General features: G+C 46.5%; 1 protein-coding gene across 1 annotated transcript; it reads left to right on the top strand.

Annotated features, from left to right (window-relative positions):
• Positions 1-27,583: 27,583 nt before the first annotated feature.
• Positions 27,584-47,382, top strand: LOC148501133 (transmembrane protein 127-like). Its single transcript, XM_088450885.1, has 3 exons — positions 27,584-27,960; positions 44,027-44,197; positions 46,754-47,382. The coding sequence occupies exons 1-3, from the start codon at positions 27,741-27,743 to the stop codon at positions 47,044-47,046; spliced, it is 684 nt and encodes a 227-aa protein (XP_088307011.1). The 5' UTR covers positions 27,584-27,740; the 3' UTR covers positions 47,047-47,382.
• The last annotated feature ends 24,707 nt before the right edge of the window (positions 47,383-72,089 follow it).

The following is a 72,089-nucleotide window of genomic DNA, read 5'->3' as shown; positions in this document are numbered from 1 at the left end:
AGTCACACCAATATCCTCATCCTGTTGTACTTCAACAGTGACATCTTCAATTTGAATATCAGCAAGTGGACTGTGGGTGCTCCTTCCAGCACTTGTGGAGTAGTGGAAATGGTGCAAATGGTGGAAGGAGCCACCTCTTCCCGTCCAGTATTGGGAAGGTCAGGCATTGCAACCGTTGCCACACTTGGATTCTCCATGGGGATTTGTGATATCTTAGAAAGCAGTTTGCTGTGCTTTTGCCAGCTTAACTCATTTGATTTTTGTAGCGGGAGGAGGGCTTCCATCATCATGTGAAGCTGAACCACTAGTCGTGAACATAGGGGAGGACCTTAGCTGTTCCTTGCCACTCCGTGTCGTAAACGGCATATTGGCAAGTTTACTTTTCTCCTCAGATGATTTAAATTTATTTTTTAAGGTCATTTTCCTGAACTTTGCCATTTGAGATTTTATATGCCCTCTACTATGACATTGGGCATCGGCCTTGGCAGACAACGTTGATGGCATTTCATCGTCTATGTCATGACTAGTGGCAGCAGCTTCAGAACTAGGAGGAAGTGGTTCTTGATCTTTCCCTATTTTATTTTTATCGGACAAATTTTTGTTCTCCATTTATGCGATATTGATGCACGTGCGGCTAAGGCACACACAAACACAGAAAAATATTGTGTTATTTTTTTTTCTGGCACTTTGGGGGTTACACCACCCTTCAACAGATGAGCCAGCCAGACCTTGATTTATTACACAGGCTACAGCCTTTATGGGACACTGCACAACACAGCCCAGCCAGCCCCTATGGACAACTGACTGCACAACACAGCCCAGCCAGTCCCTATGGACAACAGCAGCACAACATAGTCCAGCAAGCCCCTATGGACTTTGGAGTGGACACAGCTCCTATGGACAACAGCAGCACAACACAGCCCAGCCAGCCCTAACTCCCACCCTCCCTCTTCACTGTCCACAGCCGGAGTGAAAAATGGCGCCGACACGGGGACCTTTTATAGAATCCAAAACCCGCAAGATCCAACAGTGGGATGATGAAATTTTTCCTCGATTTCAGGTCCGAGTCAGGTGGGAAAACCCGAGCCAGACTCAGTTCCTGGCTCGGATCAGGGGGGCTCGGATTTCATAAATCTGAACCCACTCATCCCTAGTTTAAACAGCATAATTTGGCCAAGAAAGACATGTCAGTTTTCAGGTGATTTTCTCTACAAAACTCAATAATAGGTGTAAATTATGTGGGACAGGTAGGTGGAGGTGTAAATGATAAGACAGGTATGTGGAGGTGTAAATGATGTGAGACAGGTATGTGGAGGTGTAAATGATGTGGGACAGGTATGTGGAGGTGTAAATGATGTAGGACAGGTATGTGGATTTGTAAATGATGTGGGACAGGTATGTGGAGGTGTAAATTATGTAAGACAGGTATGTGGAGGTGTATATGATGTGGGGCAGGTATGTGGAGGTGTATATGATGTGGGGCAGGTATGTGGAGGTGTAAATGATGTGGGGCAGGTATGTGGAGGTGTAAATGATGCAGGACAGGTATGTGGAGGTATAAATGATGCGGGACATGTATGTGGAGGTATAAATGATGTGGGATAGGTATGTGGAGGTATAAATGATGTGGAACAGGTATGTGGAGGTGTAAATGATGTGGGACAGGTATGTAGAGGTATAAATGATGTGGGACAGGTATGCAGAGGTGTAAATGATGTGGGACATGTATGCAGAGGTATAAATGATGTGGGACATGTATGCAGAGGTATAAATTATGTGGGACAGGTATGTAGAGGTGTAAATGATGTGGGACAGGTATGTGGAGTTGTAAATGATGTGGGACAGGTTTGTGGAGGTGTAAATTATATAAGACAGGTATGTGGAGGTGTAAATTATGTAAGACAGGTATGTGGAGGTGTAAATGATGTGGGGCAGGTATGTGGAGGTGTAAATGATGTAGGACAGGTATGTGGGGGTATAAATGATGTGGGAAAGGTATGTGGAGGTATAAATGATGTGGGATAGGTATGTGGAGGTATAAATGATTTGGAACAGGTATGTGGAGGTATAAATGATGTGGGACAGGTATGTGGAGGTGTAAATGATGTGGGACAGGTATGTAGAGGTATAAATTATGTGGGACATGTATGTGGAGGTGTAAATGATGTGGGACATGTATGTAGAGGTATAAATGATGTGGGACATGTATGTGGAGGTGTAAATGATGTGGGACATGTATGTAGAGGTATAAATGATGTGGGACAGTTATGTAGAGGTATAAATGATGTGGGACAGGTATGTGGAGGTGTAAATGATGTGGAACAGGTATGTAGAGGTATAAATGATGTGGAACAGGTATGTAGTAGGGGTGTGCACCGGCCACTTTTCGTGTTTTGTGTTTTGGTTTTGGATCTGGATCTTTCTTCGTGTTTTGGATCTGGATTGGTTTTGCCAAAACCACCCTTCCGTGTTTTGGGTTCTGGGTTTTGTGTTTTGGATCTGTATTTTTTTGAAAAAAAGCATAAAAACAGCTAAAATCACAGAATTTGTAGGTTTTTCTGCTCCTATGCTATTATTAACCTCAATAACCTTAATTTCCACTCATTTCCAGTCTATTCTGAACACCTCACACCTCACAATAGTGTTTTTATGTCCAAAAGGTTGCACCGAGGTAGCTGGATGACTATGCTAAGCGACACGAGTGGGCGGCACAAACACGTGACCCATCTAGGAGTGACACTGCAGTGGCAGACAGGATGGCAGTTAGAAAAACTAGGCCCCAAACTGTACATAATGCAAAGAAAAAAAGAGGTGCAAGATGGAATTGTCCTTGGGCCCTCCCACCCACCCTTATGTTGTATAAACAGGACATGCACACTTTAACAAATCAATCATTTCAGCGCCAGGGTCTGCCACACAACTGTGGCTGAAATGATTGGTTCGTTTGGGCCCCCACAAAACAAGCTGGCAATTAATGTGTCCCTGCACAAACTGGCTCTACGGAGGCAAGATGTCATCCTCATCCTCCTCATCCACCGATTCCTCACCCTCTTCAGTGTGTACATCCTCATCCTCACAAAGTATTAACTCGTCCCCACTTGAATCCACCACCACAGGTCCCTCTGTACGTTCTGGAGGCTGGTCTCCCTGGAAGAGCTGATAATTCATTTTGATGAACATCATCTTCTCCACATTCTGTGGAAGCAACCTCCTACGCCTTTCGCTGACAAGGTTCCCGGCTGCACTAAACACTCTTTCGGAGTACACACTGGAGGGGGGGCAACTCAGGTAAAATAGAGCCAGTTTGTACAGGGGCCTCCAAATTGCCTCTTTTTCCTGCCAGTACAGGTATGGACTGTCTGACATGCCTACTTGGATGCTGTCACCGATGTAATCCTCCACCATTCTGTCAATGGTGACAGTATCATATGCAGTGACAGTAGACATGTCAGAAATTGTTGCCAGGTCCTTCAGTCCGGACCAGATGTCCAAACTTGGTCCTGCCTGCCCTGCATCACCGCCAGCGGGTTGCTTAGGATACCTAAGTTTTTTCCTGGCAGCCCCAGTTGCGGGAGAAAATGAAGAAGGAGCCGTTGACGTGTCACGTTCCGCTTCAGCTGACAGTGTGTTCACCAGCAGGTCTTTGCACCTCTGCAGGCTTGTGTCGGCCGGAAAGAGAGACACCACATAGGCTTTAAACCTAGGATCGAGCACGGTGGCCAAAATGTAGTGGTCTGATTTCAACAGATTGACCACCCTGGAATCCTGGCAAAGCGAATGAAGGGCTTCATCCACAAGTCCCACATGCCGAGCGGAATCGCTCCGTCTTAGCTCCTCCTTCACTTTCTCCAGCTGCTTCTGCAAAAGCCTGATGAGGGGAATGACCTGACTCAAGCTGGCAGTGTCTGAACTGACTTCACGTGTGGCAAGTTCGAAGGGCTGAAGAACCTTGCACAACACGGAAATCATTCTCCACTGCGCTTGAGTCAGGTGCATACCCCCTCCTTTGCCTATGTCATAGGTGGATGTATAGGCTTGTATGGCCTTTTGCTGCTCCTCCATCCTCTGAAGCATATAGAGGGTTGAGTTCCACCGCGTCACAACCTCTTGCTTCAGGTGATGGCGGGGCAGGTTCAAGAGTGTTTGCTGGCGCTCCAGTCTTCGGCACGCAGTCGCTGAATGGCGAAAGTGGCCAGAAATTTTTCGGGCCACCCAAAGCGTCTCCTGCACGCCCCTGTCGCTTTTCAGAAAATTCTGCACCACCAAGTTTATTGTGTGAGCAAAACATGGGACGTGCTGGAATTTGCCCAGATGTAATGCCCGCACAATATTGGTGGCGTTGTCAGATATCACAAATCCCCAGGAGAGTCTAAGTGGGGTAAGCCACTGGGCGATGATTTCCCTCAGTTTCTCTAAGAGGTTGTCGGCGGTGTGCCTCTTACTGAAACCGGTGATACACAGCGTAGCCTGCCTTGTAACGAGCTGGCGTTTCTGAGATGCTGCTACTGGTGACGCTGCTGCTGTTGCTGCGTAAGGTGATACATCTACCCAGTGGGCTGTCACAGTCATATAGTCCTTAGTCTGCCCTGTTCCACTTGTCCACATGTCCGTGGTTAAGTGGACATTGTGTACAACGGCATTTTTCAGGACACTGAGGACACTTTTTCTGACGTTTCTGTACAGTCTCGGTATCGCCTGCCTAGTGAAGTGGAATCTAGACGGGATTTGGAACCGGGGACACACTACCTCCATCAATTGTCTAAATCCCACTGCACTAATGGCGGATACCGGACGCACGTCTAACACCAACATAGCAGTCAAGGCCTCAGTTATACGTTTTGCTTCAGGATGACTGCTGTCGTACTTCATCCTCCTCGCTAAGGACTGTTGGAGGGTCAATTGTTTAGTAAAAGTAGTGGTGTTCCTACTTCCTCTCTGGGATGATGAACGACTCCCAGCAGCAGCAGCAACAGCAGCAGCGGCAGCAGTAGGCGTAGCAATGCAGGATCCTCCGGAGGAATCCCGGATAGGAGAGTCAGTCATGCCAGTGATATGGCCTGCAGGACTACTTCCGATCCTGACTAAGGAGGAAATTGACGAGGAGGGAGTTGACGGTGTGGTTTGCAGGCGCTTGGATACAACAGGACAACGGGATTTAGGTGTCCCTGGACTGCTTACGGTCTGAGCCAAAGTTTCTGAACTTGACAGTAACTTTTTATGAACGCGCTGCAGGTGCCGTATAAGGGAGGATGTTCCTAGGTGGTTGACGTCCCTACCCCTACTTATTTCACCTTTACATATGGTACATATGGCAAGACAGTTGTTGTCCGGATTTGGATAGAAATATTGCCAGACCAAAGAGGTGGAATGTTTGGTCTTCTGCCCAGGCATGACCGTGATGGGCTTTTTCATCCCACGGACAACAACTGTCTCCCCCTGGAGCCTGATTTAAACAAACCACATCACCATCAGAATCCTCCTCGCCAACTTCCTCCTCAGCGCCAGCTACACCAGTATCCTCATCCTGTTGTACTTCAACAGTGACATCTTCAATTTGCATATCAGCAAGTGGACTGTGGGTGCTCCTTTCAGCACTTGCAGGGGGCGTGCAAATGGTGGAAAGAGCCACCTCTTCCCGTCCAGTGCTGGGAAGGTCAGGCATCGCAACCACCACCACACTTGTACTCTCCTTGGGGATTTGTGATATCTTCTTAGAAAGCACAGTTCTTCGCTGTGCTTTTGCCAGCTTAACTCTTTTGATTTTTTTAGTGGGAGGAGTGCTTCCATCGTCATGTGAAGCTGAACCACTAGTCATGAACATACTAGGGATCGACCTTAGCCGTTCCTTGCCACTCCGTGTCGTAAATGGCATATTGGCAAGTTTACGTTTCTCTTCAGCTGATTTAAATGTCTTTTTCAAGGTCATTTTCCTGAACTTTGCCATTTGGGATTGTATGTGCCCTCTACTATGACATTGGGCATCGGCCTTGGCAGACGACGTTGATGGCATGTTATCGTCTATGTCATGACTAGTGGCAGCAGCTTCAGCACTAGGAGGAAGTGGTTCTTGATCTTTCTCTATTTTATTTTTATCGGAGAAAGTTTGGTCCTCCATTTATGTTATATCGATTTGATATATACGTGCGGCTAAACACAGAAAATAATTTTTTTTTTGGTTTGGACTGGAGTGTACTTTGTGGGTTACAGCACCCTTTAACGGTCAAGCCAGCCGGCCCTTTACTTATGACACAGGCGCACGCTTGGCACTACTTTGTTGATGCACGTGCGGCTACTCCACACACAATTCACAAACACAGAAAATAATTTTTTTTTAGGTTTGGACTGGAGTGTACTTTCGGGGGTTACAGCACCCCTTAACGGTCAAGCCAGCCGGCCCTTTACTTATGACACAGGCGCACGCTTGGCACTACTTTGTTGATGCACGTGCGGCTACTGCGCACACAATTCACAAACACAGAAAATAATTTTTTTTTGGTTTGGACTGGAGTGTACTTTCGGGGGTTACAGCACCCTTTAACGGTCAAGCCAGCCGGCCCTTTACTTATGACACAGGCGCACGCTTGGCACTACTTTGTTGATGCACGTGCGGCTACTGCGCACACAATTCACAAACACAGAAAATTTATTATTTTTTTAGCACTTGGGGGGAGCACCCCTGATGGACAGAGCACCCCCTGGACAACACTACAGCACCCCTTTAGGACTGGGACACTGCACAGGACTTTGGAGTGGACACAGCCCCTATGGAGAACTGACTGCACAACACAGTCCAGCCAGCCCCTATGGACTTTGAAGTAGTGGACACAGCCCCTATTAACAACAGCAGCACAGCACAACACAGCCAGCCCCTATGGACTTTGAAGTAGTGGACAACAGCAGCACTACACTACACTACACTACACAGCACTAACTCCCACCCTCCCTCTTCACTGTCCACAGCCGAGTGAGAAAATGGCGCCGATGCGGGTACCTTATATAGGATCCAAAACCCGCGAGACTCGGAAGGCGGGATGATGACGTTTTGCCTCGATGTCAGATCCGATTCAGGCGGGAAAAGTCGAGCCTGACTCGGATCGGACTCGGATCGGGGGGGCTTCGGGGGGGTTCGGATTTCAGAAATCCGAACCCGCTCACCCCTAGTATGTAGAGGTATAAATGATGTGGGACAGGTATGTAGAGGTATAAATGATGTGGGACAGGTATGTGGATGTGTAAATGATGTGGGACAGGTATGTGGAGATATAAATGATGTGGGACAGGTATGTGGAGATATAAATGATGTGGGACAGGTATGTGGAGGTATAAATGATGTGGGACAGGTATGTAGAGGTATAAATGATGTGGGATAGGTATGTGGAGGTATAAATGATGTGGGACAGGTATGTGGAGGTGTAAATGATGTGGGGACGTGTATGTAGAGGTATAAATGATGTGGGACAGGTATCTATAAGTATAAATGATGTGGGACAGGTATGTGGAGGTGTAAATGATGTGGGACATGTATGTAGAGGTATAATTGATGTGGGACAGGTATGTGGAGGTGTAAGAATAGAAGTTTTAGAACTTTAGAGCTAAAACGGTTTTATTCCAACTTTTTACAAACTTGTATAAAAACACTGAAAAATTATTATAGACATTTTCTGTACCGTAAAATGATTTACGTTGTTGAAATCCATTTGCTTCTTATCATTTTTCAACCATTAATGAAAACTGCAATAATCATAGATTTGACACCTTTTAAGAACATCGAATATCACAAAGTTGCATTCCTAATTGAATCTCGTTTCTCGGGTGTGCGCGTTCACGCGAAGTATGCGAGTTTCAAGATACCAAGTCGTTCCTACTTATACTGACCCCTATCTATAAATATATACCATAGACCTCCAAAACACCCTTCATCTCTTACAGTAAAGACAAAGTTGTTCAAACAGATCTACGAACTCAGTGGCATTGCGCAGGACTGCCAGCTCTGTACTTTATGAAGAAGCCGGTTTGTAAACACCAGATTTGGCAGCTATTGTCTTCTGGATGAGATATTATTCACTGCTGCTAGAGAGCTGTGAGGAAGACTCACAAGACATCGGCTTAGCAAGTAGCTACGTGTTCTGTACAGTGTAACATCTGGATATGTAACCCTTCTGCGGAAACAGGAGGCAGCTGTATCTGGCTGGGGAAGTCTGCACAGCATTACCGGAGAGCTGCAAGCAGCACATCTTTTTTGTATGTCTGATTTCCGATGAAAATCCCTAATGCAATGCTTCTCCAAGCGGAATACTGGCAAGCCTTTCCGAGGTCCCTTTTCCCTTCTATACACGCGCTGTTTTTTTAATTAAATTCTAGTTTAACATTATATTTATATTTATCGCAGTGCTACAGCATACTGCTGGTGGTGAAGGGTCAGTGCTGGGGCACGCCATTTCCCTGTAAATAAAGTTGTGTTTTATGCACCAAGTTTGGCATTGTCTGGATTTGCTGCGATTTGAAATGAAGGGCTTAATTCAGCATATCCACCATTCAAACGCTCTGCTCCTTGCCAAGCCCATGTTTTGCAAGAGGTCTCGGCTTCGAGTAGTGGTTCAACACTGCCATCTAGGGGATCTGCATGGACATAATTGTAAATTGTGATAATAAAGGAACCATCCAGTATCTCACTATCTCTACCAGCTGGTACATCACCCCAGATCTCTAGTAGTAGTATTATTATATATATATATATATATATATATATACACACACACACACACACAAAAGTTTGGGGTCACCCAGACAATTTTGTGTTTTACATGAAAACTGACTTTTTTATTTATCAAAATGAGTTGCAAAATGAATAGAACATATAGTCAAAACATTGGCAAGGTTAGAAATAATGATTTTTATTTGAAATAATAATTTTGTCCTTCAAAATTTGCTTTTGTCAAAGAATGCTCCTTTTGCAGCAATTACAGCATTGCAGACCTTTGGCATTCTAGCTGTTCATTTGTTGAGGTAATCTGAAGGAATTTCACCCCACGCTTCCTGAAGCACCTCCCACAAGTTGGATTGGCTTGATGGGCACTTCCTGCGTACAGTACCATACGGTCAAGCTGCTCCCACAACAGCTCAATGGGGTTGAGATCTGGTGACTGCGCTGGCCACTCCATTACAGACAGAATACCAGCTGCCTGCTTCTTCCCTAAATAGTTCTTGCATATTTTGGAGGTGTGCTTTGGGGCATTGTCCTGTTGGAGGAGGAAATTGGCTCCAATCAAGTGCTGTCCACAGGGTATGGCATGGCTTTGCAAAATGAAGTGATAGCCTTCCTTATTCAAAATCCCTTTTACCTTGAACAAATCTCCCACTTTACCAGCACCAAAGCAGCCCCAGACCATCACATTACCTCCACAATGCTTGACAGATGGCGTCAGGTACTCTTCCAGCATCTCTTCACTTGTTCTGCGTCTCACAAATGTTCTTCTGTGTGATCCAAACACCTCAAACTTTGATTCGTCTGTCCATAACACTTTTTTCCAATCTTCCTCTGTCCAATGTCTGTGTTCTTTTGCCCATATTAATCTTTTCCTTTTATTGGCCAGTCTCAGATATGGCTTTTTCTTTGCCAATCTGCCTAGAAGGCCAGCATCCCGAAGTTGCCTCTTCACTGTAGATGTTGACACTGGCATTTCGCGGGTACCATTTAATGAAGCTGCCAGTTGAGGACTTGTGAGGCGTCTATTTCTCAAACTAGAGACTCTAATGTACTTGTCTTCTTGCACAGTTGTGCACCGGGGCCTCCCACGTCTCTTTCTACTCTGGTTAAAGCCTGGTTGTGCTGTTCTCTGAAGGGAGTAGTATACATCATTGTAGGAAATGCTCAGTTTCTTGGCAATTTCTCACATGGAATAGCCTTCATTTCTAAGAACAAGAATAGCCTGTCGAGTGTCACATGAAAGTTCTCTTTTCTGGCCATTTGGAGTGTATAATCAAACCCACAGATGTGATGCTCCAGATACTCAACTAGCTCAAAGGACGGCCAGTTTTATAGCTTCTCTAACAAGTAAACCCGTTTTCAGCTGTGCTAACATAATTGCACAAGGGTTTTCAAATCATCCATTTGTCTTCTAACGCACTTAGCAAACACAATGTACCATTAGAACACTGGAGTGATGGTTGCTGGAAACGGGCCTCTATACACCTATGTAGATATTCCTTTAAAAACCAGACGTTTGCAGCTAGTATAGTCATTTACCACATTAACAATGTATAGAGTGTGTTTCTGATTAATTTAATGTTATCTTCATTGAAAAAAACAGTGCTTTTCTTTCAAAAATAAGGACATTTCTAAGTGACCCCAAACTTTTGAAGGTTAGTGTATGTATATATAAATATATATATATATATATATTAGTTTGTTTCTTTGTTTGTTGGCGAATATCTTCCACACCTCTCAGGGTAAAGCTGCCAAATTTTACATAGTTATTTAGTATCGAAAACATAAGCTATTAGACCACATAGCGACAATATGACCAAGCGACAAATCTTATATATAGAATTAATTGGTCTGTTTGTCTGTCTGGTTATGCATTCGGACACCCCTGCACCGATTGGGATGAAACCGATAGGTGGTCCAGCTGAATCCTGGCCAGGCAGGTTCTAGGAGGGGATGCAGTCAATATCCTAACATCTGGGATTCCTCTCAGAATGCCAGTGCCAGAATCACACTTGTCAGAATCCCGGCTCTGGCATCCCGAACGTAAGTAGTGGGGTTGGGGGGAGGGATAGTGTAAGGCACTAGGGGGAGGGTTAGGCACTAAGGGGGTTAGGTTTAGAGGGTGCTGGGAGGGGGAGATTAGGCTTAGGCACTAGGGGGAGGAGGTTAGTGTCAGGCACCAGGGAGGGAGGGTTAGGGTAGGGAGAGGGGGAAGGTTAAAATACTGACCGACAAGTGTCGGTATTCTAACCCTGTCAGGATCCCGTACCCATCCCCCCAGTCAGACCTTTCGTTATTGTACACTGGGCAGAACTTTGAGCCGGAGCTTCAGTAATGTGCCTTCCACTGGATGGATTTAGATGAAAACTTAACAGAGTGGTAACATTGGTCCCAGAAGACATACTAGGGGGTTGAGGTCCCGGTCAGACTTCCAATTGGTGTATGCTGGGCAGAACTTTGACCCGGAGATGCTGGCCAGAACTTTGACCTAGGGAGCCTGTTCTGGTCCTTCCACTGGGTTTGTATGAAAACTTTACAGAGGGGTGGCAATTGGTGTGGGATGCCTTATGGAGTGGTTGGGGTCCCGGACGGACCTCAAGGCGGAGTGCGCCAGAGAAGACTTTGAGCCAGGGAGCCTGCTTGGACCCGGGAAGCCTGTTCTGAGCCTTCCATTGGATGGATTTGGAGGAAAACTTCACATAGTAACATTGTATTCCAGAAGACATACTATGGGGTTGTGTAAGGTGTCTGACTGCAATGTGGGAGGCGATAGCTTTAAGTCCTGGGTGTGACAGTATTTTGAAATATGTGTGTTAAATAAAAGAGGATGTGACTGAAGATGCTTGGGGAGTCAGCCAGATGGAGGGGGAGTCAGCCAGGGATGAGAGAGAGGAGGCCAGGAGATGCCAGGGATAAAAAAAAGAGGAAGTTACAAGCAAGAATGATTATAAACAGAAAATTGACAGGCCTGAGCAGCGGTGCCCTGTGCCATGGCACATGTCGCACCACCCTAGTTACGTCCCTGCTCCCTTTGGTGTACACTGGGCAGAATTTTGACCCAGGGAGCCTGTCCTGGGCCTTCCACTGGATGGATTTGGACGACATCACATAATAAAACGTAATACCTTAATTTTGCCAAAGCATCCTATCAGCCTGTCCTGTTCCCAAGTAGCAAAAGGATGTGTATTTCAGTAATACAGATATGGGACCATATGTAATCATGTAATAACCTACGAGTTGCAGTCAAGAGAGCAGTTCTGGCGAGTTTATCCATATATTTAAAGCAGCAGTAATTTAAACCAACCTTTTACCTTTTAAATAACTGCTGCTTTAAGAATACAACAAACCGTCCGGAGTCTCGCAGGCTATTACATTTGGGCTAGTGTAACAGCGCTAATAAATATGGATCTTGCTCATAGTTTGCATTGGTTAATCTGGGGTGTGGAGTGAGTGGTGTTTAGCTTGGACACTGTAATTCGGTGACTGTCCCCTTGGCGATGCTCCGTTAGAGAACACTCAAAGTGTAAAAACAAAATCAAAGTGAGAGCAGAAAAGGGGTCAGGGCAAAACTATCCAAGGTCAGAACAGTCAGTAGACAAAGCTACAACTGGGTCAGTGGCAAATGCAGGATTTCTAGAGGGGGGTTTCCAGATGCTTGGTTTTAGAGCGAGTGTGGCCAGTCCATGAAGAGGGCAGAATTAGTACTTATCCAGCTTTATTATGTTACATACAACGTATATTGTGTGTCATAATTCCAGCATATACAGGACCAGCGATCACAGTAAGCCATTAGATGCGGCAGTAGGTCCATCCTGTCTGAGCTGAATGTTTTTCTTCAGATGTGGGCACCATTCCAGAGCATTGGAGCAAGTCCGAGAGTCTGGGAGCAGCAGAAGAACCTAACACTGCCCTGGACATATATGTACATATTGGTCTCCTTATGTACTGGATAGTGTATTATTATACAGTATTAATAATTAACCCTATTGATGGTCTATAGCAGTGCACCCCTAACAGTGCATGTTTTCCACATGTCCTAGTTGGTGCACAGGTATGTTTATTACTAGCTGACACATTTTAAAAGATCCACAGGTGGCACTAATCATTTCATTTGTGATACTGAGAAGAACAGGCAGCGCTAGTAACATCCTTATTATATTACTATTTCTATTGTAGTCATGGTGTGTGCTGGGGAGGGGGGTTTCCAGGCACACGGAAACCCCCCTGCGTTTGCCTATGTGGGTCATTACCAAATACAAATGTAAGTATAGAAGTATAGAAGGATTTATGTAACACAATTATAGCTATTACCTTAGAAGCAAGTGAATTAGACTGACAGTTTCATTTGTCTTTTTAAGACAAAACATAATGTTTCTGATTTATAGCAACACGCAATCCCCACAATGCTGATCATCATAAATTTTTCTGACTGTCGGGAAGCTGCTGTTGGTATTCTGACCATTGGCATCCCGACCGCCGTTCCAACCCTCCAGTACATATCAGCCCTGTATCTGGGAACATAGACTAAGGGCCTTTAACTGCATGTTGGGCACGGCTAAGTCCAAACATCCTTGCGGGGGTCCCTGGTAATAACCACCGGCATTTTAGACTCCATGCATGAGTTCAGAGTCTCCGTCAATCCCAAGGTACGTGTTCGAATCTACTATCCATATGTGACTTGTGACAGAATACTCTTGCCCAAAACAAAAATTGGTGCTGCCGGTAATCCCTCACCATGAGAGTTACTGGAAAATCTCCTTGTCAGAGTTGAGAAGCAAGAGCGTGACCAGGCCCAGATCATGCAGTGTCTACAGACACTTAACCAGCTGCCTCCGGTAGAGCCAGCGCTGCCTCCTGCAGTGTTGGTTCCAGATGCCAGAGCTTCCACACACCTACGTATTCCAAATTAAAAAAAAAGTTTGATGGAGACCCCAGACCCCAAGTACTGTCAGAATTTTTTAAATCAGAGCTCGATCTAGTTCGAGATCGAGACTGCAAAGCTTTCACCAGAGAGACCCAAAGTAGCCTATGTTATCCCCCTGGTGTCTGGACAGACCTTAGCATGGGCTTCCCCGCTGTGGGAGAGAAATGATCACCTCGTCAATGACAGCACTAAATTTCTGGAAGCCTTCAGAAAGGTTTTCAATGAACCTGGATGGTTGTCTTTTGCAGCATCAGGCATCTTGCAACTGAAACAGGGTAACTAGTCCATGGGACAGTATACAGTGTAGCTTAGAACATTAGCCTCTGAGCTGGGGTGAAACAATGAAGCCCTGGTTGCCACATTTATGAAAGGGTTTTCAAAACAAATTAGAGATGTAATGGCATCCCGAGAGCTGCCAACATCCCTGAACAACATAATCTCTGTGTATCCGGGAGGTCCTACTGTATGCCATATAGAAAGAGCACGAGAGCGTTAACAATCATGATTATTCAGCTTCAAGCTTGCTCCTCATTTTACAGCTCTTGCTGATCCTCATCAGGAACCCATGCAAACCAGCAAGTCATGTCTCCCTGCCGCAGAGAGGGAAAGGAGGTTCAAGAATAAACTGTATCTGTATTATGGCAAACCAGGTCACCTTCTTACTGGTTGTCTCAAGTGCCCGGGAAACAAGAGAGCCAAGGGGTGGTCAGGTTAGGAGCATTTCAGCATACCCAAAAAGAAAATGTGTCTTCCCAGTTCTCAATCAACTTGAACCTGATGCTAGAGAAACCCTCAGAAGCTCTGAAACCTTTTTCGATTCTAGCGCCGATGGCAACTTCATCACAACCAATAAAGTCCTAGTGTGCTTTTACAGTCTCCACTCTGCATCATCGGTGTGGTTGGGAATAAACTTCCTCATACCATCTGCTCCAGGACTACAGAAGTTACCATGCAAGTTGCCCTTCTCCATAAGGAGTTAACCTCTTTCTACACACTGCCGTCAGCCAAAGTCCAATTATCCTGGGTCTTCCATGGCTATGCAAGTACGCTCCCACATTACACTGAAAGGAATGTCCTGTCGTGGGTATCCCAGTGCATTCAGAGGGGTTTGCCTACAATCAAAACTCCACATTGTGTCATTCTGAGTTCAACCACCTCTCTATACTACCTACTTCCAGCTCTCTATCAGTCCTTTTGGGAGTATGTTCAGCAAGAAAGCCTCTGAGACACTACCATCTCATCGGGAGTGGGACTGCTCGATAGACCTGTTACCTGGGAAAATGCCTCCTTGTGGAAAAATGTTACCTCTCTCACTTCCAGAAACTCATGCTGTGTCTGAATACAGTACATTAATGAGCAACATGGGCTCATCAGATAATCTAAATCACTTGCAGGAGCTGGACTGTTCATCCTTAAGAAGATGGAGGTCTAAGATTGTGTATCGATTACCGGGGTCTGAATGCCATCACTGCCAAGGACCGGACCCCTTACCCCTTATCTCGGAACTCTTTGATCAAGGGCAAAGATTTTCATGGGACCTATAATCTGATTAGGATCGGGCCTGGGGACAAATGGAAGATGGCCTTCAATACTCATTACAGTCATTACAAGTACTTGGTCATGCCTTTTGGATTATGCAATGCAAGTGCCGTTTTCCAAAAGTACATTAACAGCATCTTCTGAGACCTCTTATACAAGAACGTGGTAGTGTACTTGGATGACATCCTGATATTCTCCGAGGATGTGAATAGTCATCGCAAGCATGTATGTGAAGTGTTGTCTCGACTCAGAGCTAACTAGCTCTACTGCAAATTAGAGAAATGCTTATTTGAGCAAAAGGAACTGGCGTGTCTGGGATACATCATTTTGGGTCATAGGGCCTGATTCAGAGCCGCTCGTAAGCGGCCGCTCGTTCGCTCCGAGCGATGTTCGCACAACTGCGCATGCGTATGGGTTGTAATACGCATGCGCGAACCAGTCATTGCGGCCGGAAATTGTGTGCTCGCAAAATAGCGAATGCCTGCTAATTTCAGTGACAGAATGAGGCGTTTGTGGGTGGTAACGGGAAGGTGCTTGGAAACGGGGAGTGGAGATCCGAAAGCAGGCGTGCCAAACGGTCAAAACGGGCGTTTTAAGGGTGTGCATAATTAACAAAGCAGTGTCATCGACCACGTCACTTGGCTGTCTTTTAGCCTGAACTGTTCGCATGATTGCGGTAGGAAAATCCTACCACAAGCTCTGCAAGCAGTTCATACGCCTTTCGATGTACTCGATTAATCTAATAAATAGCGGAGATGATGTAGGATGCGAGCGGCCAGGGAGCGTTTTTTTAAAAATAGCGAGCGCATGTTTCGTTCGCTCGTTCAGACATAGAGGCGTCAACAGACCGCAAAGAGCGAGCGCTCTATTTAAATAACCGGCCCCTTTTTCTGAACGAGCGAGCGCAAATAGCGTCCGGCTCTGAATCAGGCCCATAGTCTCCAGACAGACCCAGTGAAACTCTTCGCCATTGTCAACTGGCCTCGCTCGACTGGGTTGAAGGTGATACAATGCTTCCTGGGGTTCTAAAATATCTACCACCAGTTCATCCGGAACTATTTCTTTGTTGTGACTGTCATCACTGAACTTACCAAAAAAGGCCAAGATACCAAAGTGTGGCCTCCTGAGGTGGAAGAAGCATTTTCTGGACTAAAGCAGAGTTTCATCTCAGCACCCATTCTGAGATAATCCAATTGTGACCAACCTTTCTTCTTGGAGGTTGATGCCTCTACGGTTGCGGTTGGGATGATACATTTTCAAAAAGAAGAAGGAAAATGGTACTCCTGTGGCTTCTTCTCTCACAAGTTTTTGGCTCCAGAAAAAAATTATACAATTGGGGAAAAAGAATTACTATCCATTAAGGTGGCCCTGCACGAATGGCTATACTTGTTGGAGGGGGCAACATTTCCGGTAACAGTTTACACCGACCACAGAAACCTAACATACCGCAAAACCGCTCATTGTCTGAATTACCACCATTCAAGATGTTCCTTATTCTTCAATCGCTTTAATCTGGTTATGACCTACCACCCAGGTAGCAAAAACATTGAGGCTGATGCCTTGTCCCGTGTATTCAATTAGGAGGACGAAGTTCGAGAGGATAAGCTCATTCTGAATCCTGCTTGTTTCATAACAATAACCAACGAGGCCAAGATTCCTCTGGGGAAAACATTTGTAGCACCCGAACTCCATACAAAAACAATCCAATGGACCTTGGAGCTAATGCTCAGAGATTGGTGGCTGAATGTCCCTCCATATGTCTTGACCATCGCGACCATCGCCAGTGCGAGCAGAAGCCTGCGGTTCAGTTTCTCAACCGCAAGGCCAGGAGTGATTTTGGCTCTATCAGAGCCAAAATCACTCCCACTAGTGATGTCAGTGGGGCCGGCTTCAGACGGTAGGCGTTCCCTTGGAACAACATCGACAGCATGCCCCCTTTGATCAGACACAACGAGCGAAGGAAAGTCCTTCGCTCATCGCGTCTCGCGCATGACGGAGCTCCCTCCGTCGTGCGCATGCGCAGTGCACACCATCGACCCACTTGCGAGTGGACAGCCGCTCGCGAGTGGGTCTGAATCAGGCCCTAAGTTCCCCTCCTCGCACCTTGATCCTCGCCGCATACGCTCCTGAACGCTGTTCCCACTGCATTCTGGGGCACGATTCCGGCAGTGATGTAGGCGGTCACAGAACACTACATCACTGCAGAGTGGGCCAGGGAGCCCTTCTGCAGAGCGGATTTCTTTTTTAAAAACACAGCGGGACGGCACGGTTTGCGTGGGATGCGACCATGTCAGCTAAAGCCTAGCTGGCTGCGGTCACATCCCATGCGACCGCGCCAGTTAAGTGGGTAAGGGGCACACAGAGAGAACAATAAACCAGTATCATCTACAGTAGCTCTGTACATAGCCAGAAGAAAGAAAGGTAATGATGGAAATCAGTCTATTAACCAGAGGCGATAAAAGATTGACATTCTAAAAACAATTGGGGCATTACACACCAAAAAGGGCACCAGAAGAGATTGGTAGGTGGCCGCCACAGGTATTTTGTTCTGAAATCAGCAAAACAAGGGATCTTTTTTTATGATGTTATTTAAATATCTTCGTAAATTACACAAGGTCTCTCCTTGTGTAAAATTAAAATCCTTGTTTTAAATGTATGAAATAAACAGATCTAAATGTTTTCCTTGATACAGTACAGTATATTCTGACAACCATTGGGGAGATCTAGTGACAGGAAACAGATAGCACAATCCTAAGAACGGTGAGGTGCAGTAGAACTCAGCAAACTTTCTACGGAGAAACCATCGCTCAGAGCTCAACATAAAAAATACAATTAATTTCTACACAACTCTCAAAACAATTCCTAAAGCAAGGATTTGACCGGAATCTTAATTCATAAATTGTGGTATTTTTCGAGCGAAGCAGCCCGAGGACTTTAAATAATAAGCAAAGAGAAATAAAATTCTTTGTGAAGTACCTCTGTTTGAAGACATAACTGTATCGCTGTTAGACCAGTAAAGAAATATGACTCTAGGTACTGTATACAACGTTCATCAATCTCTCTCAGAACTAGTTGGATTTTTTTGTTTTACAGAAACAGCAAGAATCGTAGACACAGACAAAAAAATTCCAGCAAATTGCCAATGGCTCCAAAAACTAAAAAATTCAAAGACAAAGAATTGCAAAAACTGTATCTGAAAATGTGATTTATTCCAGTGCATGAAGTATAAATTGTACCTTCTGCTGCCTACCAGTCATAGACTCTCCATGTAGACTTCATACGCTCCTGACTTCTTAGGATATTTGTTTATAAGGGGACCTTGGGTGTCGCAGCACATATAAATACCATAACAAGTCTGTCTGGTTATCCTTGCTTCTAAATATGATTTTGGAAATGAGGTGCCAGATGGAGGGGGGGTTACCTTACCTCATAGCATTGCCTCTATACTTACTGATCCCTGAAGCATCAATATTGTTACACAGAGCCGGTCGTAGCCAGATTAGTCCCCCCCCCCAAGTGGGATCCTGAAAAGCAGTGTGGCCTCACAGAAGGGGTGTGGCCTCACAGAAGGGGTGTGGCCTCACTGTGCTGTGGCCCCTTCCCCCATTGTGTTCCCAGCACACTCTCCCAGCACAGATCTGTCAGGATTCAGCCTGGAATCGGCCGTTAATCACCGAGGTACTGCGCGGGCATACATCAGGTGCGGCGGCGGGTGACAGGCTGAGTATTACCCCCGGGCCCTGCTGACTTCCACACAATCCTCCTTATTGGAGTGCCGGCTGCGTCTGTCATGGGCGCAGCAGTATTGTCTGTCTCACTTGACTGGCCCCTCCACCAATGGTAGCCGGGTCACCTCTCAGCTGACTCTCTCCTCCAATGGACAGCTACCTAAGGGTATAAAGCAGGACTCCAGGAAGTAGGAAGTCGCCTGAACAACTTCTCTTCTCCAGTAGCTGCTAGCTTCAGATCGCTGTTCCAGGTTCCATGCTGTTTGTATTCTCAGTGCGCTTCACCAGTCTCTGTGATATTCACCAGTGATATTCAGCATCGGTCACTACCAATACTCTTCAGTAATAGTCAGCATTGGTCACTACCGATACTCTTCAGTAATATTCAACATCAGTCACTACCAATACTCTCCAGTGATATTCAGCATCGGTCACTACCGATACTCTTCAGTGATATTCAACATTAGTCACTACCGATATTCTTCAGGAATATTCAACATTGGTCAATATTGATACTCTTCAGGGATATTCAACATCGGTCACTACTGAGACTCTCCACTGATATTCTACATCGGTCACTACCGATATTCTTCAGTGATATCCAACAGCAGTCACTACCAATGATATTTAACATCGGTCACTACCAATATTCTTCAGTGATATTCAACATCAGTCACTACCAGTGATATTCAACATCGGTCACTACCAGTGATTTTCAACATCGGTCACTACCATAGGCGCAAACTAAGGGGTGGTCCGGGGGTGCACCGGACCACCCATTAGCCTCCGCCGCCGATTAAACATTTTTTTTGTAAATAATGGGTGCCCGACTGCCCCGGTCAGGAACGAGTTACCTCCGCACCTGACCGGGAAGACCAGCTCCGCCTCCCCTGCATCAGCATTCAGCACCAATAGGATCATCTGATCCTGATGATGCACAAGCGCACGATGACGTCGGGCCATGCGCGATTACATTTTTGTGAGGAGCAGGACAGCAGCAGCCACTCAGGGCCGCCATTAAGGGGGGGTCTTCCAGGACTGGAGTCCCGGGCCAAACACTTGAGGGGCGCCCTCCCGCTCTGCCTGCATACACCAGTGGCCGGACACTCGGGGGGTCTTGCAGCCACCCACCACTACCCCCACCCAGAGGGTGCCTGGACCTGGCATGGAGAGTATAGGCCAGCATCAGGCAACGTTGTGTGTCGGGTGTCCTGGAGAAGCTGAGCAGATCTGCACTGGGTGGGGGCGGGGCCCGGATGCTCAAGAAGTTCCCTCTTTGCCCAGCATTGTTATAGGTAAGTGAGGGGGTGGGCAGGGGGCACAGTGTGGGTGAGATGAGGGAAGGGGGAGCACAGTGTGGGTGAGATGAGGGAAGGGGGAGCACAGTGTGGGTGAGATGAAGGAAGGGGGAGCATAGGGCCTGATTCAGACCCACTCGCGAGCGGCTGTCCCCTCGCAAGTGGGTCGATGTTCTGCACTGAGCATGCGCACGACGGAGGGAGCTCCGTCGTGCGCATGCGCCAGACGCGACGAGCGAAGGACTTTCCTTCGCTCGTTGTGTCTGATCAAAGGGGGCGTGCTGTCGATGTTGATTGACAGCACGCCCCCTTTGGTGGGCGTGCCGGGGGCGTGCCTCCCTGACGGGGGCGTTCCTAAGGGAACGCCTCCCGTCAGAAGCCGGCCCACTGACATCACTAGTGATGTCAGTGGGAGTGATATTACTCTGATAGAGCCAAAATCACTCCGGGCCTTGCGGTTGAAAACCTCAACCGCAGGCTCCGGCTCGCAGTTTCGATGGTCGCGATGGTCAAGACCATCGCAACCATCAAACTGCACGCTCGTATAGGCTGTGGGTGGTGACTCACAGCTATACGAGCGTCCAGGAGGACGCTCCATAGTTATGGAGGCCGGCCCTCATTCAGAGCGTGCGCTCTGCTCAGAGCGTACGGCTCTGAATGAGGGCCATAGTGCGGGTGAGATGAGGGAAGGGGGAGCACAGTGCGGGTGAGATGAGGGAAGGGGGAGCACAGTGCGGGTGAGATGAAGGAAGGGGGAGCACAGTGCGGGTAAGATGAGGGAAGGGGGAGCACAGTGCGGGTGAGATGAAGGGGGAGCATAGTGCGGGTGAGATGAAGGAAGGGGGAGCACAGTGCAGGTGAGATGAAGGAAGGGGGAGCACAGTGTGGGTGAGATGAGGGAAGGGGGAGCACTGTGTGGGTGAGATGAAGGAAGCGGGAGCACAGTGCGGGTGAGATGAAGGGGGAGCATAGTGCGGGTGAGATGAAGGAAGGGGGAGCACAGTGCGGGTGAGATGAAGGAAGGGGGAGCACAGTGTGGGAGAGATGAGGGAAGGGGGAGCACAGTGTGGGTGAGATGAGGGAAGGGGGAGCACAGTGCGGGTGAGATGAGGGAAGGGGGAGCACAGTGCAGGTGAGATGAAGGAAGGGGGAGCACAGTGTGGGTGAGATGAAGGAAGCGGGAGCACAGTGCGGATGAGATGAAGAGGGAGCTTAGTTCGGGTGAGATGAAGGAAGGGGAATACAGTGCCGGTGAGATGAAGGAAGGGGGAGCACAGTGTGGGAGAGATGAGGGAAGGGGGAGCACAGTGTGGGTGAAATGAAGGAAGGGGGAGCACAGTGCGGGTGAGATGAAGGGGGAGCATAGTGCAGGTGAGATGAAGGAAGGGGGAGCACAGTGCGGGTGAGATGAAGGAAGGGGAGCACAGTGTGGGTGAGATGAAGGAAGGGGAGCACAGTGTGGGTGAGATGAGGGAAGGGGGAGCACAGTGTGGGTGAGATGAGGGAAGGGGGAGCACAGTGCGGGTGAGATGAAGGAAGGGGGAGCACAGTGCGGGTGAGATGAGGGAAGGCGGGCACAGTGCGGATGAGATGAAGGAAGGGGGAGCACAGTGCGGGTGAGATGAAGGAAGGGGGAGCACAGTGCGGGTGAGATGAGGGAAGGGGGAGCACAGTGCGGGTGAGATGAGGGAAGGGGGAGCATAGTGCAGGTGAGATGAAGGAAGGGGGAGCACAGTGTGGGTGAGATGAGGGAAGGGGGAGCACTGTGTGGGTGAGATGAAGGAAGCGGGAGCACAGTGCGGGTGAGATGAAGGGGGAGCATAGTGCGGGTGAGATGAAGGAAGGGGGAGCACAGTGCGGGTGAGATGAAGGAAGGGGGAGCACAGTGTGGGAGAGATGAGGGAAGGGGGAGCACAGTGCGGGTGAGATGAAGGAAGGGGGAGCACAGTGCGGGTGAGATGAAGGGGGAGCACAGTGCGGGTGAGATGAAGGAAGGGGGAGCACAGTGCGGGTGAGATGAAGGAAAGGGGAGCACAGTGCGGGTGAGATGAGGGAAGGGGGAGCACAGTGCGGGTGAGATGAGGGAAGGGGGAGCACAGTGCGGGTGTGATGAGGGAAGGCGGGCACAGTGCGGGTGAGATGAAGGAAGGGGGAGCACAGCGCGGGTGAGATGAAGGAAGGGGGAGCACAGCGCGGGTGAGATGAAGGAAGGGGGAGCACAGTGCGGGTGAGATGAGGGAAGGGGGAGCACAGTGTGGGTGAGATGAGGGAAGGGGGAGCACAGTGTGGGTGAGATGAGGGAAGGGGGAGCAAAGTGCGGGTGAGATGAGGGAAGGGGGGGCACAGTGCGGGTGAGATGAAGGAAGGGGGAGCACAGTGCGGGTGAGATGAAGGAAGGGGGAGCACAGTGCGGGTGAGATGAAGGAAGGGGGAGCACAGTGTGGGTGAGATGAGGGAAGGGGGAGCACAGTGCGGGTGAGGTGAAGGAAGGGGGAGCACAGTGTGGGTGAGATGAAGGAAGGGGGAGCACAGTGTGGGTGAGATGAAGGAAGGGGGAGCACAGTGCGGGTGAGATGGAGGAAGGGGGAGAACAGTGCAGGTGAGATGAAGGAAGGGGAGCACAGTGCGGGTGAGATGGAGGAAGGGGGAGCACAGTGCGGGTGAGATGAAGGAAGGGGGAGCACAGTGCGGTTGAGATGAAGGAAGGGGGAGCACAGTGAGAGTGAGATGAAGGAAGGGGGAGCACAGTGTGGGTGAGATGAGGGAAGGGGGAGAACAGTGCAGGTGAGATGAAGGAAAGGGGAGCACAGTGAGCGTGAGATGAAGGAAGGGGGAGCACAGTGCGGGTGAGATGAAGGAAAGGGGAGCACAGTGAGCGTGAGGTGAAGGAAGGGGGAGCACAGTGTGGGTGAGATGAAGGAAGGGGGAGCACAGTGTGGGTGAGATGAAGGAAGGGGGAGCACTTCAATTTGTGAGTTCATCACTCTCACCATTTGTTTACCTAATCGAGACTGCTCTGTACTAGCAGATACTGCCACAGTCGTGTGACCCGCCGTGGTCAATCCTTAACTTATCACATTGTGTTCAGTTTTGTGTGACCCGTCGTGGTCAGTTTCCCACATACTGTGATCATTCCCCCCTTTTTTACCCCAGACATTGTTGTGCCATTTAACCTCACTTGTGAAACAGCAATGTTATATCTGACACTGCATAGATCCATCGCAATCATTCAGTGCTCTATTAATATTGTTATTTGTATTCAGTAAATTAACATTATTTCAACAGAGTGTACCGTTCAGTTATTTGCATTTATGTCTCTATCATATCATTAGGAGACACCAGATCTATATATTAATACAATACATGTAACTACTGTATAGGGTGCAACGCTCCGATCCTACCATTATTTCACATCAGTGTCCCTACACTCACCCTCCTCGTAACCTCACCTCAGTGCCTCTGCCTTCTGCCTCCCTGTAGGTACCCCTCAGTGTCCCTGTCCTCACTTTCCCAGTAAGCCCCCCACAGTATCCCTATCCTTACCCTCCTTGTAACTCCCCCTCAGTGTCTCTACACTCATCCTCCTTGTAACTCCACCTCAGTTTCTCAAGAGTGACTAATTGGAGACGTGTCATAAGGACACGCCTCCTTCTAGTCAGCCACGCCCCCTTACCGGGAGCGCGCGCACATGAACACTCTGCTTGCACCTCAGCTCCCTTCCCTACCCCCGGTCTGGCAGGAACACTAATAGGAATAAAATTACAAGTCTTTGCTGCCTAAATAACGATCACAAAACACAGGGTCTCATTCAGACCCGGTCGCAAGCGCCGATGCACTCGCAACCGGGTCGATGGTCCCCACAGAGCATGCGCACGACAGAGCCAGCTCCGTCGTGTGCATGCGCGAGACCCGGCTAGCGACGGGTGCTCCGCCGCTAGGGGTCTCGTAGCAGACGGGACGAGCTGTCGTTTGCTGGGCGGGCCGGGGGCGTGCCCGGCCAAACGGAGGCGTTCCAGTCGGAACGCTTGCCGTTTGGGGACGGCCCCACTGACATCATTGCTGATGATGGTAACCCACAGCCTAGCGATCGACCAGAAGGCGGCACTTAAAAATGTAAGTGGCCACCCTCATTCAGAGCGATCGCTTGCAGCAAGCGATCGACTCTGAATGAGGTCCACAGTGTCAAACTTCCAAGTTAACAATTTCTGGTAATGGGTTGGAACTGGGACCACCCATTACCAAATGTCTAGTTTCGCCTATGGTCACTGCCAGTGATAATCAACATCAGTCACTACCGATATTCTGCAGTGTTATCCTACATCGGTCTCTATCGATATACTTCAGCATTACAGCCATGCAGCTGTCTTATCTCCCTGTCAGCTGCTAATTTCTGGTTCCTTGACCAGGGGGCCGCATCCTGCTCAATGTGAGCAGCTAAAACCCATATCCCAATTGGAGGGGTCACTGGTGAAAACCACCAATGAGTTAGACTCCGCGCCTCTGGTCAGGTCTCGTCAACACCCGGAATTAGCCGATGAGGAAGTCGTATATACTTCCTCCTCGTCTACTGCTGCTTCTTCACCTAGATACCCCGACTCCCAGTCCTCTCACTGGAAACCTCAAGGGACAGGTGGTGACAAGATCACAGCACAGCACCCTTCACCCCTCTCCCAGCACAGATCACAGCACAGCACCCCTCACCCAGAATCCTTCTACCAGAACAGCACAGATCACAGCACTCATCACCCCTCTCCCAGCACAGCACCCAGCACAAATCACAGCACTCATCACCTCTTCCAGCACAGCGCCCTTCACTCCTCTCCCAGCACAGCACCCTTCACCCCTCTCCCAGCACAGCACCGCTCTCCCAGAACAGCACAGATCACAGCACTCATCACCCAACACAGCATCCATCACTCCAGCCCCCACCCAGCACAGCACCCCCCTCTCCCAGCAGTGTCAGCACCCCTCACCTGACCCAGCATGGGTATCCCAGCACAGTACCCCCCACCTCACCCAGCACCACACACCCCTCTCCCAGTACAGCATGATGGCACCCCTCACCTGACTCAGCACCCCTATCCAAGCACAGCACCCCCCCACCCAGCACAACACCCCTCACCCCGACCATCACAGCACTCCCACTCCCTGCACAGCAGTATCAGTACCCACCCTCACTCAGCACCTCTCTCCCAACAGTGACCACCACAGCACCCCAACCCTCTCCCAGTTCAAGACTTTACTTGAGTGCAGCCTGCAGAGCCGCCCGACTCGAGGTACAGCAAGCCGCGGACGGCGGACCCGCTATTCCCGGCTCAGGCTGGCAAACTGCAGCCGTGTGATGATTGCTGGAGGCGGAGCCGTGAGATGTAACTCACCACTCCGAGCTCTGTAAAGTCCCATTGGAGGAGCTGCTGCAGGTGCACATCCCATGGCCATTTACTTATAGTTCTGAGCACATGCGCAGAAGGTCGCTCGGCGCATGCCGCCCAAGAGCCTACTAGCTTACCACTAGTCTGAACTTTCGGCCTGCCACGGCCAAAATTCCCGGGTCTCGTATGTCTGAAAGGCACCAACACATTCCCGGATTTCCGTCTCTGCAATTCACCAGGGTATTTCCCGGGACTTAAGTTTGCACTAAAAAACATTGGTGGTCAGCGGATAAATTGGTGCTCAACAAAATATGAAGGACTGTGCGATCAGGTGTACCAGCTGCTCAAATCTCATCCGTCTCCTTCCAAGGCACGATGCCGCACAAAATGGAGACTGTGCGTGTTCAGGGATACGTCAGACAAGTGACGCGGAATGGACGATCGATCGTCAGTGCCAACAGACGAACGATCTGCACAAAATCGTGTATGAAATTGGCATATCTTACCTGCAAGATCTGAAGATGTGAAGTACGACCGCGGATACGCGCACCGCATCGTGATCATGAGTGGACACACGTGATTTGGACATATTTTACACGATTTCTCGTTCCCATACGTCGAAATCGGCCAAATAATGTAAAATATTGTCTAGTGTGTACGCACCCTAAGAGACAGAGGGTAATGTGGGGGGGCACTGAGATACAGGGAAATGTATGTGTGGGGGTGTCACTAAGAGACAGAGGGTAATGTGGGGGGGGGACACTGAGATACAGGGAAATGTGTGTGTGTGTGGGGGTCACTTTGAGACTGGGAAATGTGAGGGGTCACTAAGACAGAGCAGAATGTGGGGGACTCACTGAAAGGCAGGGAAATGTGTGTGTGGGGGTGTCACTAAGAGACAGAGGGTAATGTGGGGGGGCACTGAGATACAGGGAAATGTATGTGTGGGGGTGTCACTAAGAGACAGAGGGTAATGTGGGGGGGGGGCACTGAGATACAGGGAAATGTATGTGTGGGGGTGTCACTAAGAGACAGAGGGTAATGTGGGGGGGGCACTGAGATACAGGGAAATGTATGTGTGGGGGTGTCACTAAGAGACAGAGGGTAATGTGGGGGGGCACTGAGATACAGGGAAATGTGGTGGGCAGAGCAATATCTGAGCACTGTTACCACGGGTGGTAATTGCATAGCGCTGGGCACTTAACCCGGGATCTATGACCGAGCTAAAAAATGTAATAGTTGCGGGCACTTAACCCATGAGGTAAACTCCCCCTGTAAGTTCTGCGCCAAATTGCACCAGCCCCTATTGCTGGCCATACACGTGACGATTTTTAAACACGATTTTGGCATTTTCTACAGGTTGGCCAGACCAATCGTTTGCAAAAAGTTGTATTTTGAGTCTTCTGCGACTCCGATGCGCGTCCCCGCCGTCGTCTAGTTGGATCGCAGATCAGATGGTTTTGCAGAGAGATCTCAACCGATCGTGTACGATGTGACACTTCTATGCATCTTATCCTATGGTCGTAATGACCAATCGTACACCATTTGACCACATCTTATGAAGAATTTCAAGGGAAGTATAATATTATTGGGCAGCAATATTCATTTCATTACCCATTGTGCATGGCCTTGAGCTCTGGGTATTAACTGGGCAATTCCAAGAGTTTGATTTAAACTTTTACTTTGTATTTAAGCCACCGGTACACGACATCCCGGTAAGGACAATGACACATCAACCCGAGACGCGTTCCCGAATCGTGGCGATTAGGGACATTAGTTATTGAGGCATATATGGCAATTACCATAAATGGGCCCCTAAACCTGTCTGCATGGGACTATCCATCAGCAGGAGGAGGGCAGGTCACCCAGGGGTGCAGGCTGATAACATGTATTCCAGGGACTAACAAGTAACCACTGACTGCTGGGACCACTGTCCCTGAGCCATGGGGGGCACACATCCTCACTCCTCCTGCTGCCATACACACTCATTGTCACACGGCAACCAGCAGGGGGAGCTCTCTCCGCTGCCAGCCCCGTCCGTCCCGGGATCCACCTCGGTGACGCCATGGGCCCTCGCCCCAGTTAGCTGTCCCCCGGGGCCACAGTGACGGGCGCGGCCGCAACAAGATGGCGCCGGCGGAAGTGGGTGTCAGGCGGTGACAGCGGGGGAAGATGGCGCTGCAGCCGGGCCCGGAGTACAGGAGCTCGGCGGCTGGCGTCCCCCGTACCCCCCAGCGCTGTCTGCCGGCCGCGTTCGCCCAGAGCCTGGCCGTGGTGAGTACGTGCACCGCCCTGGCCGATCCCAGCTGGCTGCAGGTGCAGATGGAGGGCCAGGGCTACGTGTACGGGCCGGCCTATGTGCTGCACCGGGGCCTCAACCTCACCGAGACCGGTAAGAGTAGGAGGGGAGCCGTGGGCATGACATACCGGGGATGGAGACAGGTCCACGATGTTATGTGTACAGAGGAGGGGGACAGGTGCACGGTGCTGTGTACAGAGGAGGGGGACAGGTGCCGGTGTTGTGTACAGGGGAGGGGGACAGGTGCCGGTGTTGTGTACAGGGGAGGGGGACAGGTGCCGGTGTTGTGTACAGGGGAGGGGGGCAGGTGCCGGTGTTGTGTACAGGGGAGGGGGGCAGGTGCACATTATGTGTGTATTTGAGAGGGTGGACGGGCATTTGGTGTTGTGTACAGGGGAGGGGGGACGATAGGTGCATGGTGCTATATGTACGGGTGGGTACATGTATTATAGATGAGACACATAATATGTGATGATCAGTGATAGGACAAGGTGACATTATTGGAGGGGTACAGTGTTATCCGTATGGTGGATGGTACAGAGGGGGAAGGCGTATAGATAAGACACTGGTGAAATACAGTCAGGTCCATAAATATTGGGACATTGACAGAATTTTCATATTTTGGCCTATTTTCACCACCACAATGGTTTTGAAATGAAACAAACAAGATGTGATTTAACTGCAGACTTTCAGATTTAATTTGAGGGTAATTACATCCAAATCAGGTGAAATGTGTAGGAATTACAACTGTTTCTATATGTGCCTCCCACTTTTTAAGGGGCCAAAAGTAATGGGACAAACTAAACAATCCTAAATCTAACTTTAACTTTTTAATACTTTGTAGCAAATCCTTTGCAGGCAATTACAGCCTGAAGTCTGGAACGCATAGACATCACCAGACGCTGGGTTTCATCCCTGGTGATGCTCTGCCAGGCCTCTACTGCTAATGTCTTCAGTTCCTGCTTGTTCTTGGGGCATTTTCCCTTCAGTTTTGTCTTCATCAAGTGAAATGCATGCTCAATCGGATTCAGGTCAGGGGAATGACTTGGCCATTGCATAACATTCCACTTTTTAGCCTTAAAAAACTCTTTGGTTGCTTTTGCAGTATGCTTCGGGTCATTGTCCATCTGCACTGTGAAGCACCATCCAATGAGTTCTGAAACATTTGACTGAATATGAGCATATAATATTGCCCGAAACACTTCAGAATTCATTCTGCTGCTTTTATCAGCAGTCACATCATCAATAAATACAAGGGAACCAGTTCCATTGGCAGCCATACATGCCCACGCCATGACACTACCACCACCATGCTTCAATTATGAGGTGGTATGTTTTGGATCATGAGCAGTTCCTTCCCTTCTCCATACTCTTCTCTTCCCATCACTCTGGTACAAGTTGATCTTTGTCTCATCTGTCCATAGGATGTTGTTCCAGAACTGTAATGGCTTTTTTAGATGTTGTTTGGCAAACTATAATCTGGTCTTCCTGTTTTTGTGGCTCACCAATGGTTTGCATCTTGTGGTTAACCCTCTATATTCACTCTTGTGAAGTCTTCTCTTGATTGTTGACTTTGTTGATACATCTACCTCCTGGAGAGTGTTCTTGATTTGGCCAACTGTTGTGAAGGGGTTTTTCTTCACAAGGGAAATAATTCTTTTGTCATCCACCACAGTTGTTTTCCGGGTCTTTTGTTGTTGTTGAGCTCTCCGGTGCGTTCTTTCTTTTTAAGAATGTTCCAAACAGTTGATTTGGCCACACCTAATGTTTTTGCTAACTCTCTGATGGGTTAATTTTGATTTTTCAGCCTAATGATGGCTTGCTTTAACTGATAGTGACAGCTCTTTGGATCTCATATTGAGAGTTGACAGCAACTGATTCCAAATGCAAATGTCACACCTAGAATCAACTCCAGACCTGTTATCTGCTTAATTGATAATGAAATAACGAGGGAATAGCCCACACCTGTTCATGAAATAGCTTTAGAGTTGATAGTCCCATTACTTTTGGCCCCTTAAAAAGTGGGAGGCACATATTGAAACTGTTGTAATTCCTACACCGTTCACCCGATTTGAATGTAATTACCCTCAAATTAAATCTGAAAGTCTGCAGTTAAAGCACATATTGTTTGTTTCATTTCAAAACCATTGTGGTGGTGAATAGAGGCAAAAATATGAAAATTCTGTCAATGTCCCAATATTTATGGACCTGACTATATGTGATAATCAGTGATAGGAGGCGGTGACATGAATATTGGGAGGGGGATCGGTGTAATACATATGGTATATGGGAGGAGGTGACATACATTTTTTTAAGATATACAGTAGTGTTACCTAGAGTGGATGGGACAGGTCATAGATGAGATATTGGTATAATATGTTCTAATCAATGATTGAAGGCAGAGATGTGAATATTGGCCGAATACAGTATTATACGTAGAGTGGAAGGTACAGGGGGACAGGTGTATAGATGAGATACTGGTATAATATGTATAAATCAGTGATAGGATGATGTGAGGGGTATGATGGATGGTACAGGGGGACAGGTGTATAGTTGAGATACTGGTATAATATGTATAAATCAGTGATAGGATGATGTGAGGGGTACGGTATTATACGTATGGTGGATGGTACAGGGGGACAGGTGTATAGATGAGATACTGGTATAATATGTATAAATCAGTGATAGGATGATGTGAGGGGTACACTATTATACGTATGGTGGATGGTACAGGGGGACAGGTGTATAGATGAGATACTGGTATAATATGTATAAATCAGTGATAGGATGATGTGAGGGGTACAGTATTATACGTATGGTGGATGGTACAGGGGGACAGGTGTATAGATGAGACACTGGTATAATATGTATAAATCAGTGATAGATGACGTGAGGGGTACAGTATTATACGTATGGTGGATGGTACAGGGGGACAGGTGTATAGATGAGACACTGGTATAATATGTATAAATCAGTGATAGGATGATGTGAGGGGTACAGTATTATACGTATGGTGGATGGTACAGGGGGACAGGTGTATAGATGAGACACTGGTATAATATGTATAAATCAGTGATAGGATGATGTGAGGGGTACAGTATTATACGTATGGTGGATGGTATAGGGGGACAGGTGTATAGATGAGATACTGGTATAATATGTATAAATCAGTGATAGGATGATGTGAGGGGTACAGTATTATACGTATGGTGGATGGTACAGGGGGACAGGTGTATAGATGAGACACTGGTATAATATGTATAAATCAGTGATAGGATGATGTGAGGGGTACAGTATTATACGTATGGTGGATGGTACAGGGGGACAGGTGTATAGATGAGACACTGGTATAATATGTATAAATCAGTGATAGGATGACGTGAGGGGTACACTATTATACGTATGGTGGATGGTACAGAGGGACAGGTGTATACATGAGACACTGGATAAATCAGTGATAGGATGATGTGAGGGGTACAGTATTATACGTATGGTGGATGGTACAGGGGGACAGGTGTATAGATGAGATACTGGTATAATATGTATAAATCAGTGATAGGATGATGTGAGGGGTACAGTATTATTCGTATGGTGGATGGTACAGGGGGACAAGTGTATGGATGAGATACTGGTATAATATGTATAAATCAGTGATAGGATTATGTGAGGGGTACAGTATTATACGTATGGTGGACGGTACAGGGGGACAGGTGTATAGATGTTACACTGGTATAATATGTATTAATCAGTGATAGGATGATGTGAGGGGTACAGTATTATACGTATGGTGGATGGTACAGAGGGACAGGTGTATAGATGAGACACTGGTATAATATGTATAAATCAGTGATAGGATGACGTGATGGGTACAGTATTATACGTATGGTGGATGGTACAGGGGGACCGGTGTATAGATGAGATACTGGTATAATATGTATAAATCAGTGATAGGATGATGTGAGGGGTACAGTATTATACGTATGGTGGATGGTACAGGGGGACCGGTGTATAGATGAGATACTGGTATAATATGTATAAATCAGTGATAGGATGATGTGAGGGGTACAGTATTATACGTATGGTGGATGGTACAGGGGGACCGGTGTATAGATGAGACACTGGTATAATATGTATAAATCAGTGATAGGATGATGTGAGGGGTACAGTATTATACGTATGGTGGATGGTACAGGGGGACCGGTGTATAGATGAGACACTGGTATAATATGTTTAAATCAGTGATAGGATGATGTGAGGGGTACAGTATTATACGTATGGTGGATGGTACAGGGGGACAGGTGTATAGATGAGACACTGGTATAATATGTTTAAATCAGTGATAGGATGATGTGAGGGGTACAGTATTATACGTATGGTGGATGGTACAGGGGGACAGGTGTATAGATGAGATACTTGTATAATATGTATAAATCAGTGATAGGATGATGTGAGGGGTACAGTATTATACGTATGGTGGATGGTACAGGGGACAGGTGTATAGATGAGACACTGGTATAATATGTATAAATCAGTGATAGGATGATGTGAGGGGTACAGTATTATACATATGGTGGATGGTACAGGGGGACAAGTGTATGGATGAGATACTGGTATAATATGTATAAATCAGTGATAGGATGATGTGAGGGGTACTGTATTATACGTATGGTGGATGGTACAGGGGGACAGGTGTATAGATGAGACACTGGTATAATATGTATAAATCAGTGATAGGATGATGTGAGGGGTACACTATTATACGTATGGTGGATGGTACAGAGGGACAGGTGTATAGATGAGACACTGGTATAATATGTATAAATCAGTGATAGGATGACGTGAGGGGTACAGTATTATACGTATGGTGGATGGTACAGAGGGACAGGTGTATAGATGAGACACTGGTATAATATGTTTAAATCAGTGATAGGATGATGTGAGGGGTACAGTATTATACGTATGGTGGATGGTACAGGGGGACAGGTGTATAGATGTTACACTGGTATAATATGTATAAATCAGTGATAGGATGATGTGAGGTGTACAGTATTATACGTATGGTGGATGGTACAGGGGGACAGGTGTATAGATGACACTGGTATAATATGTATAAATCAGTGATAGGATGATGTGAGGTGTACAGTATTATACGTATGGTGGATGGTACAGGGGGACAGGTGTATAGATGAGACACTGGTATAATATGTATAAATCAGTGATAGGATGACGTGAGGGGTACAGTATTATACGTATGGTGGATGGTACAGGGGGACAGGTGTATAGATGAGACACTGGTATAATATGTATAAATCAGTGATAGGATGATGTGAGGGGTACGGTATTATACGTATGGTGGATGGTACAGGTGGACAGGTGTATACATGAGACACTGGTATGATATGTATAAATCAGTGATAGGATGATATGAGGGGTACGGTATTATACGTATGGTGGATGGTACAGGGGGACAGGTGTATAGATGAGATACTGGTATGATATGTATAAATCAGTGATAAGATGATGTGAGGGGTACGGTATTATACGTATGGTGGATGGTACAGGGGGACAGGTGTATAGATGAGATACTGGTATGATATGTATAAATCAGTGATAAGATGATGTGAGGGGTACGGTATTATACGTATGGTGGATGGTACAGGGGGACAGGTGTATAGATGAGACACTGGTATAATATGTATAAATCAGTGATAGGATGATGTGAGGGGTACAGTATTATACGTATGGTGGATGGTACAGGGGGACAGGTGTATAGATGAGACACTGGTATAATATGTATAAATCAGTGATAGGATGATGTGAGGGTTACGGTATTATACGTATGGTGGATGGTACAGGGGGACAGGTGTATAGATGAGACACTGGTATGATATGTATAAATCAGTGATAAGATGATGTGAGGGGTACGGTATTATACGTATGGTGGATGGTACAGGGGGACAGGTGTATAGATGAGACACTGGTATAATATGTATAAATCAGTGATAGGATGATGTGAGGGGTACAGTATTATACGTATGGTGGATGGTACAGGGGGACAGGTGTATAGATGAGACACTGGTATAATATGTATAAATCAGTGATAGGATGATGTGAGGGGTACAGTATTATACGTATGGTGGATGGTACAGGGGGACAGGTGTATAGATGAGACACTGGTATAATATGTATAAATCAGTGATAGGATGATGTGAGGGGTACAGTATTATACGTATGGTGGATGGTACAGGGGGACAGGTGTATAGATGAGACACTGGTATAATATGTATAAATCAGTGATAGGATGATGTGAGGGGTACAGTATTATACGTATGGTGGAACAGGGGGACAGGTATATGGATGAGACACTGGTATAATATGTATAAATCAGTGATAGGATGATGTGAGGGGTACAGTATTATACGTATGGTGGATGGTACAGGGGGACAGGTGTATAGATGATACAGGTATAATATGTATAAATCAGTGATAGCATGATGTGAGGGGTACAGTATTATACGTATGGTGGATGGTACAGGGGGACAGGTGTATAGATGATACTTGTATAATATGTATAAATCAGTGATAGCATGATGTGAGGGGTACAGTATTATACGTATGGTGGATGGTACAGGGGGACAGGTGTATAGATGAGACACTGGTATAATATGTATAAATCAGTGATAGGATGATGTGAGGGGTACAGTATTATACGTATGGTGGATGGTACAGGGGGACCGGTGTATAGATGAGACACTGGTATAATATGTATAAATCAGTGATAGGATGATGTGAGGGGTACAGTATTATACGTATGGTGGATGGTACAGGGGGACAGGTGTATAGATGAGATACTGGTATAATATGTATAAATCAGTGATAGGATGATGTGAGGGGTACAGTATTATACGTATGGTGGATGGTACAGGGGGACAGGTGTATAGATGAGATACTGGTATAATATGTATAAATCGGTGATAGGATGATGTGAGGGGTACAGTATTATACGTATGGTGGATGGTACAGGGGGACCGGTGTTTAGATGAGATACTGGTATAATATGTATAAATCAGTGATAGGATGATGTGAGGGGTACAGTATTATACGTATGGTGGATGGTACAGGGGACAGGTGTATAGATGAGACACTGGTATAATATGTATAAATCAGTGATAGGATGATGTGAGGGGTACAGTATTATACGTATGGTGGATGGTACAGGGGGACTGGTGTATAGATGAGACACTGGTATAGTATGTATAAATCAGTGATAGGATGATGTGAGGGGTACAGTATTATACGTATGGTGGATGGTACAGGGGGACCGGTGTATAGATGAGATACTGGTATAATATGTTTAAATCAGTGATAGGATGATGTGAGGGGTACAGTATTATACGTATGGTGGATGGTACAGGGGGACCGGTGTATAGATGAGATACTGGTATAATATGTATAAATCAGTGATAGGATGATGTGAGGGGTACAGTATTATACGTATGGTGGATGGTACAGGGGGACAGGTGTATAGATGTTACACTGGTATAATATGTATAAATCAGTGATAGGATGATGTGAGGGGTACGGTATTATACGTATGGTGGATGGTACAGGGGGACAGGTGTATAGATGAGACACTGGTATAATATGTATAAATCAGTGATAGGATGATGTGAGGGGTACAGTATTATACGTATGGTGGATGGTACAGGGGGACAGGTGTATAGATGAGACACTGGTATAATATGTATAAATCAGTGATAGGATGATGTGAGGGGTACAGTATTATACGTATGGTGGATGGTACAGGGGGACAGGTGTATACATGAGACACTGGTATGATATGTATAAATCAGTGATAGCATGATATGAGGGTTAAGGTATTATACGTATGGTGGATGGTACAGGGGGACAGGTGTATAGATGTTACACTGGTATAATATGTATAAATCAGTGATAGGATGATGTGAGGTGTACAGTATTATACGTATGGTGGATGGTACAGGGGGACAGGTGTATAGATGACACTGGTATAATATGTATAAATCAGTGATAGGATGATGTGAGGTGTACAGTATTATACGTATGGTGGATGGTACAGGGGGACAGGTGTATAGATGAGACACTGGTATAATATGTATAAATCAGTGATAGGATGACGTGAGGGGTACAGTATTATACGTATGGTGGATGGTACAGGGGGACAGGTGTATAGATGAGACACTGGTATAATATGTATAAATCAGTGATAGGATGATGTGAGGGGTACGGTATTATACGTATGGTGGATGGTACAGGTGGACAGGTGTATACATGAGACACTGGTATGATATGTATAAATCAGTGATAGGATGATATGAGGGGTACGGTATTATACGTATGGTGGATGGTACAGGGGGACAGGTGTATAGATGAGATACTGGTATGATATGTATAAATCAGTGATAAGATGATGTGAGGGGTACGGTATTATACGTATGGTGGATGGTACAGGGGGACAGGTGTATAGATGAGATACTGGTATGATATGTATAAATCAGTGATAAGATGATGTGAGGGGTACGGTATTATACGTATGGTGGATGGTACAGGGGGACAGGTGTATAGATGAGACACTGGTATAATATGTATAAATCAGTGATAGGATGATGTGAGGGGTACAGTATTATACGTATGGTGGATGGTACAGGGGGACAGGTGTATAGATGAGACACTGGTATAATATGTATAAATCAGTGATAGGATGATGTGAGGGTTACGGTATTATACGTATGGTGGATGGTACAGGGGGACAGGTGTATAGATGAGACACTGGTATGATATGTATAAATCAGTGATAAGATGATGTGAGGGGTACGGTATTATACGTATGGTGGATGGTACAGGGGGACAGGTGTATAGATGAGACACTGGTATAATATGTATAAATCAGTGATAGGATGATGTGAGGGGTACAGTATTATACGTATGGTGGATGGTACAGGGGGACAGGTGTATAGATGAGACACTGGTATAATATGTATAAATCAGTGATAGGATGATGTGAGGGGTACAGTATTATACGTATGGTGGATGGTACAGGGGGACAGGTGTATAGATGAGACACTGGTATAATATGTATAAATCAGTGATAGGATGATGTGAGGGGTACAGTATTATACGTATGGTGGATGGTACAGGGGGACAGGTGTATAGATGAGACACTGGTATAATATGTATAAATCAGTGATAGGATGATGTGAGGGGTACAGTATTATACGTATGGTGGAACAGGGGGACAGGTATATGGATGAGACACTGGTATAATATGTATAAATCAGTGATAGGATGATGTGAGGGGTACAGTATTATACGTATGGTGGATGGTACAGGGGGACAGGTGTATAGATGATACAGGTATAATATGTATAAATCAGTGATAGCATGATGTGAGGGGTACAGTATTATACGTATGGTGGATGGTACAGGGGGACAGGTGTATAGATGATACTTGTATAATATGTATAAATCAGTGATAGCATGATGTGAGGGGTACAGTATTATACGTATGGTGGATGGTACAGGGGGACAGGTGTATAGATGAGACACTGGTATAATATGTATAAATCAGTGATAGGATGATGTGAGGGGTACAGTATTATACGTATGGTGGATGGTACAGGGGGACCGGTGTATAGATGAGACACTGGTATAATATGTATAAATCAGTGATAGGATGATGTGAGGGGTACAGTATTATACGTATGGTGGATGGTACAGGGGGACAGGTGTATAGATGAGATACTGGTATAATATGTATAAATCAGTGATAGGATGATGTGAGGGGTACAGTATTATACGTATGGTGGATGGTACAGGGGGACAGGTGTATAGATGAGATACTGGTATAATATGTATAAATCGGTGATAGGATGATGTGAGGGGTACAGTATTATACGTATGGTGGATGGTACAGGGGGACCGGTGTTTAGATGAGATACTGGTATAATATGTATAAATCAGTGATAGGATGATGTGAGGGGTACAGTATTATACGTATGGTGGATGGTACAGGGGACAGGTGTATAGATGAGACACTGGTATAATATGTATAAATCAGTGATAGGATGATGTGAGGGGTACAGTATTATACGTATGGTGGATGGTACAGGGGGACTGGTGTATAGATGAGACACTGGTATAGTATGTATAAATCAGTGATAGGATGATGTGAGGGGTACAGTATTATACGTATGGTGGATGGTACAGGGGGACCGGTGTATAGATGAGATACTGGTATAATATGTTTAAATCAGTGATAGGATGATGTGAGGGGTACAGTATTATACGTATGGTGGATGGTACAGGGGGACCGGTGTATAGATGAGATACTGGTATAATATGTATAAATCAGTGATAGGATGATGTGAGGGGTACAGTATTATACGTATGGTGGATGGTACAGGGGGACAGGTGTATAGATGTTACACTGGTATAATATGTATAAATCAGTGATAGGATGATGTGAGGGGTACGGTATTATACGTATGGTGGATGGTACAGGGGGACAGGTGTATAGATGAGACACTGGTATAATATGTATAAATCAGTGATAGGATGATGTGAGGGGTACAGTATTATACGTATGGTGGATGGTACAGGGGGACAGGTGTATAGATGAGACACTGGTATAATATGTATAAATCAGTGATAGGATGATGTGAGGGGTACAGTATTATACGTATGGTGGATGGTACAGGGGGACAGGTGTATACATGAGACACTGGTATGATATGTATAAATCAGTGATAGCATGATATGAGGGTTAAGGTATTATACGTATGGTGGATGGTACAGGGGGACAGGTGTATAGATGAGATACTGGTATAATATGTATAAATCAGTGATAAGATGATGTGAGGGGTACGGTATACGTATGGTGGATGGTACAGGGGGACAGGTGTATAGATGAGACACTGGTATAATATGTATAAATCAGTGATAGGATGATGTGAGGGGTACAGTATTATACGTATGGTGGATGGTACAGGGGGACAGGTGTATAGATGAGACACTGGTATAATATGTATAAATCAGTGATAGGATGATGTGAGGGGTACAGTATTATACGTATGGTGGATGGTACAGGGGGACAGGTGTATAGATGAGACACTGGTATAATATGTATAAATCAGTGATAGGATGATGTGAGGGGTACAGTATTATACGTATGGTGGATGGTACAGGGGGACAGGTGTATAGATGAGACACTGGTATAATATGTATAAATCAGTGATAGGATGATGTGAGGGGTACAGTATTATACGTATGGTGGAACAGGGGGACAGGTATATGGATGAGACACTGGTATAATATGTATAAATCAGTGATAGGATGATGTGAGGGGTACAGTATTATACGTATGGTGGATGGTACAGGGGGACAGGTGTATAGATGAGACACTGGTATAATATGTATAAATCAGTGATAGGATGATGTGAGGGGTACAGTATTATACGTATGGTGGATGGTACAGGGGGACAGGTGTATAGATGAGACACTGGTATAATATGTATAAATCAGTGATAGGATGATGTGAGGGGTACAGTATTATACGTATGGTGGATGGTACAGGGGGACAGGTGTATAGATGAGATACTGGTATAAATCGGTGATAGGATGATGTGAGGGGTACAGTATTATACGTATGGTGGATGGTACAGGGGGACCGGTGTTTAGATGAGATACTGGTATAATATGTATAAATCAGTGATAGGATGATGTGAGGTGTACAGTATTATACGTATGGTGGATGGTACAGGGGGACAGGTGTATAGATGAGACACTGGTATAATATGTATAAATCAGTGATAGGATGATGTGAGGGGTACAGTATTATACGTATGGTGGATGGTACAGGGGGACAGGTGTATAGATGAGACACTGGTATAATATGTATAAATCAGTGATAGGATTATGTGAGGGGTTCAGTATTATACGTATGGTGGATGGTACAGGGGGACAGGTGTATAGATGAGACACTGGTATAATATGTATAAATCAGTGATAGGATTATGTGAGGGGTTCAGTATTATACGTATGGTGGATGGTACAGGGGGACAGGTGTATAGATGAGACACTGGTATAATATGTTTAAATCAGTGATAGGATGATGTGAGGGGTACAGTATTATACGTATGGTGGATGGTACAGGGGGACAGGTGTATAGATGAGATACTTGTATAATATGTATAAATCAGTGATAGGATGATGTGAGGGGTACAGTATTATACGTATGGTGGATGGTACAGGGGGACAGGTGTATAGATGAGATACTTGTATAATATGTATAAATCAGTGATAGGATGATGTGAGGGGTTCAGTATTATACGTATGGTAGATGGTATAGGGGGACTGGTGTATAGATGAGACACTGGTATAATATGTATAAATCAGTGATAGATGACGTGAGGGGTACAGTATTATACGTATGGTGGATGGTATAGGGGGACTGGTGTATAGATGAGACACTGGTATAATATGTATAAATCAGTGATAGATGACGAGAGGGTTACAGTATTATACGTATGGTGGATGGTACAGGGGGACAGGTGTATAGATGAGATACTGGTATAATATGTATAAATCAGTGATAGGATGACGTGAGGGGTACAGTATTATACGTATGGTGGATGGTACAGGGGGACAGGTGTATAGATGAGACACTGGTATAATATGTATAAATCAGTGATAGGATGATGTGAGGGGTACAGTATTATACGTATGGTGGATGGTACAGGGGGACAGGTGTATAGATGAGACACTGGTATAATATGTTTAAATCAGTGATAGGATGATGTGAGGGGTACAGTATTATACGTATGGTGGATGGTACAGAGGGACAGGTGTATAGATGAGATACTCGTATAATATGTATAAATCAGTGATAGGATGATGTGAGGGGTACCGTATTATACGTATGGTGGATGGTACAGGGGGACAGGTGTATAGATGAGACACTGGTATAATATGTATAAATCAGTGATAGGATGATGTGAGGTGTACAGTATTATACGTATGGTGGACGGTACAGGGGGACAGGTGTATAGATGTTACACTGGTATAATATGTATTAATCAGTGATAGGATGATGTGAGGGGTACAGTATTATACGTCTGGTGGACGGTACAGGGGGACAGGTGTATAGATGAGACACTGGTATAATATGTATAAATCAGTGATAGGCTGATGTGAGGGGTACAGTATTATACGTATGGTGGATGGTACAGGGGGACAGGTGTATAGATGTTACACTGGTATAATATGTATAAATCAGTGATAGGATGATGTGAGGGGTACACTATTATACGTATGGTGGATGGTACAGAGGGACAGGTGTATAGATGAGACACTGGTATAATATGTATAAATCAGTGATAGGATGATGTGAGGGGTACACTATTATACGTATGGTGGATGGTACAGGGGGACAGGTGTATAGATGAGACACTGGTATAATATGTATAAATTAGTGATAGGATGATGTGAGGGGTTCAGTATTATACGTTTGGTGGATGGTATAGGGGGACTGGTGTATAGATGAGATACTGGTATAATATGTATAAATCAGTGATAGATGACGTGAGGGGTACAGTATTATACGTATGGTGGATGGTACAGGGGGACAGGTGTATAGATGAGATACTGGTATAATATGTATGAATCAGTGATAGGATGACGTGAGGGGTACAGTATTATACGTATGGTGGATGGTACAGGGGGACAGGTGTATAGATGAGATACTGGTATAATATGTATAAATCAGTGATAGGATGACGTGAGGGGTACAGTATTATACGTATGGTGGATGGTACAGGGGGACAGGTGTATAGATGAGATACTGGTTTAATATGTATAAATCAGTGATAGGATGACGTGAGGGGTACAGTATTATACGTATGGTGGATGGTACAGAGGGACAGGTGTATAGATGAGATACTGGTATAATATGTATAAATCAGTGATAGGATGATGTGAGGGGTACAGTATTATACGTATGGTGGATGGTACAGGGGGACAGGTGTATAGATGAGACACTGGTATAATATGTATAAATCAGTGATAGGATGATGTGAGGGGTACACTATTATACGTATGGTGGATGGTACAGGGGGACAGGTGTATAGATGAGACACTGGTATAATATGTATAAATTAGTGATAGGATGATGTGAGGGGTTCAGTATTATACGTTTGGTGGATGGTATAGGGGGACTGGTGTATAGATGAGATACTGGTATAATATGTATAAATCAGTGATAGATGACGTGAGGGGTACAGTATTATACGTATGGTGGATGGTACAGGGGGACAGGTGTATAGATGAGATACTGGTATAATATGTATGAATCAGTGATAGGATGACGTGAGGGGTACAGTATTATACGTATGGTGGATGGTACAGGGGGACAGGTGTATAGATGAGATACTGGTATAATATGTATAAATCAGTGATAGGATGACGTGAGGGGTACAGTATTATACGTATGGTGGATGGTACAGGGGGACAGGTGTATAGATGAGATACTGGTTTAATATGTATAAATCAGTGATAGGATGACGTGAGGGGTACAGTATTATACGTATGGTGGATGGTACAGAGGGACAGGTGTATAGATGAGATACTGGTATAATATGTATAAATCAGTGATAGGATGATGTGAGGGGTACAGTATTATACGTATGGTGGATGGTACAGGGGGACAGGTGTATAAATGAGATGCATTGCTGATGGGGATAAGTAAAATTGTCCTTCATTTATAGGGTACCACATGTGGTCCTCAGCGCTGTACAGAGGGTAAATAACAATATAGTACATAGTAACACAGTAATATACTGATAACAAATGGCACTGCAACTCTCTGAGCTGTTATTGATGCACGGGGGGAATATTCAGCGCAAGCTGAGACCTATACCATAGGTTTGGGTGCAACATACTGACTCCGTGCCAATGAAAGACAGGGAAGGGATGGAGCCCTGGGGCAGGGAGCTCGAGGAGGAGGTGACGAGTGTAACCAGAGAGCACTATTGGTAGGTGATGAAGCAGGAGGGATGAGGGCCCTGCCAGTAAGAGCTCACAAACTAAAGAGAAGATAAAGGAATGACACAGGGGGAGCTGAGAACAATAGCTTAATAGTTTTCTGAGGCTAATTGAAGCAATTAACAATTTGTATACCTGTACTTACATTGAATTTTCCAGGTATCCGGCGGGAGCAGCTTAACAAATACCGCAATATTAATGGGAGCATATATAAGTATTTCCTATTTCAGTTGAAGCTTTTTCACAACTTTCTTAGTGAGTAACAGAGGCCCTGATTCAGAGCCTCTGAAAGAGCGCTCGCTCTGAATCAGGGTGTTTTATTTTGTATTTTTTTGGGAGCGGCCTCCTGGCCACTCTCATAGCTGTGGGTGACCACCCACAGCTATAGCAAGCGGCCAGGTTGATGGTCGCGATGGTCAAGACCATCATGACCATCGGGCTTGTGACGAGACCCTTGTGGTAGGGTCTTGTTGCTGCAAGCCCCAGAGAGATTTCGGCTCTAACAGAGCCGGAAGCTTTCTCACTGACATCACTGGTGATGTCAGTGGGCCCGCCCACCAAACGGGGCGAGCTGTCACTCACCATCGACAGCTCGCCCCCTTTGGTGCGAGACCCGGAGCGACGGAGCACCCGTCGCTAGCTGGGTCTCGCGCGTGCACACGACGGAGCTGGCTCCGTCGTGCGCATACCCAGTGGGAAAACATCGACCCGGTTGCGTGCGCTCAGCGCTTGCGACTGGGTCTGAATCAGGCCCAATGATCATTAAGCTTTAAGGCTGCATGTAGCGTTCTGAGAGATGTAATGCAATACACCAGTCACTTGCTACTTTCGGACCACTTCGGCACAACCTCTTCCCACTTACACTACGCACACACAGACCTTTTATAGTTCTTTTCTAATCAGCCGGGGTATTACTATTACCATGAGTTACATAACGTGATGCACCCATTACTGTCTCCTTCACACCAACCAGCGTAGACACCTGAAAGCGCGAGCAATGGGCTGATTCTGACATTATCTGTGAAGTTTAGTTATAATGTGTATTATGTTTAGCTGTTTACTGGGTGCCTTTGTCTTTGGAAAGGTCCGCACCATCTCCTCTATGAGAAGGGTCTGTGTATCCTGGTCCTGATCCTGACCTGCTGCTATATCAGCATCGTAATCGGTTTCTCCGCCTTCGTTCTCGACTTCCTGGACACCCGCTTCAAAAGCATAATGGGGAGGAAAGTTTCTCCTTTCCTTCATTTCACCACTGGTAACTATCCTTAATGTGACATAAACTGGGGCAAACAGCTGAGATGCTTCCTTCTACAATTAGTTTCCCTATATTGGCAGTTTTAATTTGGTTGTTTTTTTTTAATTCCTAATGAAAATACTGAGAAATTCCTGCATAATAATGTTTATTGTGGGTCTGCATCTATATACTATGTAAGTGTTAGTAGGGGATCCGATCAAATGCCTACAGACAAGTGTCGATATCCTAACCCCGACGGGATGCCCGCGTCCGGATTCTTACCACCAGGATCCAGAGCGCCGGTATCCCATAGCTAACCCGCTAATAAGACCACACGCATACATTCTGCAGATTTTGTCACATCATCATCTTGTCTCCCCCCAATCCCCCCTGTCAGTCTTACTTCTATTGGTGTGATTATGACCGTCACAGCGGTGTGCAGCTCCCTGGGGGGGGGGGGGGGGGGGGTCTGGATTGCAGGAATCCTTTTTGGGATCTCAGTAGTGTTGTGGAATGGATATATAACATACCGGACTAGTAGTAATAGCCTCTGAGTTGATGAAAGTGCAGATTTTTCAGCAATTGAGCAACGGATATAAAGTTGGTTTTGCTTTTAAAAAAAAAAAAATTGCCACTTTAAATCCAGATCTATTATCACGGGAAAATCGGCACCCCCAACAAACCAAACGCTATTGCACTCAGCTTTTACATTTGTTCCTTGTTTAACGAAACGCGTCTCCTTTTCCTTGTTCAAGAGCTGAATACCATCTGTGGCTGCTTCCGCTTTACCCTAAGGAGGGAGGGGAATTAAATTCCGGGAATGGCACATCTCGTCTATCTACATCGCAAGTTTTGCCTTGTGCACCGTAGAGCTGCACAGGGTAAAACTTGTGATTTCTCCTGTATGGTAACTGGCCGATGTGAGCCCAGCTGATAATCACAGGGATGATCGGTGGCATATTTCCAGTAATTGAATCCCCCCCCCTCCCCCATGACTGCGCCAAGTTCTATGTTAGAATCTGATGCCCTGGCGGGGCGTACTATCACTCATAACAGCCAATCGGAATGCCTGATTTCATGTTCTGAACTGTACTAGAAAAATGACAGCTCCATTTTTCGATTTTCCTTAAATACTGTTCCGTACTTAACCTAATGTGCATTTGTGCCATTGTGAGCACTTACATGTGGCCAATCCCTCTTATCTATCTACAAAATGTTTATAGCCTCGTTTTGCCACATTTGAAGAAAGGGAACCTCAATGCTTTCCATCTAAGCTGTTTCTTAGCGGAAGCGTAATCAACCTCCTGTGCATCCTGATCAGATGGCCTTTTGGTAGAAAATCCCCTTATACCATATTGTATGCAGGCTGCTGTTTTAGTTAAATATATTTTCTGACGTAATATCTACCTAATTGTACTGAGGACCCTCTCATCCCTTTGTATTCTGCTTTCTGCACATGTCACATCCCAAGTAAGTGTTTGTACAGTACACCAGGATGCACAGGAGCTACATAAATAAGATCATTTCCCTTTACTACATCCAAGACCTCTGGCATCTCCTGGCTTTCCTTTAATTTCTGAAGCTCGGGACCCTTCATACGATGGCGCGACCCGATACATCGCGGCAGCAGTACATGCTGCACGATTGGGCGTACGACGGCGCGATGTGTCGTTACATGCTGCACGTAACAGCACCGCGTCGTTCATTACATCGCCTCATCAGCTGTGCAGAGCAGCAGATTGGACGATGGCGATGAACGACGGATCGGGCGTATACACTATACAATGTGAACGATATATTGTTCCAATCCGTGTCGGAACGATATATCATATGATGCATTGTATATAGGGCCATATCCAATTAGCCGCGGTAAATTACCTCGCTCGGGGATATCCAACTAGCCCCGAAGTTGGCCTGACAACGGCACTTATCAGGGGTTTTTTTTTCGGGACCTGATGTGTCCCGAAAAATAATCCACTATAAGTGCCGTTTTTTTCGCCCAAAAAAGGGCGAGAACACATAGGTCCGCGAACTTTCCTATTATTTTGCTCGAAATAATAGGATAGGGAGAAAAAAATATTGGCGAAAAATCCCAGTTTTTCGCCGATCGCGGGGATCAATGAGCGCCCGAACAGTGTTCGGGGCTAATTGGATATGGCCCATAGTGTGTAACCATCCTTACACGGACAGTATACAATGTGCCCACCAGATGGCATCAGCGTTCTTGTGTATACGAAAGGCTACATATAGTGTAAAACTGTATATAAGTAGATTTCATGACCTAGGAAGCGCCTTCCCTTTGTATTTTTCCCTGTGGCACTGTGTAATATGCAGAAAACATCACATTCATAGTACACATTTGACCATTTAATTTTTGCATTCTTGTAGATTGTTTTGTTTCTTGGCTGAGTGTAATAGGAATACAGTACTGTTGGAATGCATAACTGTGTCACATGACATCTTGCATAACCCAGACTATTGGTCACGTGACATTAGTAATGTGTGTTTTTTAAAGTCCATTTTGTAGCAATTCTCTGATGTGTGTGTGAATAACAAAAACTTCTGATCACTTTGCAGTTTTGTCATCGGGGGCAGCTGTGGCTCAGTGCTCCTACCTCTACGTAGTACTCTCCCAGGAGGTGCACTTCCAGATCCTGAAGCCACCTTCAAACTATGTTACCCTGGGAGAAAGTTTTTATTTCGCCATCTGTGCTTGCGTTGCTTCCATTATCGCCACTGCCCTGAGTTTATATTGCCCTGGAAGGTACAGGAGGGAATACTACACAGCAAGTCCCACATCGCAGGCTGCTGAGACCTCTCCACTTCTACAGGAACCAGAGACCACTGACCCCCCGGGAGAGTACGGGTAACCTGCCCCCTCTGGCGTCTACGTGCTGCATGGATTGTGCAATCGAGCGGAGGACCAAATGTTATTACTTTAATCTGCACTTGTTAACAAAAGCATTTAATTTATTTGTTTGTTACACAGTATTATTTTTATGTTTCTTTTATGTGAATTTGATGGACATGCACACGTCCAGTCCCTTGTTGCCCCAATCTCACTCAGGACGTTACTACCTCCTCCTGCCTCCTCTGTACTTCTTCCCTTTTTATGTGCACTTATATTTTATATGATTTGTTATTCTGACTGTCCAGTACTGCAGAGTTTTATGGCACCTTACAAATAAACAATGATGCGCTTTTCAGACATTAGTCATGGTTGATCATAATTGCTGCACTACAGCTTTGTGGCTATTTGCGCCTGGGCATTTGCCATGGTGTATTTTGCGTGCATGTATTGACCGTGTTTTTTCTGCTGTTCCTGTGGGGTTTTTATTCTCTCCATTTTTCTCTTTTGCTCTTGTCCTCTCTTTCTCAGTGATGACATTTTCTTTGTCCATCAAGATAGATATTTTATACTAAACATGTGTTTTTGGTTTTTTTTTTGTTTTGTTTTTTTTACTAGACTGGACAAAATACTGTCTCTTCTTCAGGGTCTAAAGGGGATCCACAAGAATACCATGGGGATGTGTGTGTGTGTGGTCGGAGAGATCCGGGTACCAAACAGTTAAAGCTTTAGCTCCCAGGATGCACTGGTCGTCCTCCACATATACCCAGCCACAGGCAGATAGTTTTTCGTTTAGTGCCGGCAGGACCGGTCACGCCTTTAGACATGGGGACTGCTTAGGCAGCCCCAAGCCTTATTTTTTGAGAGTTTTTTTTTTTTTTTAATTTTATTTACCTGAGCAAGCAGCAAGGTGTCCTAATGGGTGGCTAAGGCTATCGATGGATGGGCAGAGGCACTAGAAGAGAGCCTGCCATCAAACGCTACCAGGAAACAACTGGCATACATCTCCCATATTCAGGAGACGGCCTCTTATTTGGGAGAAGCTGTGTTGTATACTGGATTCCTTGCCTCAAAGGCATCTGCGACCTCTGTAGATGCCCGCCGGGTCCTTTGGCTATGGTCCTGGAAGAGGGACACTGGACCCAAGAAGGCACTCTCATCCTTACCCTTCTCTAGAGACAGGCTTTTCACCGCAGAGTTATGGCTACTGTGGCAGCCTGAAAATCTGCCATCAGCAGCTGCCCCTAAGTCTAGGCTGTTCTCTTCTCGGTCCTTTTGCCAGGGTAAGGCCAGAGGAACTTCCTTTCCCAAGCAGTCTAGTTCTCACAAGACCACCAAGCCGCAATCCAAGCAGTCTTGGTTGACCAGACGTCCAGCTTCCAAGTCGAACGACAAATCCTCTGCCTAATAGGGAGGGCTGCCTCTTGGGGGATCCCAGGGTGGGAAGCCGACTTCTTCAATTTTCCGACTTAGCGTCAAACAACAGATGCCTGGGTCCGAGAAGTGGTCTCTCAGGGGCACGCCCTCACCTTCCTGAGGCGTCCTCCCCAGCAATTTTTTTTGTACAGGTCCCCCATCAGACCCTGTCAAAGCCCTGGCCCTCCAGGAGGCCATTCACTCCCTGCTGCATTCAGATGTGATAATGCAGTTTCCTTCGGCTCAGAGAGGAACTGATTTTAATTCAACTTTTTTTTTTTTGTTGTTTCAGAAGCCCTATGGGTCACATCGGCATATTCTGAATCGCAAACCCCTCAACAAATTTATCAGAGTGCCCAAGTTCTGCATGGAAACTCTACAATCAATTGTCCTGGCAGTGGAGCCTGGGGATTTCATGGTTTCTCGGGACGTTCAGGATGCATACCTGCATTTATCTATTACTCCAACCCACCATCTGTTCCTACGGTTTGCTGTTCTGCAGCAACACTACTAATTTCGGGCACTGCCCTTTGGTCTGTCAACAGCCCCTCGGATATTTACCAAAAGAATGGCCATTATGGCGGCTCACCTCAGGCGCCAGAGAGTCGGAATCCTGCCATACCTAGACGACCTCTTAATCTTGGCACACTCTCCGGTTGTATTACAACGCCATCTCCAGCTGACCGTGGACTGCCTGCAACCACACGGCTGGCTTATCATTTGGAAAAAGTCCTCCATATCTCCGACACAGCAGATGGTACATCTGGGGGCACTTCTGGATTCTCAAATACAGAGGATCTTTCTGCCAGCAGACAAGGTTTTGACACTACACCTGCATGTGCGATACTTGCCCCAGAATCGGAAGGTATCCATTCACTCAGCAATGCAGGTCCTGGGGTCCATGGTATCCACCTTTGATATGGTGGATTACGCTTAGTTCCACTCCTGGCCCCTTCAACAACTGATACTGCCCGTTCCACCTGGAGAGAATCATCTGATCCGCTCCCAGATGATCCTCTGCTCTCCAGAGGTTCGGCATTCCCTTGCATGGTGGCTACAGACGTCCCATCTGGACAAGAGTCGCCACTTCTGGATTCCAAATTGAAAGCGTCTCACTACAGATGCCAGTCTTCGGATGGGGCGCGGTTTAACCGGTCATCATACCTTTCAGGATCGGTGGACAACCCAGGAAAGTCGCCTGCCCATAAAAATTCTAGAGCTTCGAGCATGATACAGAGCACTGGGAGGAATGCGAAGTCGTGCAGCCATGCGGGAAGTGGCAAACATTCTGGTCTGGGCCGAAGGTCAGCTCCCGGAAATATCAGCAGTGTTCCTTCCCATCAGGACATACACGCCGGAGAATGGGCTCTCCACCCGGGTGTCTTTCAACTCCTGGTGGACAAATGGGGCCTGTCAGACGTAGATCTCATGGCCTCATGTCACAACCACAAGGTCCCCAGGTATGGGTCCAGGACCAGAGACCCCTCAGCCGCCTTCGTGGATGCTCTGGCAGTGAGGTGGGACTTCAATCTCGCATACTTCTTTCCTCTGATCTCCCTCCTCCCGAGGGTTCTCCGAAAATTCAAGCAAGAAGGCGGCACGGTAATGCTAATGGAAAATTCAAGCAAGAAGGCGGCACGGTAATGCTAATGGCCCATGGCCCGAGCTTGGCCCAGGCGACACTGGTTCACCGACTTGTGGAGTCTTTCCATAGACACACCTTTTTCTACTTCCTCTAAGGCAGGATCTGCACCGACCTACCTCGTCTGTCTTTGACGGCGTGGCTCTTGAGTCATCCCTTTTAAGAGCCAAAGGTTTCTGTCGCTCTGTAGTCCAGACACGCATAAGCCTACCTCAGCCCCTAATCTATTACAGAGTTTGGCACTCTTACTTTCAATGGTGCTCCTCCAGAGGCTATGACCCTACAGTTTTTAGGGTTTCCCGGGTGCTTGCCTTTCTCCAAGCTGGGTTAGACCTTGGACTACGCCTGGCCTTACTTAGAGTTCAGGTTTCTGCTCTGTCAATCTGGTTCCAGCGAAGGATTGCTCCCCTGCCTGATGTTAGAACATTCTTGCAGGGTGTTCTCCGCATTCAACCTCCTTTTGTCCCTTCAGTGGCCCCGTGGGATTTGTCCTTGGTTCTCAGGGCTGCACATGCTCCTCCGTTTGAACCTCTGGACTCAGTAGATCTCAAGTGGCTGACAACAAAGACGCTCTTTATCCTCGCTATCTCCTCTGTCCGCAGGGTATCTGATTTAGCAACACTCTCCTGTCGCTCCCCCTTCTTGATATTTCATTCAGACAGAGCTGTCCTTTGTACCCAGACTGGGTACCTCCCTAAAGTGGTATCCCGGTTCCATTTCAATGAAGAGATTGTGGTTCCAGCCTCCCAGTCCTCATATCTTTCTACAGGTAGTGTTCATTCTAGGTCCGGCAACAGGCACCTAGTGATAGGGCACTTCAGCGCGCAGGGGAAAATGGGCATGATCAAAGAAAATGGGGCGTGTCTATGACGCACCCCCTTTTTGTCACTCCTGGGGGCGTGCCCGGCACTTACGGACATGCCAGGCAGCTTCCAAATGCTGCGGTCACTGTGAATGGATGTCGGGCGCATGCACCTAGCATCCATTCACCGGCGGTGACCGTCATGCCGCCGTTTTGACCACCCGCGGGACACTGTCCTGTGGGTGGAGACAGAACCCGCAGGCTCTCAGCGGGGCGCCACGCTAGATGGCAGGGTGTTTTCTGCCCTTCAGAAATAGGGCAGAGCGCTGCGCGGCGCCCCGCTGAAATAGCATAGTGGGAACACTATGCAGGTGAAACCTCCTTGGATGTGGTTCATGCTCTTTGGATCTACGTGGATCGTACTAATTCCTTTAGGACATCAGATTCTCTTTTTGTTTTGTTTGGCTTTCACAAGCGAGGCTGGCCAGCTAACAAACAGACACATGACAATCTTTCAGGCCTACACGCAAACTAATCTTCCTGTTCAAAACAGGGTTACAGCACATTCTACTCAGTCCATGGGACTCTCGTGGGCGGTTTGACGTGGCGCTTCTGCTGAGCAATTGTGCAAGGCGGCCACGTGGTCTTCCGCCCACTCCTTTCTATGCCTTTGATACTTTTGCCTCTAAGGATGGCTTCCTTTGGGCGTCAGATTCTCCTTTCTGCTCAGGAGCATTCCCACCCTTAGGGGAAACTGCTGTGGGACATCCCTGTGAATCCTCTATGGACCTTGATGAAGAAATTAAGAGTTATGGTAGACTTACCTTTTGTTAACTCTATTTCTTTGAAATCCAGGATCCACAGGGCGCCCACCCGGACAGACCTGGCTTCAATGAGTATTTTTTTCTTTTGATCACCGATTCCATCATATTCTGGGAAAGTATTTTGAGTATACGGTTCTTCCTTCTCTTCCCACCTCCTGCCTTGGGCTTGTTTAAAAAACTGTCTGGGGGTGGGGTATATGTGGAGGAGGTACCCCTGTGGATCCTATGGACTTCGAAGAAATAGTTAACAAAGGTAAGTCTCCCATAACTCTTAATTTAAGCTAGGAGGATGTTGACCAAAATTATAAGTACAATAACTTGATTCACATCGCAAAGTAAATGGGATGTATTCCTGAATAATCCTTGTGGATGGAGCCCTCCCTTCTTTCTCGCATCCACACCCCCAGGACCCATTATCCAGCTTTTACTTAAAGCCCAAACTCTGATCAAGCAGACAGACATTTCCTGTTGGTTTAAAATACATACATCAGAAACCTTGGACAAACATATGCAATTTAGCACTTTACCAGTGCTTCTATCACATATCTTCCCCTCTCCCCCTTTGTGTTGACTAGTGGGGTGGAACAACTGCAGCCTCCAAACAAGACACGAGACAAAGCGTCTGCATTGGCCAGCTGGCTTCCTGACCTGTGCTCTACTGAAAATTTAAAGTTTTGCAATGCCAAGAACCACCTAGTTATTCTCCCATTGTTCTCTTTATTCTCAGACATCCATTTCAAAGGGGCATGATCGGTGATCAACTAGAATTTCTTTCTCCGCAAGTAGTACCTGAGAGTTTCTAATGCCCACTCTATTGCCAATGCTTCTTTCTCAACAGTAGCATAGTTTCTCTCATGTACATTTAACTTTCTGCTTAAGTAAATAATAGGATGTTCTTCACCTTCGCTTTGGGACAGGACCGCTCTTATCCCTACATCTGATGCATCAGTTTGCACAACAAATTCCCCTTTAAAGTCAGGTGTCACTTGACTGGTTGGGTACACAATGCTACCTTTTAACTCCTGAAAAGCCTTTTCTGCTTCAGGACTCCCATTTAACCATAACTTTTGGATTGCCTTTGGTAAGGTCTGTCAGTGGGACTGCAGTGGTTGCAAAATTGGGTATAAATCTCCTATAATACCCCAATCCCCATGAATGCTCTCAACTGCTTCTTATTTAAGGTTCGTGACCAATTTTGTATTGCCTCAATTTTATTAAGTTGGGGCTTTATCAAAACCCTGCCAATGGTATACCCAAGATACTTTACTTCTTCCATCCCTAGACAACATTTTGAGTAAGCTGTCAATCCTGCCTTATAGATGGAGTCCAACACTGCTTGTACTCTGGGCAAGTGAGACTGCCAATCAGGACTATAGATGATTACATCATCTAGATAAGCAGCAGCATACTGTCTATGGGGCCTTAGAATTTTATCCATCATCCTTTGAAAGGTAGCAGGTGCCCTATGTAACCCAAATGCAACATCTTGTAGTGGAACAACCCTTCTTGTGCAGAAAAAGCTGTCTTTTTCTTTGGCTTTCTCAGTTAATGGCACTTGCCAATACCCTTTGGTTAAGTCTAGAGTGGCTATATACCTTGCTGTTCCTAATCTTTCAATAATGCACCCTAGGCATTGGAAGTGCACACTCCCATTAGGCTTTGGAATAAGCACAATGGGACTTGACCACTCACTAGGTGATTCTTCAATTACACCCAACTCCCAACATTTTTTTAATTTCTTTTTTGGTTCCTGTTGTGCTTTTGGTAATCTATAGAGCTTTAGGTTAATCTTAACCCCTGGGTCAGTGATTGTCCTGTTTAATGATTGTGGTTTTACCCGGTATGTCGAAAACAAAACCTTATTTCTTATAAGAAATTCTTTAGCCTCCTGCTGTTGAACAGTTGATGGGGTTTTAGCTATTGTTACTTCAGGAACCAAAGGCCCTGGGTTTACTGGAGGAGCTGGGACGGTTGACATAGCTGCTCTATCCCTCCAAGGTTTTATAAGATTTACATGGTAATCTGTTCTGGATTTCTTTTCCCAGGCTGGTACACTATAATTAACCTCCCCCACTTTTTTTTTAGGATTTCAAAGGGTCCTTGCCACTTAGCAAAAAGTTTACTTTCTACTGTGGAAACCAAAACTAACACTCGGTCCCCCAGGAGCAGAGACTCGTAAGTGGGCATAGTGATTGTACACCCACTGTTGGGCCTGTTCCATGTGCACTCTCACTATCTGCACCACTGCAGCAATTCTTTCCTTCATTTGAGAAACATGCACAATAACAGTTTTATACGGACTGCTCCTCCCATGTCTCTTTGGCAATGTCCAGTAATCCTCCTAGGTGTCTCCCGTACAACAAATCAAAAGGTGAAAACCCTGTGGAGGATTGGGGAACCTCTCTTATGACCAGCAATAAATAAGGTAATAAGTATACCCAATCTCCAGAAATTTTCTTTAACGTGTTTTTTAAAGTTTTGTTAAACCTCTCCACTAAGCCATCAGTCTAGGGGTTCTTAATTGTTAAACAGGCGCCATAACTCTTTCAGGGGTCAGCATTTCTTTAGGTTTTCCAAACCTGCTAAATACATGGACTAATTCTCTAGCAATGGTCTCTCTTCCGGGTACCTGGTAGCTTAATTTATTATCAACAAAATATACTGATGTCCCTGGGCAGATTTCATTAGAGGTCCAACCATATCCATAGCTATTCTTTCAAACGGAAACTCAATATTGGGTAATGGGATCAGTAGACTTTTAAAATGTTCCTTGGAGCATGATACTGACATTGAGGGCAGGATGAACAAGACTCTGATACCTCTTTATGGAATCCAGGCCAAGTGGCTCAGTAGGTTTTTCTACCCCTAGGTGACCTGCAGTTATGTGACCATGAGCCAGCTCTAACACTGTTATTCGATATGCCTTGGGAACTACCAATTGTTCCACAATAACTTCCCCTTTCTTAGTCACTTCATACAAAAACATCCTGGCGTATTGCCATGTGAGGATATGACAACCAACTATCAGGGTCTATGGGTTTACCATCAATCACTTTTACATTCTCCCTAGCTTTTACGAGAGTAGGGTCATTTAACTGCTCTACGGCAAAGATCTCCTTTCTGACGTGAAGATCAGGTCTACGATTAACTGGTTCAATAACATTTCCTATTTCAGTGATTGGTACATAATTCGGTGACCCACTACTGCTCTCAGCATTTTCTGGTTCACAAATCATTCTAGAAAAAAGGGACATTTCAGACTCGGAAGACACACCCATTGCTACTGTATAAGTAACATTCTCGTAGGGGTCAGGGTTATTTACTTCTGTAACAAATCGGCTTTCCCACAACTTCCAGAAGTGGGCAAAGTCTCTCCCCAATATTGCATCATACATCAAGCCAGGAACCAAACCCACAGTGACTACAGCAGAACCACACTGTGTTTCTATGTTCACTTCCGAAGTAACATAATACCGAGTATCTCCATGTATGCAAACACACCAACAGTTTTTCCCTTACGATTTAAGGGGTTCATCAGTTCAACTTTCATAAGAGTAACCAGGCTACCAGAATCTAACAGAGCCTCTACCCATTTGCCTTCTATAGTGACTATACACATTTTCTTATCTGTCTCAGCCTGTCGGTCAGCAGTACAGGCTGGCTGAGCAAAGAAAGACACTGCTATTGACATAAGCAGTATCACATTGCATAGGTTCAGAGGTAAGTGACCAATTAGCAGCAATATGGCCCAAACCATTTTAACAGATTATTATCAAGCCTTGGAGTAGGAACCTTCCTGGCCCAGCTGGCCTACTTCCAGGTTCCAAATCCACAGTCTTAGGTTCATTCCACCACCCAGCACCCTTCTCCCCGAAAAGTCTTACCAGTGGTCATGAGAGGTCGCCTTTGCGGAACTAGGGCCTGGTAGGGTACACTTAATAGTTCCTCAGCTGCCACATACCTCTCTACCAGTTCAACCAATTGGTCTGCTGTTTTAGGGTCCGCATGGCTCACCCACTTGCGCAGAGTTGTAGGTAGAGACAACAGGTATCGAGCTATAATGACCCTTTCCACGATCTGTGGTCCTGATAGAGACTCTGTGATAGAGACACCCGTCGCTCCGGGTCTCGCACCAAAGGGGGTGTGCTATTGATGGTGAGTGACAGCACGCCCCCTTTGGTGGGCGTGCTGGTGGCGTGGCTGCCAGACGGAGGTGTTCCCATGGGAACGCCTACCGTTTGGGTCCGGCCCCACTGACATCAGTAGTGATGTCATTGGGAGTGATTTTGTCTCTGATAGAGCCAAAATTACTCCAGGGCTTGCGGTCACTGAGACCCTACCGCAGGGTCTTGTCGCAAGCCCGATGGTCGCGATGGACTTGACCATCGCGACCATCATCATGGACGCTCACATAAGCTGTGGGTGGTAACCTACAGCTATGCGAGCGTCCAAAAGGCTGGACGGAAAAAAAAAAAAACATGCCCTGATTCAGAGCGGGCGCTCGTTCAGAGCGTCCGGCTCTGAATCAGGCCCAGTGTTTGTAGTGGACCCGGGGTGGTAACAGGAGTAGACACCGGAACAGGTTTAAACTGAAAGTTGGGTTGTTTAATGTGAATGTCGGTAGACATGAACAATAAGATAAACTAAGGTCCAGTAATAAAAAAGTAATAGAAGTGGCAGGAGGGAACTGTAGTGAGTGGGAATAAACAAATGTCCAGATCAGTGATCGAGATGAATATAGGTGAATCCAGATAGACTGTAAGAGTGAAGTGGAAATCCTGGTATGCTGAATAGTATCTGAAAGGGATATCTGGAAATGCTGTGATGGCTGGAAGGGAAATCTGGTAATGCTGTGATGATGGCTGAAAGGAGAATCTGGTAATGCTGTGCTGATGGCTGCGCAGGAATGGGTTAACTGACTTGATAGTCTAATGGGTTCAGGCAGGAGTGGGTCTGGTGGAAGGTGCAGGGCTGGAGTGCGAGGCAAGGCAGACCAGTGCAGGCTATACAGGGAGCTGGAGGCTGACAAGGAGCTAGGGCAAGCACCGGAGTACAAGTCTAAGGTTCATGAGCGCAGGAACTCTCACAGTTGGCGCTGTGAAAGACGGTGCACTGGCAACTACACGGCGCTCCAAACACCCTTAAGTACCCAGCAACGGAACGTGATAGGCCAGAGAGAGCAGGTGACCCACAGACGATTGGCCTGCTCTGTCACATGGCCAAAGCAAGATGGTGGCGCCCAGATAGCCGAGAATCCACTAGACTTACCCTTGCCAGGTTAGCCCAACGATGGCACACCTCTGCGTACACGCAATGCCAATCTCCATATGCCAGCTCCCCCACCAAAAGGACCGCGCCACAGCGCCCTCACCGGTAAGTACTGCAAACTTCCATGCCGCAAAACCCTGGCCGTGACACTGGCTGTAGCTATTTTGTGGTCAGATTGGTGAGGTCATGCATTTGATTGATGAGGTCATCCACACCCCACGGACCCATAATCCAGCTTTTGCTTAAAGCCCAAACTCTAATCAAGCAGACGCAGACATTCCCTTGGGGTTTAAAATGCATAGGTCAGAAACCTTGGACAAACATATATGCCATTTAGCACTTTTCTATTGCTTCTATCATACTGTCTTAAAGCAGGGGTTCTCAACTCCAGACTAAAGCTGGGTACACCATTCGACAACCCAGCTATCTTTCGATGGGTCGATACGATGTGCCCTTGTGCATACGGCGCAATCTGCCATACGATGATGCAATATGTTACATTATTACTGTAACCAAACGGTGTGGTAGGTCACATTGCCCCATGTGATGTGCAGCATATCAGATGGGACGATGCGGCTACACAATTCATCAAACAATGTATTGTGGGGACACACTACATGAGGGATCGTGCAGAGTGTTCGCAGGTACCATGATTGAACGACAATACGTGTGTAGTGTGTTCCCAGCTTAAGGCTTATTTGAAAAGTCCCCAAAGTGGTTGGCTGACAGCACAAGTCATATTTTGTAAATACGGGCTTTTAATAATCGCTGCACATCGTCACAATTCCGAAACCATAAACTCCAGTATACAGAGTACTGTTCAATCGTCCATTAGCCAAGTCTCAATTGCTGACTGAGGTTCTAGATCACTATGTATTTCTTTTTTTTTTTTTTTTACCATTGTCTTCTCAAATGCAAAGTCACTTACCAGCAGCCTCTGCGGTTAACCAGACTCCCTAAAGACCAATACTGCCAGCCTGTCTCAGCAATATCCTATGCACTAAAGAGAAATCCGCTCTCTATTCTAGAGCTGCAGTTTAAGTAATGGTGTGTGACAGGCTTGTGGATCTAAGCATGTGTGAGGCATGAAGCCTGTCCCCTGGGTACTATGTTGGTCTGATGTACGAAGTGGTCACGTTATTGTTTACAAGTGAAGATGCAGCAAATTGTGATGGGATTAATATGCGTATCATCATAGCCTAGTCTGTACACGATGAAGTCTTCCCACATTTTACTGTACACTTGTGTAACGAATTGTGTCATTAGGAGATAATATTAGATTAGGTTAGAAATTGGCTCAGGAAGACCCCGGATAGCTGATGAACCAGTAAAGTCTGTGCACAGTGTATGGAGCGAAAATCCTGATGTATGTTATGTAAAACTTTACAGGTTCTTTTGCTAATTGGTCTTTTTTTTTTTTTTAAAAGGTTAATATTGAAATATTTCTGCATTAAACTTTTAATAGTTTGTTTCTTGAGAGAGATTATCAGGCTGTTCATAAAAATCCTCTTCAGGACTCTTCAGTACAGGATAGGATAGGAGGCGTTTAAACGGTCAGACGCCTGCGTATGCCTAACCCCCCCCCCATTGCCTCCCCAAATGCTGACTATGGGGTATATTTACTAAAGTGAGAGTTTTTAGATGTGGAAATGTTGCCCATAGCAACCAATCAGATTCTAACTATTTTCTGCTAGAAAGTACTAGTTAAATGTTAATTAGAATCTGGTTGGTTGCTCCAGTTATAAAAACTCTCACTTTAGTAAATATACCCCCTACCTGTCACTCACTTTGTGAATTAATCCTCTGTGCGGCCGTAATTGCAAAACAAACGCTATACGTGCGCAGTGGTAATCTCTCGATCTGCATAAATGTCGCCTTTGCGTCCATCTCTAAATCAGGCCTAGCAGTACATGTAGGGATTAGCAAGGAGTGGTTGGATGTGCAGTCAGTCTGAGCTTGCAGTAGTCAAGGCAGGAGGTGAGAGTGTTCGTAGCCTTCTGGGTAAGAAGTGGAGCCGAGAGGACTGGTAGAGAAACTGGATGCGAGGAGGGGGTTACGTCACATGTGACATCAAGGCAACGGGCTTTGACTGACTGAGGATTTGTCGCGTTATTGTCGGCGAGGATGGCTTGAGGAGAGATGGTTACTTTTTGTTATTTCACAGATATACAGTTGGTTACGCAGGATAGTTGAAAAGGTAAGAGGTCAGCGGAGGAGGTCCCATCGTAAAGGTGCGCACGGAGATCGTCCTGATGCTGCATATATAAAAAAAAATAAAAATCAACGATTTGAAGTCCAGGAGATCGTTTGTAATGAAGCGATTATTGTGTGGTGTGTACGCTCCGCGTCTGCTGTTATCTGGATTGTTTTGGTCATCGCAAATTGTCTAGTTGCTGGCAAATCTGTCAGGTGTGTACTTAGGGCCTGATTCAGAGCCGCTCGTAAGCGACCGCTTGTTCGCTCCGAGCGATGTTCGCACTTCTGCGCATGCGCCAAGTCAGTGCGGTCGGAAATCGTGTGCTCGCAAAATAGCGAATGCCTGCTAATTTGACTGACAGGATGAGGCGTTTGTGGGTGGTAACAGGGGAAGGTGCTTGAAAACGGGGAGTGGAGATCCAAACGCAGGCATGCCAAACGGTCAAAACGGGCGTTTTAAGGGTGTGCATAATTAACAAAGCAGCGTCATCGACCACGTCACTGGGTTGTCTTTTAGCCTGAACTGTTCGCATGATTGCGGTAGGAAAATGCTACCACAAGAATAGCGAGCAGTTCATACGCCTTTCGATGTACTCGATTAATCTAATAGCGGAGATGTATGATGCGAGCGGCCAAGGGGCATCTTTACAAAATAGCGAGCGCATGTTTCGCTCGCTCGGACATAGAGGCGTCAACAGACCGCAAAGAGCGAGCGCTCAATTTAAATAGCCAGCCCCTTTTTCTGAACGAGCGAGCGCAAATAGCGTCTGGCTCTGAATCAGGCCCTTAGTTTAAGATAGTTTCTCGCTCAGTGTCTGAGGACTGGGGAACGCACAGATGATAAAATGCTGGGAAGAGCATGCAGAGGCAGCTAAGCTCTCAGCTTTCACCTTGCCCGCAGCGGGGGTCCGGGCAGAGCGTGACAGCGAGAGGTGTCATTGCCGGCTGTCTGAGTCTTCCTAGCACCTAAGCTGTGGACGCCGGTCACCATAGTAATGCTTATGAGCAATGCACGTCTACAGCACAGAAGGGGCCAGGGGGAAGCTATGGCAAATGACAGGTTCTATTTTCAGCTGTGAGACAAACACATTCCCGGACTATAACCTCCTTACTGCAGCAGGTGACACCCAGTATATTCACAGAAAGTCAAATAGACAATTCTCATGTTTATCGCCAAAGTCCGCCGACATGTTGTGAGTGTGACAAACAGGAATGTTGCTCGCCTAATGCCAGATGCCCATCAGTCCCTCATTTGCCCCAGGCCTGGCAGGAGTTGATATCTCTTCAAAATATGTTTACTGACAGTGTTAAAATTATTAACAGGGAATTTTTTTTTTTATTTTAGTTTTTTTATTGACCCACTTTTTTATGGGCTGCAAAAACCAGCAGCGTCTGCAACAGAAGGAGGGTGGTTAAAGACTGTAGGAAATAGTCACAAACCCATCTGATGTCAATGTTATTGGTGTGATGCTTCTGTCTGCATTGGTATTTGCATTATTATAATTTTTTATTTATTTTATTATACTTTTTATTTGAGTGGAAAAATATAATTTGGCTTGCGTATAGGCCCCTTTAGTGTACTTTATGAAGACTGTGTAAAGAAATAAGGGTTAAAAAAAATACTTTTAGTCTTAACCTTCATCATTACAAGGGGATTGTGGTCGGCATCCCAATCGCTGACATCCTAATGGTAAGTATTAGAGTTAGGGTAGGGGTTAGGCTGGCTTATTTAGGGTTAGGCTGTGGAGGGGAGGGATAGGGGTTATGGTACTTACCTCCAGGCGTCGAGATTCTGACTGTCAGGATGCCGCTGTCTATTCTGACCGCCGGCATCCCGACCAACGGGTTCCCGTACCCAACCCTTACATAGCGCTACCCAAGCGGTAATTATTATTGTTATTCTTTATATGGTGCCAGAAGTGTCCTGCAGCTCCTCACAAAGTACACAGATAAATAAGGGAACAAGAAACTAGTGACTAACAGTACAATACAGGACAAGGACATGTTTTGTATAACGAGCTGCATTAACGATCATAACACTCAAAATAAGCGGCAGGGAGTTAGCAATCAACTGTTAGATGCCCTTGTGGGGAGTAAGGAGTAGAAGAAAGTATAAGGAGAAGCACATGAGGGAAGAGGTCCCTGCTCGTGAGAGCTTACATTCTAAAGGGGAGGGGCAGACAAACAAGCGTGACACAGATGGGGTAGCCAGGGAGGAAGAGCATGTAGTAGTGGGTTAGGATGAGAGCTGGTAGGCTTTGATGAAGAAGTGGGTCTTGAGAGCCTGTTTCAAGATCAGTGGAGAGGCTGATAGGGAGAGAGTTCCAAAGGTGGGGAGCAGGACGGGCAAAATGAGGCAGGAGTGGGAGGAAGTAGTTGGCAGGAGAGGCGGCATGCATTTGTTGAGCGAAGTGGACGGGCGGGAGTGTGGAGGGAGATGAGGTCAGAGACGTAAATGGGAGAGGATTGGGTGAGAGCTTTGTATTGGGTTCTGAAGGGGAAGGGGAGCCAGTGTAGGGCTTGTAGGAGAGAGGAGGCAGATGTGTGTTTGGAGAGAAAGATGAGCCGAGCGTCAGCAATGAGGACAGATTGGAGTGAAGAAAGGTGGGAGTCTGAGAGGCCAGTGTCACAAGCCGCCGCACTGGCAATGCTGTGCGGGGTGAACGACGGGCAAGCGTTCGCTGAAGTCTTCCCCCTTCCTCCTGTTAGGATCTGTGTTAGCAGCATATTGTTTGCAGTTCCAGTCCTGGTTGCTGCTCAGCCTCTGCACTAATTACTGCCTGTCTGTGTGCACTATCAGGTGCAAACTGATTGATTCTCCTGTCTGAACACAGCCCAGGTGCTCTATAATCTGTCATTAGGGAAACTTGCTCTGGTTGGGCACTGTTACTGTTATATTCCAGCCAGCCCTCAACCATGCTGGTGATAGCATTCCATGTGTTCCCGGTTCCAGTGTGGTCTCCTGTTTTCAGTCGAGTTACCTGTGTCCAGTCAGCCCCTTTGTACCAGCCGCTTGTGTCCTGAAGGTGGCACTGTCTGCCATAAGTATTACCAGCCGTTTGTCACCTGGGCGGCTCGGTCTGCATTCCTGTCTCCTGCCATTTATGCCATCCAGGCAGCACGGGCGCACCTCAGCGTCCTGAGTTACAAATCTTGTGTACGATCGCTGGTGTCATCTCGGCAGCACTAAGCGCCCTTCAGCATCCAGAGTACACTACCCAGTGTACAACCGCTGGTGTCATCCTGGCGGGACTCAGTGCACAGCCTGGAGGCTGCGATCCTTTCAGTGACTGTTAGTACTGGCCCTAATGCTGCTACCGGCCCAAAGGCCGCATCTCATCCTATTGGCCCTCAGGCCACAACCAGCCCGGGCTGCTACCGACCCAAAGGCCGCATCTCATCTTACTGGCCCACAGGCCTCAGCAAACCAGGCACCTCCAACTCTCAAGGCTGCTGCTGGCCCAAAGGCCGCATCTCACCCTACTGGCCCATAGGCCACAGCCAATCAGTTATCTTCACCCCTCAAGGCTGCTACACGGCCACATCAAGCCAAGATGTACCGCCCCTCAAGGCCCTAGTGAGACTAATACCCAATTACCTGACCTGAGCCTTAACAGCCAGATAGGAGGAGGTTACAGTAGTCCGATCTGGAGATAACCAGTGAGTGGATGAGGGTTTTAGTAGCATCCAATGTGAGAAAGGGTCTAATCTTGGAAATATTTTTGAGATGGAAATGGCAGGACTGCGAGAGGAGCTGAATGTGTGATTTGAAGGAGAGGGAAGAGTCCAGGATAACTCCGGTAAGATTTTATCCAATCGCTGATGCGAGGTTTAAGACTATAAAGTGGAGACTAAAGACCTGTGAGCATCGCAAAAAGAAAGGATTCACTGAAAAACAAATGAAAATATCCAAGACGGTGTGATTGTAGTGAATCAATGAATAAACAGCTGATTTTATGACCTCATCACATCCTGCCCATAACCCTGTTGTCCGGTGCACCCTATTTTCATCAATTTCAGGCGCTGTGGATCACTGCGACACCTTACAAATTCATAAGAATAATATATTTTAGCTGAGCATTGGTTGCATATCCCCCAGGAAACTAATTCACAAGTTGAAAATGATTTGACTTCGCTCAAAAAAGGTGGCATAGATAAAAGGTTTAGCTAAAGGACAGGATACAGAGTGTCACAGGGAACGGTGTAATTTTAGCTGAATTGGAAAGCTCAGGGGTCAGTTCCAGGTCCTGTTTTGTATTACTTACAGTAGTGATATAATGGAAGGTATGTTTTTCTTTCAACAGATTAAGCAAGCATGTAACAGGGTTGATACCTCTCTAGGTGTAAACCTAATCTGTAGTGATACAGGGGTCTATGTACTAAGGGCCTGATTCAGAGCCGATCGTAAGCGGCCTCTCATTCGCTCCGAGCGATGTTTGCCCAACTGCGCATGCGTACGGATCGTTATACGCATGCGCAAACCAGTCAGTGCGGTCGAAATTCATGTGCTCGCAAAATAGCGAATGCCTGATAATTTGAGTGACAGAATGAGGCGTATGTGGGTGGTAACAGGGGAAGGTGCTTGAAAACGGGGAGTGGAGATCAGAACACAGGCGTGCTTAAAGGTCAAAACGGGCGTTTTATGGGTGTGCATAATTAATACAGCAGCGTCATTGACCACGTCACTGGGTTATTTTATAGTCAGAACTGCTCGCAAGATTGTGGTAGCAAAAACCAACCACAAGAATAGCGAGCAGTTCATACGCTGGTCGATGTACTCGATTAATCTAATAAATAGCGGACATGACGTAGGATGCGAGCGGCCAGGGGGCGTATTTTTCCAAAAAACGACCGCAAGTTTTGTTCGCTCGTACAGACCTCAAATAGCGAACGGTTCATTTGAATAGCCACCCCTATTTTCTGGACGAGCGAGCGCTAATTGCGTCCGGCTCTGAATCAGGCCCTAAGCCTTGGGGAAAGATAAAGTGGATGGAGATAAATTACCAACCAGTCAGCTAATAACTGTCAATTTTCAAACACAGCCTGTAATGTGACAGTTAGGAGCTGATTGGTTGGTAATTTATCTCCATCCACTTTATCTTTTTCCAAGGCTTAGTATGTAGATCCCTTAGATGTTACTGGGTGCTGTGGGTCTCGTAGCACAGTTCCTCCGCTCAATTTGTCTTCTTGTGAGGATGTAGACGATTTGAGAGAAACTAATAATGAATTATTTATTAACTTACCTGTATGCTTTTGCATTGTGGGAGGAAACTTGAGTACCTGTATAGAAACCCATGCAAACACAGAGAGGACCTTGGCGAGATTTAAACCCAAGACCTCAGTGCTGTGAGGCAGCAAGCTGTACTACCATACAGCCCACTACATATTAACTGTATTTCTGTCACTATCCAAACAATATCAGACTGCAGATTCTTGTAAACTTACACCTCATTTTATTGGTTTAATTCCTGTACATGCTCCCAGCCCCCACAGTCTACAACACTGCCAAATGCACTCAGTGGCAGCATCTGAATAAAAACATGTAGTCCAGGGATTCAGGGCCTGATTCAGAGCCGGACGCTATTTGCGCTCGCTCGTTCAGAAAAAGGGGCCGGATATTTAAATTGAGCGCTCGCTCTTTGCGGTCTGTTGACGCCTCTATGTCTGAGCGAGCAAACGAAACATGCGCTCGCTATTTTGTAAAGACGCCCCCTGGCCGCTCGCATTCTACGTCATCTCCGCTATTTATTAGATTAATCGAGTACATCGAAAGGTGTCTGAACTGCTCGCAGTGCTTGTGGTTGGATTTTCCTACCGCAATCATGCAAACAGTTCAGGCTAAAAGACAACCAAGTGACGTGGCCGATGACGCTGCTTTGTTTGGCACGCCTGCGTTCGGATCTCCACTCCCCGTTTTCAAGCACCTTCCCCTGTTACCACCCACAAACGCCTCATCCTGTCACTCAAATTAGCAGGCACTCGCTATATTGCGAACACACGATTTCCGACCACTCTGACTGGTTGGCGCATGCGCATTACGACCCATATGCATGCGCAGATGTGCGAACATCGCTGGGAGGGAACGAGCGGCCGCTTACGAGCGGCTCTGAATCAGGCCCTGAGTCCAGACACAAGAATGGGAAACAAATGTGATCTATGAACTTTAACTGTATAATGATTGTTAGACCCAGACAAGGGGGTTTAAGTATCTCAGAGTTTACAGAGAATGGTGCGCAAAACAAAAACCCTCCATTGAGTTGCAGTTTTGTGCCTGATAATGCCTTGTTAATGTGTTAGGGCAGACCAGTGACCATGAGTTGCAACCAATGATGTATTCTACCTAGGGGCTATAGGGTTGCATCCCCCCTACAGTAAAATCCGCCACCTCAGTGAGCCAGTTGCAGTCTGTGACTGCACCGGCTGCACTGTGACTGCACCGGCTGCACTGTGACTGCACTGTGACTGCACCGGCTACACTATGACTGCCAGTGGCTTCCCATTGGAAGCGCTACCTGCCGATAACACACAGGATAGGCAGTCCCAGGGGGGAGGTGATTTCTCCCACTGGGGCTGCCAGTCCTGGCTGCGATTAGCAGAGATCGTGATTCCAGTGGGATGCCGCTCTCCTGCCTTTTGGGCAGCCCTACCTGGCATCTAGTGGCTGCAGCCGATGCAGGCCCTATGAGACGGTGTTTGATAGATGTGGGGCACCACTGCCGATTGTGTGCATGCCCCGGTGCCAAATCCATTGCACATGCGCTGAAACCCGGTGCCACGATGCTGCGGCTGCAGCTTTTTTTCATGCCAAGTTCTGTTGACAGACTCAGTCGCAAACCGATATACAAGTGTCACATATCAAATTAATCAGCACATCCAAGATGCATGTTTGGCAAAACAACATGCCCAACTAGGGATGGCCATCGACCATCGATGATTCAAAATCATTGGTGGTTTATGACCAATGTGGAATGCTTCCACCATCAATGGCAGAGTTCTGCCCCCCATTTTTGATTGGCCCGCTGATTTCCCAGCAGCAGGGGGCCATCGAGGGGTGCAAATCATCAATGGCAATCACTGATGGACTGTTTGACGGTAACCATCAATGGACACCCCACCGATGGCCATCCCTAAACCCAACATTAGCAGAGTTGCACAGGACCTGGCGACTCACCCACATCAGGCCTCTTGCGCTGTGTGGCATATTGAGACTAGATGTATGCATTGAGGACACACCTGTAGTTATCATCATAATTACCGCTGATACGATAGATACAAGAGATCCGACTCCCAAAAGGCAGATCTGCTGCTGCATCCACATGTAATTGTGTCACAATCACTATACTGCACGATATTGGGCCAATATGGCTGATTTAGCCAAATTGGAATGACAAATCGGGCATATCGTGTAGTGGGTATGCCCAATTTGCTCGCTCAGCCAGTCACACGATATCGCATGCGGCGCCATACATATTAATGAAGGACGGAAGAAATAATCGTTCCGTCGTTCATTAAATTGTGTAGCGTGTACCGGCAATCATGCAATGCCCAGGGTGAATTCAAGTCGCCCTGAATATTGGCATGATTGCCGGTCGTTTAGATGTGTACCCACCCTTAGACTATGCTTTTCTGTCCCTACTCAACCACAATTGCCCACCAGGCCTAACGAGATGGAAGCCTAAGATAAGTAAAATATATACATGTAGCCCCATCTTCTCCAGTAACTCAGTGTACTCGGATGGTGGGAAAGTTGGTGAATCTCAAATATAATCTCACCTCAAATTCTAGAATGCGGTGCCTCAACCTGTGATGCAGGTCTTGTGAAAGTCTACTTTGGGTTAATGAGGGAAACCTTGGGCCTGATTCAGAGCCGTTCGCTATTTGCGGTCGTTCGTTCAAAAACAAGGGGTGGCTATTCAAATGATCCGTTCGCACATTGCAGTCTGTTCACACCTCTAAGTCTGAACGAGCGAGCAAAACATACGCTCGTTTATTTGATAAAAACGCCCCCTGGCCGCTCGCACCATACGTCATGTCCGCTATTTATTAGATTAATCGAGTACATCGAACAGCGTATGAACTGCTCTCTATTCTTGTGGTTGGTTTTTTCAACCGCTATTTTGCGAGCAGTTCTGAGTTAAAAAAAACCAAGTGACGTGGTCAATGACGCTGCTGTATTAATTATGCACTCCCTTAAAACGCCCGTTTTGACCTTTAAGCACGCCTGCGTTCGAATTCCACTCCCCCGTTTTCAAGCACCTTCCCCTGTTACCACCCACATACGCCTCATTCTGTCACTCAAAATAGCAGGCACTCGCTATATAGCGTACAAACGATTTTCGGCCACACTGACTGGTTCGCGCATGCGTACTAAAAACCGTACGCATGCGCAGATGTGCGAACATCGCTCGGAACGAGCGCACGGCCGCTAACGACCGGCTCTGAATGAGGGCCCTTGCCCGTCTCCCTTTAAATTATTATTATTATATTTTTTATATTGTGCCAGAAGGCTCCAGTAGCGCCGAACATAGGGTTAAATCCTATATTATTTGCAAAGGTGCAGACTAATACAGACAAGCACATAACTTTACAAATATTCACAATTACAGTGGTCAAACTACTTAGAGACTGCAAAGTGGAGATGTCCCTTGTCACGAGAGCTAATATTCTAGATGATGGGAAGACGGGATCGGTATGAATGACCGCCGGACCTAACCCCACACCCCCCGCGGCTGTCCGCGCCCGCCATGTGCGGCTTACATTCATTCGGTATGCCGGGCGTCAGGCTCTCGGCGTAGGGATAATGATAGGTCTCTGGATTTCAACGCCTATCATTAGTCCCCTGTCGGGATTGCACAGCCGGGGAGCCTGCGGTCGGCATTTCGACCGTTAGCTTCCTGACTGCATATCGGAAATACACCTGACACCTGGAGCCTATTTATCAAATAATACTTGCAGGATATCTGCAAATACTAAGGATCGTCCTCCAAATGTATGTACAGGGTATGTATAGGTTTCTATAGGGGCTGCTAGGCTGGCAGATTATTCCAGAGTTTGACCCTGGCAGCTAAAGCTATCTTTAGGTGGCGTTAGCCGCCGTAGCCTATGGACAACACTCTGCAGCAATCACCGGGAGAAGGTTCAGTAGGTAGAAAAGGCAGTGGCCTTCCTGAAGTGTGCAATAAACCTTTATATTATATACCACGTATTAGTAGATCCCCCATACTGCAAGCCTGCACCGCTTTCTGTCTGGGATGCCACGATCTCTTGCAGTAAGAAAGCTGTGAAGGTCACAGAGGTCGAGCCATACAGGAGTTAAGGTGACATTTCTGGGGCACTGGCATGCTCTCAGCTATTTGCCCTTTTTTCACCAGCAATATTAATTAGCCGTCTGTACAGGAAAGGAGAAGTGAAAGTAATGGGAATATTTCAGGAGAAGGCTGTCCGCTCCTTCCGCAGGTATCCTGCTTCTCAGCCCGTTACAGTAGTTACCAGCAGCACTCTGCTGCTGAGCTGGCAAATGTATGCCGCTACTTGCGATGTGATGTGATTTATGCATTGAAGCACTACAATCCCCATAGTGGCATATTTACCGAAGGCACTAAGGCCCTCATTCAGAGGCGGTCGGAGGATGCAAGCGGTCGCTCAGAAACTGGGCGGCCACTAGCATCCTGACCGCCCGCCTTTGTTGCGGTCGTTAGGCTGTGGTTTAACACCAGGCTTGCCTACTCTCCCGATTTGGCCGGGAGCCTCCCGATTTTCGTGTGCCGCCCTCGGCCCCCCGGAAAGGCAGGCAAGCCTCCCGACCACCCCCAAGAATAAACGAAAAACCCCCGCAGCAGGGGGGCCGGTGACGCGATTCATAAAATAAAAAAATAATGGCATTGTGAAGAGGGGGCGGGGCTACGATGACGCGATCACGCAGCTCCACCCCCCGGCTCCGCCCGTAAGAAGTGACATCATGGCCGGGCACGCCCCCCGCTGTTAGCTGACAATCAGCTCCCTCCCGGAAGGAGGGAACTGATTGTCGGCAAGTATGGTTAACACCCACAGCTCTAACGACCGCTCGGGTGATGGTCGCGATGGTCAGAGACCATCGCGACCATTGGGGCTTACGACGAGACCCTAGGGTAGGGTCTCACTTGTCGTAAGCCCCGGAGAGCTTCTGGCTCTGTCAGAGCCGGAAGCTCTCCACTGACATCACTAGTGATGTCAGTGGGGCCTCCCCCAAACGGTAGGCGTGGGAACGCCTCTGTTTGGGCTGCCACCCCCCGGCCCGCCTTCCAAACGGGGCGAGCTGTCAATCAACATCGACAGCTCGCCCCCTTTGGATCGAGACCCGCAACGACCGGCGCTGTCGGTCGTAGCGGGTCTCACGCATGCGCACGCTGGTGCCGTCGTGCGCATGCTCTGTGGGGGGCCATCGACCCGGTCCGAGCGCAACGGCGCTAACGACCGGATCTGAATGACCCCCTAAGAGTGCTCTCTTTTACATTGTAAATGCTCCTTTTAATACATGCTACATTCTGACGCCTGGAAACTAAAAATAGATGGGTGCAATTGTATCTACCATGTTGTTATGCTGTTGCTCAATATGGAAAAACATGGACATTTTAAAGGACAACCCTTCAAAAGCTGACAGTGCCTTGAAAGTAGGGACAGTTGGCTGCTATGTAGTACAGTACAGTATGTGTGTTAAAGAAAAAAAATCAGAATCCAAATATAACCAAGCATGAATCCTGGTGATATGTAATGCAAGCATTGTCCAGCGCTTACACGCAGTCTTCTGGGCTGTACAATTAATCAGGAACCAATGACATGATTGTGATGTGTCTGCCAGTAACTGTGTCCTGTAAATCTGTGTCTCCTTAATAAGTGTGTTCTATCCCCCTCTGTTATATCCCATCGTGTGCTTTATATTGTGCTGTTGAGAACAAGGGATGACTGTGCGGAGGAACTGTCTCACCAATCTGCATCCTTGCCAGTAGTCCCATTATTATGTAGGACCCTCCTGAACTTCCTTAGGTGATGAATTGGGTCTTGGCTTGTACATATGAGGTTATTTTGGAATTAAGCTGGGTACACATTAGACGACCTGGCAATTTTGCCGATGGTCGGGGCGATTTCCGTCCCCCTGGTCCATGCAAAATTGCTGTACACACTAACCGATGTAATGAGCGATGGAACAATACCTCATTCCATCCTTCATTACATTACACAGCCCCGCAGATGATATCATGTGATTGGCCGTGCAGCACAGCCAATGGCCCGATATCGCATGCGACCGGCGGGAGTGCGCAATCGCAAGTACGCAATAGACAATGTGCCCGATATATCGTTCTGATCCGCCTCAAAACAATATATTGGACGGTATATCGTCTAATGTGTACCCAGCCTTAGGTGGCAATGTCCTTGGCAGAATGGGGGCATGGTCAATTATTTTCCAATTTCCTACCATTTATTTTTGGGAGGAATTATGTTGTATTATTAACAGGTACTTTATATAGCGTCAATATATTCAGTTGCTCTTTACAATTGGAAACAAAACAGTAATAGAACAAGACTAAATAATACCAGCCAGGCAGTGAGGTTAGATGGCCGTGCTCTGAAGCTTGCAATCTATAGGAGGTATGGGAGTCGATCCTCTACATTAACTATGCCATAATATCTGTTTAGGATAATTTGGTTATTCGGTTAAGTATGGGATGGAGCGAAGGGGGTGTTGGAGGGGGGCAGGCCAGCACAGGGCATGGGGTGACAAAACAGCAGAGAAGGGGTGGGTGGTGGAGAAGCAGATAGAGAGTGGGCGGCAGTGAGCAGGGGGGTTTGCACACCGGAGTGATCGGGCATTTGTCATGTCCCTTTATTAGTACACATATAAGCACTTGTGGCATTTCTGTGATATGAAGTCTTACGTACTGTGTATCAGCCAACCAGACTGTTGTACAATGGTGACTAATTAAACCAGAGGACACTATCACATGACCTGTTGTGTCACCCGGCATCGGTGGTCACGTATACACCACGGCAGGGTTACCCAGGGTAGGTGTATTAACCATGGATTGCATGAGTTCCCTATCCCTGGACATCTTAATGCTTTCTGTCATATAGGTTGTCTCATATCCTGGTAATAGCTTCTAAGGAGGCTACGTCATTTGAAAGGGATGGCTATCCTTTTCCAAACAAGGGAACTCCTGAATGTTAGTGCCAAGATGTTGGGGATCTGGCACTTTTAGTGCCATCTTCCTATCCCCTGGCTATTCAAATATTTCTGTAGTGCATTGGCTGAGCACTTGCGTGCTCTGTGACATCATTGCACACCGATATGATTACATCGTTATTTGCCACCTCTTTCCCCAGCACCCACCAACAGATGGGGGATGGGTATTCATTTTATTTCTTTTCATTAAACTGCTTCAATAAAATCAGCCATTGCATTATTGTAATACAACTTAGACTAAAACTATAATAAAATAAGAGCACAGACTGTTAGTACCCTGTATTGTATTATCAGTACACAACTTGATCTTGCTCGATAGTGACATCACAGGTGAGGTACATTTAGCCCTGGCACCTGGGGCTTCCTAATATACTTGTCCAGTGCTGCATGTCCAAGTTATATACATGCATGGCTGTAAATATGCACTTGTGAGCAGAATACTGTTATAAAGAATATATAATATAGTATGGTATCTCTTTCTTTGCAGTAACCACCAAAATCCTTACAGATCGATATGTGACCAGTGGGTAATCATTTGTACACTGCTGTGCTAGACATTTTGGGGCTACATTATATATGCTGGACAATTCAGGATTTATTATTTTAACTGTTGCTGGCCTGGAAGAGGTTGATTACTTCACACTGGTTGCAAAGATCCAAAGGATCTGAGGATTGCACACTAGTTGCAAAGTGTCACAGG

Source organism: Taudactylus pleione, unplaced genomic scaffold, assembly GCF_031769625.1.
Source record: "Taudactylus pleione unplaced genomic scaffold, aTauple2 ptg000533l, whole genome shotgun sequence".
Classification (NCBI taxonomy): Eukaryota; Metazoa; Chordata; class Amphibia; order Anura; family Myobatrachidae; genus Taudactylus; species Taudactylus pleione.
This window is presented reverse-complemented; position numbering and strand designations above follow the sequence as displayed.

Coding starts and splice junctions, on each gene's coding strand:
- LOC148501133 (XM_088450885.1), top strand. CDS start 27,741: ATGGCGCTGCAGCCGGGCCCGGAGTACAGGAGCTCGGCGGCTGGCGTC. Junction 27,961..44,026: donor CCTCAACCTCACCGAGACCG/GTAAGAGTAGGA, acceptor GTCTTTGGAAAG/GTCCGCACCATCTCCTCTAT. Junction 44,198..46,753: donor TTTCCTTCATTTCACCACTG/GTAACTATCCTT, acceptor ATCACTTTGCAG/TTTTGTCATCGGGGGCAGCT.